Source organism: Panthera onca, chromosome E2, assembly GCF_046562875.1.
Source record: "Panthera onca isolate mPanOnc1 chromosome E2, mPanOnc1 haplotype 2, whole genome shotgun sequence".
NCBI lineage: Eukaryota > Metazoa > Chordata > Mammalia > Carnivora > Felidae > Panthera > Panthera onca.
In genome coordinates this window covers 47,395,588-47,467,676 of record NC_138353.1, presented here as the reverse complement: position 1 = coordinate 47,467,676, position 72,089 = coordinate 47,395,588, and the positions used below count along the sequence as shown (strand labels likewise).

Sequence of the window (72,089 nt, the reverse complement as noted above, 5' to 3'; positions counted from 1 at the left end):
TGGAAGCAGGCTCTGTACTGACAGCACAGAGCCTGATGCAGGGCTGGAGCTCACAAACCTTGAGATCATGACCTCAACCAGGAGATCATGTCCTGAGCCGAAGTTGGACGCTTAACCGACTGAGACACCTAGGCGCCCCCTCCCCCATCACCTATTTTTAAAAGTACATGAACAAACAACCTCTTCTTTATCAGTTATTTTATATCATTCCTTTTTACCCTTGCAATTATATTTTCATTACATTTCCCCTCAGATATTTATCTTTGTGTAATTTTTAAAGTTTTTGGGTTTTTTTTGTTTTGTTTTGTTTCCAGGAGTGCCTAGCTGGTTCAGTTGGAAGATCATGCAACTCTTCCAAGTTGTAAGTTCAAGTCCCACATTGGGTATAGAGCCAGCCAGATGTCCGAACCCGGATACTCCCCTTGCATGCTTTTGGCTTCTGTAATCTTGCTTGTCTCTTGATCAGCCAACTGCCCACGTAGCCAACTGCCCAACCGATAAATGCCCCCCCTGTTTTCCCTTGAGCCCCTGCAATCCCACCCTGGGCAGGCGATAGAAAGTTTCCAAGTACCCGGAAGCTGGCCAGGCATAAAAGTAGGCTAGTGCCAGGGCTGGGGTCTCAGCCTTTGGAGAGGACTCCACTGAGCTGGCACTGGTGTGAAATAAACGTCATTTCTGATTCTCCGACCGCGTGTTGCTTCTCTCTTCCTGTGTGCCGAGTATTTGCTGTAACACATTTGGTGCATTGGCTAGGAAGCCAGCAGCCCCGCTGGCTCCTTGAGCGACCGTTGTCGGAGGCCAGCAGAGAGGCCACTCATCGCAGGCCACTGCAATGGAAAGGAAGGCGCCCCTCCAGTGATTTCACTGTGTCATGACCCTCACCAGCAGATAATAGTTGGCCACCATTGCGGTTGAATGGACTCCAGGAGGAATCAGAAATTTCTGCCAGGATGGGCCACCGAATCAGGTAAAAGATCCCAGGGACCCAGAGCAGAAATCAAGCCTGCCCTAGAGGCAGAAGGGAAGCTTGATCACTTTGCAGGTGACCTAGTCGCCATATAGGACAGGGAAGTCCTGGGTGGGAGTCTGCAATCTGTCTGAATGCGTGTGTGAGTGCCCATGCTCCATAGTTTTGGCTACGCAGCCTGAGTGGGTCCTGTTCTGTGATTCCCTGATGACCTCATACGGCTCAAGGCAGAATCAGGTCCGCAGAGGCCTGATCAGAGTCAGGGGTTTATACTGACCTGCCAATGCTAAGAGGCGGCTAAATCCCTACAAGAGGAATGGCCAGGAGGACAAAACGACCTCTTGCTTCGTGTTTGTCCTGCAACACAGTACACTGGGAGGGACCCATCTAGGGTATCAGGATGGAGGGGGGGGGGGGGCTCCTCAAAACCAACTGTTAGAACCAACTGTCTCTAGTTAGTCTACCTCAGAACAGGGACTTTAAGAAATATTCCTAAGCAGCTGCCGAAACTCCCTTTGTTTCCGGGAAATCCCCTGTCTTCTCTGGACTGACATGGGCTGCCTAATTCCACTAGTGGAAAACAAAACAAAAGAAAACAAACCTGGAGTACACTCCTCTGAGCTGACAAGATTTAAAACTGAGAATTCTCTTACTCTACCTTCTGCTAGCACCTCGCCTCTTCTGCCTTCCCTTCCCTTCCTCCTCCTGTTTCTGCACCACCTGGGGTGCGGCCTGCATAACTGGCTCCTCAATGCCTCAGGCATCAGCTCCTCCCACCCTAGATGCCCAGGAACGAAGACCACCCACTTCAGATTTCTCCACCAATGTCCAAGTAAAAATTAACTGTGGGGAACAAATTGTTTTAAGTGGACCCAAGTAAAACATATTCAATGTTTAAGCTAATTTAAGTTTGTTGGTTTCAGATAGACCTGTTTATCAACATTAAGTAAAACACACACACACACACAACCACTTTTATTCTACCTAGATTTGCTGAAGGTCAAATAAGCTCATGTTATCTCTGTTCCAATCTGTTAGCAAAAGAATGACTTAAATAATGGTTAACTTTGTCTCATAGTTTTCATGGGTGATTGTTAAGATAGCTTTCAAAGTCTTTGGTAACCTAAAACGTTAAAGTTTTGCTTGCATGATAAATTGGGATTGAATTCATTGGATATCTAAGGAGATAAGAGAAAAAAGCACCAATTACTAGATGTAGGTTTGTGCTTTTGACTTGTTGCAGAGAAACAAGGGATGTTTAGATCTGTTGGAAAACACGCTTTGTGCTTAATTGATTCACAAGTTTGCCATCTAAGGAATTCTGGTGTAACAGTTCACAATTGGTTACTACTTAGTTTTCACTGGAGACTAAGACTTCCAAGAGTTAAATTCTGCTAAATGTAATTAAGACTGATGGAAATAAGAAAACAACTATGTAAATAAAAAGTACACATGTAAAAAAGATGTACGAAATGGAAATACATTTTTGTTAAAGGCAAAAGAAAATAATTTTGTCTGAAATGAGACTGCTTATTTAGAAACAAATGGCTTGGAACAGAATCTGAATCCAAAGGAGAGCTGTAAGAGGTTCTTTAAAAAAAGAAATTTTATATATAGTTAGGATGGACTAAGCTTAAAATGAATGGATTTTAAAAGTACCCTGGTTTAACATTTAAACAATCAAGATACACGTATGCAATGTAAGGTGGATCCTGATTTAATGGCAACCCTTCCTGAAGTCCAGCAATCAGGAGGGAAAATAATGAAGGGCCCCTTACCTGTATCCAAAGCAGACCTAGAGAAGGAGGAAAGAAAGTGTTCCACCTCTTCCTTCTCAGGTACTCGATCCATATAAAAAGTGCAATTCTGCTCCCTGCTGCCCACCTTATCTAGGTCCTCCCCATAATGTAACAGGCATGTTTCCATTGAAAGAAGCTAGAATGCCAGAAGGAGAAACCTTTTACATTACAAGCTTTAAGACAGATAAAAGGAGATCTAGGTAAATTTTCTGATCAGGTAAGTATATAGAGAGGATTTTCTGAATATTATTATGTTTTTGAGTTGACCTGGAAAGATATAATGCTTTTGTTAAATCAGACTCTTAATGAGACAGAAAACTGTGGGGTTCAGGCAGCAGCTGAGAGATATGGGGATGAGCAACTCATTAATTACCATGGGACTGGAGGTCCTGTAGGAAACTTCCAGCTCCCTCCTGGAGCTCAGGCCATTCCATCCCAAGATCCTAACTGGGACTATGACCATACCCTTGGGAAATGGTATCGCTGGCAGCTTGTGTTTTTAAAAAATTAAAGAAATCTAAGATTAAGCCCTTAAATTATGCTTAATTAGCCACTATTTTACAAGCACAGAACGAGAGCCCGAAGGTCTTCCTGGGGAGGTTGAGGGAGGCTCTCATTAAATATACGGCTATCTCCCCTGAAACCCCTAAGGCTGAGATGGTTTTAAAGGGCAAATTGGTCACTCATTCAGCCCTAGATATTCAGAGGAAATGCAAAAATTGGCTGTTGGCCTAGAAGGCACCCTAGAGGAGCTCTTACTAGCTGCCAATTTGGTATATTACAACCAAGGTGAAGAGAAAAACACAGGAAAGGAGACTTAAAAAAAAAATCTAAGGCCTTAGTCGCAGCCTTAAGTACTATGTCAGACTAGACTTCCAGAGGTCCTGGCACCAAATGCCACTCATGTGGCCCTTCAGGGCACTGGAAACAAGACTGCCCTCAGAAGGGACAACAGAAGTCAAAGCCCCATAAGCCATGTCCCTTGTGTGGAGACAATCACTGGAAGCCTGAATGCCCTCGGATACCTCTATCTACAGGGCTCAGATAACCAGTGTCCCTGAAAGGAACTGAGGGGGTCTGGGTCTCTTCAGGGTGGCTCCCCGGAACCAACTGTCTATTGGAAACCCAGAGCCTCGGGAACTCTGGATATAGAAAACAAAAACAAAAACAGAAACACCCCAAAGACCAAAAAACCAGTTGATTTCTTTCTTGATCCTGGAGCCATCTTTTCTGTCCTCCTATCCACTCCTGGCCAACTTTCCAAACCCAGCATTAACAATTAGAGGCATCTCCAGAAAACTTTTGACCAAATTTTTCTCTCAGCCCCTGGGATGTATATAGGGAAACCTAATTTTTTTTTTCATTCTTTCCTGATAATGCCAGAGAGCCTTAATCCCTTGCTAGGAAGGGACATTATAACTAAATTAGAGACTGTAGCATTACTAGGTCCAGGACAGATAAACAATTGCATGTTTTTAAAAAAATTACTGGATATTGTAGACTGTGGATATCAGGGTTCAGAAAATAGCTCACCTGCTATATCAGTTATTAAGAGAGACTCAATCCCACCTACTTTCCTGAGGAAATGAACTGAGATCTGATTCATGGACACTGTCTCCGGCCCTTAAAATGGTTACAAACAGAGCAGGGGCAATTACTATTATCTATCTCACAGAGAGAGAATATCAGTAAAGCACCGCATCAGGCCTTTCATTTAGGGAGGGATAAAACTTATCAAATGGCCCAAAGGATGTTTACTGGAAAAAAAAATTTGTCAAGGACATTTCAACAAATAGTATCAGCCTGTAAAGTTTGTCTTAGAAACAATCCTCTCAACCACAAACTTACTCTCTCAGGCAATTAAGATACTGGAGTCTACCCAGAGGAAGACGGACAATTAGATTTCACTCATATGCCAAGGTTGCAACATTTGTTGGTATGGGTTGATACTTTTACTAATTGGGTAGAGGCCTTCATCTACAAAATGAAAAAGGCACAAAAAGTAATAAAAGTTCAGCTGTATGAAATAATACCTGGGTTCAGCTTACCTAAAAATTTACAAAGTAATAATGGGAAGTGGCTGCCTTGGCTCTTTCTATAGTAGGACTCCCAGCTCTTGGAAAAGTTTACACCTCGAAATAAGACAAACTGTCTGCTTATACTCAGTAAAACTATAAATAACACCCCACAAGCGTTAGATGCTTTAAAAAAAAAAAAGTTAGGGCCAAACTCTTGGAGAATAGAGCCACCATGGATTACTTAATGCTCTGCTTCTCCATCACCTGGGTTATGAGAGTTCCCCTGACATATATCGTTTCAATGTAACCGATAATTCTCACAGAGTTTTAGAACTGATAGGTGACATTCAGACAAAATCAGGGTCTCTCCTGGATTGTTTGACATTATCTTAAGATGCCCTGTTGTTGGTCAGTATCATCTTTACTTTGTGTTTTTCTCTTTGTGTCTGCTAATGTTTTTGCCACCTCATGCCTGCCAGCCTTCCTGTAAAACCATTCTGTGGGCAACTCGACTGACTCTTGGGTAGACTCTAACTGCTGTACCCCCACACCATCCTTTATCAACTTGAAGAAGCCAGAATGGTCATCATCTCTGCTCCCTAACAGCTGTTACAGGCCCTATTCCAGGGCAAAGAATAAATAGGAAAAGGATTAACATTAGGCAGGGAGAGATTAGGGACCTTCCAGACCTTCAGACCTACAGACTGCAGCTACAAATGGGAAGTTAAAGAAGCAGATGGAGTTCTCCTCTTATAAAATCCTTTATGGGTGCCCTCTCCCCATTATCAAGGGCATAAGGGGGGATCTAAATAACATAGGCAATCTACCCCTAAGGCAACAGATGTGGGCCCTTGCCTCTACCGTAACCACCTTACACCACTGGGTTAGGGAACAAATTAACAAACGGAGGCAGAAATTAGCAGACTCAGGGAACTCTTGGAACAACATATAAAATTGGGCATCTTGGCTCCTCCCTTTTGCTGTTCCTCTCCTAATGTTTTTCATAGCCCTCCTGTTTGGTCCTTGTATTAATATGCTAACCAGATTTGTTTCCTGTTGCCTAGAAGCTATAAAACTCCAGATGATGCTTCAGTTGGGCCATTCTAGCTGTGGCTAACTCTTTTGGATGGCGAAGAACCCTAGCTGTCACATTCCTCCCTTCGATGTCCCTGCACAGCAGGAAAAAGCCAGAACAGTCTTCGCCCCTCCTCCCATGGCAGCAATGAGTTCCCTGGCTCCCACAAACAGATTTTCTCTAAGGTTGCTACAGCAGCTTGAGAATCAAGAGGGGAGAATGAAAAGGAAAGCAGACAAAAGCAGATAAAAAAGAGCCAGCCAGATGTCCAAGCCGGATACTTCCCTTGCATGCTTTTGGCTTCTATAATTTTGCTTGCCTCTTGATCAGCCGACTGCCCACATAGCACAACTGATAAGTACCAGCACCACCTCCCCTGTCTTTTTTTCCTTGAGCCCCTGCAATCTCGCCCACCTGTGCAGCCGATGGAAAATTTCCAAGTACCTGAAAGCTGGTCAGGCATAAAAGTAGGCTAGCGCTAGGGCTGGGGGGCTCAGCCTTTGGAGAGGACTCTGCTGGGACAGCACTGGTGTGAAAGAAAGTTTTTTCTGAGTCTTTGAGTGCGTATCACTTGTCTCTTCCTGTGTGCCAAGTATTTGCTGTAACAACTTAAAAATAAAATCTTTAAAAATAATAAATAAATAAAGGTTTTTCCCCTGATACCAAAGTCTCCAAATATTAAAAATTTCTTCTGGATTGGGTTGTTATAGTTGGTATTAGTATACAATTGATCAAAACAACATAAACATTACAAACCTTGATAAGTAATATGAACAATTATTAAACACAAAAAAAGAAAATAAATTGTTAAAAGAAAGAAAAAAATTGTTGAAAACACAGACCTCTTAAGAGAATGGATGGAGCTTTTCTTTTTTTTTCCTGTTTGCTCATGAATTCATGAATAAATATTACAACTTGCTAATATGAAAAAGTTCAGCATAAGCCTTTATTGTTTGTCTTTGTTTCTATATATTTAAGCACTCTTCACATAAATATGTAGATGGGAATGGAGAGTTTTGTTATACCAATGTCAGTCATTCAATCCTTTCAAGGTATATGCCAAAAATCACAGTGATAAATCATCAAAAAAATTAGTTTTAGTGATTTATCAGCTGACAGCTAGATTAGGTACTCCTTCAATGAGTTTATTTTTTTAGATTTGTTTTTATTTACCTTTTAATTTTTATTATTGAAAAGTTCAGGTCTATACAAATGTAGAAAAATAATAAAATGAATCTCCATGTGACCACCATCCAGCTTTGACAATCTTATTAACCCATGGCCAGTCTTCCTTCATTTCTATCTTTTCCTGCTATCTATCCTCCACTCCCACCCCTTCACACTGCTGGATTATTGAAGAAAATCCAAAGTATCATCTGCAAATATCTCCATAAATATCTCTTTAAAAATAAGGACACTTTAAAAAAATATTTTTAACATTTCTTCACTTTTTGAGAGACAGAATGTGAGCAGGGCAGGGGCAGAGAGAGAAGGAGACACAGAATCTGAAGCAGGCTCCAGGCTCTGAGCTGTCAGCACAGAGCCTGATGCAGGGCTTGAACTCACAAACCGTGAGATCATGACCTGAGCTGAAGTCAGATGCTTTAACCAACTGAGCCACCCAGGTGCCCCCAAAATAAGGACATTTTAAAACAAACCAGTACACCTAAAAAATGTAAATCATCCACTATCCAGCCATTGTTCAAATTTCCCTGGATTGTTCCATATATGTTTTTGTTTTGTTTTGTTTTGTTTTGGATTTCAGTGTTGGTTTTTCAACTCAAGATTCCACGAATGCCCACAAATTTCATTTGGCTGATACTTCTCTTAAGTCTTTTTTTTTTTTTTTTTTAATCAATAGATTCTTTCTCCTTATTTGTCTTTTCCCTTTCAATTGATTTGTTTAAAAATGGGGTCATTTGTCCTGTAGATATGTTTTCCATGTTCTGGATTTTGCTGATTACATCTCCTGGCCTCCATATTTCCTCAAAATTGATATTTTGATCTCAAGACTTGATTAGATTCAGATGTGATACTTTGACAAGAGTCCTTCATAGCTGGTGTATGTGTACTTTTTATTTCACGGGAGTTACCTAAAGTCTGAATGTCTCTTTTTGTGATAGGCTGTATCAGTGGGTTCAATGTTATTAGCCATATCCACTCATGATGAAGGTCTCCATCAGCTTTGCATCTAATGGTTTAGCAGCCAATAATGATCATTGCCTAGATTGGTCATTTCAATACAAGTTCTTCCTTCAATTTTAATGAAAATAAATGATTGGAAACATGGAAAATAACTTGTTGCCTAATTATTAGAGTCATCACTTTCTTTCTTTTTTTTTAAGTTTATTTATTTATTTTGAGAGAGAGAGAGTACATATGAGTAGGGAAGAGGCAAATAGAGAGGAAGAGAGAGAGAATTCCAAGCAGCCTCTGCACTGATATGGGGCTTAAACTCATGAATGGTGAGATCATGGCCTGAGCCAAAGTCAGACTCTTAACCAACTGAGCCACCCAGACACCCCAGAGTCATTCACTTTCTTAATTTCTGAAAAGTAGTATACTCAAATAATTTCAAGAATTACTAATTATCAGATTACATAATTATTAATATTGAGAATTATGTAATTATAATAAGTTATGCTTGTTACTCTTTCATGTAAGAGGGACCTTAATCTAATATACTCAGAAAATATTGGGAAAACCAAAATATTAATTCTAATACACCATAGCCAATTCAATATTTTTTTAAATAAAAACAATTTTCCCACCCCACATTAAAAAAATATTTAAAAAATTTTTTAATGTTTATTTATTTTTGAGAGAAAGAGACAGAAAATACGCAGGGGAGGGGCAGAGAGAGAGGGAGACACAGAATCTGAAGCAGGCTCCAGGCTCTGAGCTGTTAGCACAGAGCCCAATGCAAGGCTTAAACTCACAGACAGGGAGATCATGACCTGAGCTGAAGTCAGATCAGATGCTTAACGAATTGAGCCACTTAGGCTCCACCCTTACCCCACATTTTAAATACACTTTTGTGAAAAGTCTTGGAGATATGTCTCTTTACACTTATGAAAAACACTCACCATATAACCTAACTGGCAACTCTGATCCTCATTTTCTTTTTTTTTAAAGTTTATTTATTTAGTTTTTAGTAATCTTTATGGCTAATGTGGGGCTCAAACTCACAACCCCAGATGAAGAGTCACATGCTCTTCTGACTGAGCCAGCCAGGCATCCCTCTGATCCTCATTTTCAAACCAATAAAGTAAATCAGAGCTAATTTCTGTCTGACTTTTAAAATTCAAGTCATTGGGGCACCTGGGTGGCTCAGTTAGTTAAGTGTCCAACTCCTGATTTCAGATCAGGTCATGATCTCACAGTTGGTGGGATCAAGCCCCATGTTGGATTCTGCGATGACAGCATAGAACCTGCTTGGGATTCTCTCTCTGCTCCTCCCCTGCTCATGCTTTCTCTCCCTCTTTCAAAAATCAATAAGTAAGTATTTCAAATAAAATAAAATAAAATAAAATAAAATTCAAATGAATATGTTAATGGGCATTTTGAGGAACATTAGAACAATTACTGAGCAATAAGGTATGGAACATATCTTGTATGATACATTACCAAAAGCAGGCAAGAATCAAATAATGCAGCTCTTACATAATTAATTTATTCATGTTCAGACTAATTTATAAAAAAAAGATAATTATGCTATTTGCCATATATGTTCCAATATGTTATGCGACTAATATTGTGAGTTATTTACAAAGTAAGGAATATGAGGATTTTTTTTTATTTCTTGGATGTGTGCATGTGCATATATAAAAATCAGGTATTCAGCTTTTGAAAATAAAATGATGCATAAAAAACAGAATTAACTTTATTACTTTTGACATCATGGTTTTTTTTAATGTTTATTTATTTTTGACAGAGAGACACAGAGTGTGAATGGGGCAGAGGCAGAGAGAGAGGGAGACACAGAATCCGAAGCAGGCTCCAGGCTCTGAGCTGTCAGCACAGAGCCCAATGCGAGGTTTGAACCCACGAACCATGAGATCGTGATCTGAGCTGAAGTCGGACGCTTAACCGAATGAGCCACCCCGGTGCTCTTGTTTGACATCATGATTGAACTTTTCCAATGAAAGAGAAAGGCATATTGCACTAATTAGTCCAGGATTTGCATCATTAAACATTAAAAAAAATTTTTTTTAATGTTTATTTTTATTTTCTGAGAGAAACAGAGCATGAGCAGGGGAGGAGAGAGAGAAAGGGAGACACAGAATCTGAAGCAGACTCCAGGCTCTGAGCTGTCAGCACAGAGCCTGAAGAGAGGCTCGAAACCACAAACTGTGAGATCATGACCTGAGCCGAAGTCGGATGCTTCGCCCACTGAGCCACCCATGCGCCCCTCATTAAACATTTTATAAGTTAAATCAGATGAGGACTGACTGGTATTGGAGTAAATATTTCATGATATGTTTTGATAAAACTACCTTATTAACTACAATATTGATTAATGCACAGACAATCTGAAAGAAATCACGTGACAGTTTTGTTGGCGAATTTATCCGGTGTATCTTGAATAATTTGATAGTCCCAGATGAAGTTTCCTTGAAAGGAATCAGCGTTATTTACTTGTACCCCTTTGAAGGTAGCTTTTCTTTCCACGAAAGACATCCTGGGGTGAGTACTGAATAAAATGTACAGAATGGAATGGTTTATCTTAAATATGCAGGGAGCGGGGCTGGGAAGGTACTTGGAGGATTTGATGTTTGCTTTGATTTCAGGAGGTTGTTGCTAGGAGCAAAGTTTTTTCAATAATAAACTAGAGATGGAAGAGGTGAAGTCATTTCCACTCCATTACCCCACTACACAATATCTGAATTCAAAATATCCCAATGGAGGCCAAATCCTCCCAATAAAAAAATGTACAAAACAATGGAAGACAAAAAGTAGGCAGTTTTTCTTCCCCCTTTGATTAATTATTAAAGGAGCCTTTTCAGAAATCTATATTTCAAAGTGTCCCTTTGTTTGGTGCCCCAGAGGTTTTTGCTCCCAGGGGCAGTTCAGGGCAGGTTAAGAGTATGCATTCCTTTGGTAAAGCAAGAGGAGGGCAGATTATGAAAGCAGCTTTGAGAAGGAGAACCTGTGTGAGCAAGCAGCCCTCCTTTCACACAAAGCTGGGGATCTGGAAATAGATGCTGCTGTTCCCACTTTGAAGACATCTCACCACTGACCTCCAGCTTTGAGGATATTTCCTTGGGCTGGACAAAGGCAGATATAGCAGGCTCACCACTGAGTTGCTTTGGAATTCACGGAACATTCTTCATCCATCTTGTTCTAATCTTGCAAGTGGAACCAATGTCTAGGTTCCAGTTTCCCTCCATAGTATTTTGAGAATTAAGCATGAGAAATAGTTACTACTACTACTACTTAGGTTTTGAATAGTACTTTTAACTTTCCAAAAGACTTTGTTGTCTGGATCTTGTGTTTTCCTCCCAGTTGTCCCTCAAAGGCAAGTCTTCCCCTTGTGTGACAGATGTGAGCCATGGAGACCCAGGGAACAAGCCAAAGATCTCACAGCAAATAAGTGCCCTGGTTGGGAGTAACACCTTCGCTTGCGTCTTTCCTCCACATCCATCAACATGGGAACATACTGAGAAAACAACAAAAGCAGAGCAAAAGAAATCACCAATTACATCAAATACTAGCAGATGAATAGAAAGTATGAAGCATTTCCAGTATGTATACTTCATACAATATATAGTGTATCTAAGTTTCTAGTGCATCTGGATTTTTAAAAAATATCATTTTCATAAAGTAATAGAGGCCAGTGAATATTCTTAGTTCACTCCATCAAATTATGACTCAGTTAACTGAAGGGGATAAAAAACAAAACCATTCTTTACTGCCCAGTGATGTGTGATGCACTTTGCACTTCTGTAACCACCCTGCAAGATGATCCTCCCTGGTATGGAATGATGCCAGCCAAACAAGGAATTTTTTTAGAAATAATTACATTTCAGATTATTTTCAGATTGCTTCATTTGAAACAAAGTTTTATTTTTTGCCACCCTGTTCCTTTCCCCAGAGGTAATCAATGAGAAAGAATTTAAACCATGAAATCTGTTGTAATCCTGCACATGCCCTGGGCAATATGAAATAAGATATTTGGGGCTAACATCTTAGGTAATATTACCTAATCCAGGAAGTGTTTGGATATTGTAAGACCTTGGTTTATGGACAACTAAGTATATAATGTTGGAAGCAGGGTAGGGGCAGGGCAGGCAGCAGGCGGGATGGAGACGACCTTGGAGCAACACTTGGAGGACACAGTGAAGAATTCATCCATTGTTGGAGTCCTGTGCACAGATTCACAAGGTCTTAATCTGGGCTGCCGCGGATCCCTGTCAGATGAGCATGCTGGAGTAACATCTGTTCTAGCCCAGCAAGCAGCTAAGCTAACCGCAGTCCCCACTAAATTCCTGTGGTGTGTCTAGAATCAGATAATGGGAACATTATGATCCGGAAACATGATGGCATCACAGTAGCAGAGCACAAAATGGTCTCTTGACATCTCATTTCAGTTCTCCAGCAGCCTGTCTTAGGGGCTTGATCCTATGTTAATTATCTTGTAGAACTATTAAACTTCCAGTGGTTAGGCCCCATTTGTTTAGTGTGCATTGGGCACTTTTCTATGAATTTTAGAGTAAGCTGCTTTTTCACACTCAGTGGACTGACTTATCAAAATATAAGTAAGAAAGAAAGGATCATGTTTTGAGGCAGCAGATCCAGGTCACCTTGTATATAGAATTTTGTTATGTTCAATAAATCTGGTTGGAGGACTAGAAAGAAAGAAAGAAAGAAAGAAAGAAAGAAAGAAAGAAAGTCGGAAGCAGGTTCTAGTCAAGGGTCAAGGTAAAAATTTACATATCACTTCAGCATAAAAGAGGACAAGGAGTGAAATAATGAGTGTGGGAGAAATGAATCATAACTGGGAGTTGTGTGTGAGTCCAAGACAGGAAAGGAGCTTCCACAAGTCTATCGAGCAGTTAAGAGCAGAGAAAATCCAGGTGCCCAAGATCAGTCAAACAATGTGTAACCTAGGCCCAGAATCCAGTTCCAAGATGGCCCTTCTTCTCTGAGCTGCCCCAAAGACTGCCTAGTGATCTGGAGCCCCTGCTCCTGCCCTCCAAAAGTTATGTATGATCTAAATTGCTTTATGAGCAGAGAACCCTTCAATTTTAGAGCCGAAAAGAAACTTAAATACTACCTAATAACACCAAGTTCTCAAGCAATTTGCTCCCTGGGCCACATAATACTCTTAAAGGTATTGAGGACCCCAAAGAGTTTTAGTTTATGTGTGGGCTATATCTACTGATATTTACCATATCAGAAATTAGCTCTGATAAAATTTTTAAGTACTTGTTAATTTAATATTTTTAATGCATATTTATTTTTAAGAGAAAGAGAGAGACAGAGTACAAGCAAGGAAGTGACAGAGAGAGACAGAGACTCAGAATCCAAAGCAGGCTTCAGGCTCTGAGCTGTTGCACAGAGCCCCACACAAGGCTCAAACTCATGAACTGCGAGATCATGACCTGAGGCAGAGTCAGATGCTTAACTGACTGAGCCACCAGGCACCCTGTACAGAAGGTCCCTTTTATGACTATGTGCTTTCCTACATGTGCATCCTGACAGTCATTTAGATATATAAATGAGGTGATGGATACCTATAAATGTTTACTACAGGGCTTGGCTCATAGTAATCACTCAAAAAAAAGGGAGGAGCTCTTCCTACTATTGTTGTTAACAGTTGTTATTAAGTACATTCCAAGCAATGTGCCAGGGACCAAGGGTCATATCAAAGTGAGTAGGATGGCCTGAGCTGTTTAAGAGTAGGGGAGGTAAGATAAATACACACCTATATAGAACAAAACAGATTATGTCAAGAATGATAAAAAACAAGGGAGATGCCATATTCATTCATTCATTTATTCACTCAACAAATATTAACTAATTGTTCCCCATATACCAGGAGCAACAGCCAGGAGGGAGCCAATGTAGTGGAGTCAAGTGAATGAGAGGGAGGGCGGCAGGAGGTACGGTGAAGAGATAGGGGTGGTCCATGCGCACACTGTGTGGGCCTTTGTAGGTCAGTATGATTGGGGATATAAGGAAATGTTTCATGAGAAATTGGCATTTGAGTTAGAAATTGAGAAGAGTTAGGATTTGGTAATAGAGTTGATACACACATTTTTTTAATTCACATTCAACAAACATTTGATTTTCTTGCTAAGTCTGCTCCATGTTGTACAAAGGATCCCTACTTTCTTTTTAATTTTTTTAAATGTTTTATTGATTTTTTAGAGAGAGACACACACACACAGAATATGAGTGGGGGAGGGGCAGAGAGAGAGGGAGCCACAGAATCTGAAGCAAGCCCCAGGCTCTGAGACAGCAGCACAGAACCTGCTGCAGGGCATGAACTCACAGACCTATGTGGGGCATGAACTCACAAACCGTGAGATCATGACCTGAACCAAAGTCAGACGCTTAACCGAATGAGCCACTGAGGTGCCCCAAGAATCCCTACTTTCAAATAAGAAAATTTTGCATTTGTTTTTATTATATAAGGAATACATGCTCACTTCAAAACATTTAGAACATGCAGATGAGCAAAAATGAGAAAATAAAAACCACCCACAATCTTCCTATCCAGAGAGAATCCCTTTAATTAAGGCCAGGATTAGAGTAAGGTGAGTGACACATTTGCCTCAGGTACAAAATTTAAGGGAGTGTGGGGGAGGACAGTGTTAACAAATTCAGTAATCAAGATAAATCATATTTTAATGTAACAGTTTTTAAAAAGCAAAAAAATCCACAGTGACACAATACCTAAATTTTAATAAAGGCAGGATCCAACCCTGCACTTGTCTTGCTCACCTTCCCTCTCTTTACCCTCAGACTGGCACTGACTGGGCTTGGTCATTTCCTGCGTGTCCCCTCTCCTCCAGATCCAGTCTCTGCCCTCCTTTAGGCTGTTCAAGGCTAAGCCCTGGTGGCGGGTGGGGGGAGGCACCAATGGGCTTCTTTGCCTTCTGGCTTCCAGCTGGGTTCAGCCAATGGGAAGCAATTGCAGGAAACCAGAAAGTGGGGTGTTTCTTCTCCACTCTCTACCTTTTCATCACCTAAGTTCTGGCAGTGGTGGCTTTTTCTGCAAAAACAGCTCCTGCCCAGAGGCCCCTCTCCCACACTTCCCGCTTTTACAGAGCTTCCTTTCCTCCTTCAGGCATATAGGTGCTAATGGCTTACTGCTATTGTCAGAGTGTGGGTACCTTACATTCTCTTGTTGATTCCCTTAATGCTGCTTACATTTCTGTAAGTTGACCTTTTAGAAGAAACTACTTACTAAATTCCAACTTAGGGTGCCTTCTGCTTTTTAAAGGAATCTTGACTGTTAAAACCATTGTCAACATTTTAGTTCTAAGATATTTGCCTTAAAAAATCTTTTTTAACATTTATTCATTTTTGAGAGACAGTGTGAGTGGGGGAGGGGGAGAGAGAGAGGGAGACACAGAATCCTAAAGCAGGCTCCAGGCCGTGAGCTGTCAGCACAGAGCCCGACACAGGGCTCAAACTCACAAACCCTGAGTTCATGACCTGAGCTGAAGTTGGACACTTAACTGACTGAGCCACCCAGGCACCCCAAGCATCCAACTCTTGATTTCAGCTCAGGTCATGATCTCTCAGTTTGTGAGATCAAGCCCCATGTTGGGCTCTGCACTGACAGCACAGAGCTGCTTGGGATTCTCTCTCTCCCACTCTCTTTGCCCTTTCACCACTCATACTCTCTCAAAATAAATAAATAAACATTAAAAAAAAAAAAGAGTCTCTTATGAAGGTTTGTCTCCCTTTCTTTTTCCCCCTTCCCATATGTTCATCTGTCTTGTTTCTTAAATTCCACATATGAGTGAAATCATATGGCATTTGTCTTTCTCTGACTGACTTATTTCACTTAGCATAATACATTCTAGTTCCACCCAAGTGCTTGCAAATGGCAAGATTTCATTCTTTTTGATGGCTGAGTAACATTCCATTGTACATATATACCACACCTTCTTTATCCATTCATCAGTCGATGGACATTTGGGCTCTTCCCATAATTTGACTGTTGTGTATATATATATATATATATATATATATATGTGTGTGTGTGTGTATATATATATATATATGTAATATATATATGTATATATATGTATATGTGTATATATATGTATATATGTGTGTGTGTGTATATATATATATGTTGTATGTATATATATATATATATATGTTGTATATATGCTGCTATAAACATAGGGGTACAGGTACCCCTTCAAATCTGTATTTTTGTGTTCTTTGGGTAAATACCTACTAGTGCAATTGCTGGAATGTAGGGTAGTTTTATTTGTAACTTTTTAAGGAACCTCCATATTGTTTTCCAGAGTGGCTGTCCCAGTTTGCCTTCCCACCAACAGTGTAAGAGGGTTCCCCCTTCTCCACATCCTTGCCAACACCTGTTGTTTCTTGTGTTGTTAATTTTAGTCATTCTGACAGATGTGAGGTGGTATCCCATCATAGTTTTGATTTGTATTTCCCTGATGATGAGTGAGCATCTTTTCATGTGTCTGTCTGTTAGCCATCTGGATGACTTCTTTGGAAAAATGTCTATTCATCTCTTCTGCCCGTTTCGTTTTTTTTTTTTTTTTAATGTTTGTTTATTTTTGAGAGAGAGAGAGAACATGAGTGGCAGAGGGACAGAGAGAGAGGGAGACACAGAATCCAAAGCAGACTCCAGGCTCTGAGCTGTCCACACAGACCCCGATGAGGGGCTCAAACTCACCAGCTGTGAGATCATGACCTGAGCCGAAGTGGAAGCTCAACCAACTGAGCCACCCAGGCACCCCCTGACCATTTCTTAACTGGATTATTTGTTTTTTGGGGTGCTGAGTTGGATAAGTTCTTTATAGATTTTGGATACTAATCCTTTATCAGATATGTCATTTGCAAATATGTTCCCCATTCTGTAGGCTGCCTTTTAGTTTTGTTGATTGTTTCCTTTACCGTGCAAAAGTCTTTTATCTTGATGAAGTCCTAATAGTTCATGTTTGCTTTTGTTTCCCTTGTCTCTGGAGACAGGTCTGGTAAGAACTTGCGGCAGCTAAGGTCAAAGAGGTTGCTGCCTCTTCTCTAAGATTTTGATGGTTTCCTGTCTCACAATTAGTTCTTTCATCCATTTTGAATTTATTTTTGTGTATGGTATAAGAAAGTGGTCTAGTTTCATTCTTCTGCATGTTGCTGTCCTGTTTTCCCAACACCATTTGTTGAAGTGACTGTCTTTTATCCATTGGCTATTCTTTCCTGCTTTGTTGAAGATTAGTTGGCCATATAGTTGTGGGTCCATTTCTGGGTTTTCTATTCTGTTCCATTAATCTATGTGTCTGTATCTGTACCAGTACCATACTGTCTTGATGACTACAGCTTTGTAATATAGCTTGAAGTCTGGAATCGTGATGCCTCCAGATTTGCTTTTCCTTTTCAGGGTTTCTTTGACTATTTGGGGTCTTCTGTGGTTCCACACAAATTTTAGAACTGTTTGTTCTACCTCTGTGAAAAAATTCTGGTAGTATTTTGGTAAGGATTAAATGTGTAGATTGTTTTGGGTAGTACAGACATTTTAATAATATTTGTTCTTCCAATCCATGAGCATGGAATGTTTTTCCATTACTTTGTATCTTGTTCCATTTCTTTCAAAAGAATTCTATAGTTTTCAGAGTACAGATCTTTTACCTCTTTGGTTAGGTTTATTTCTAGGTATCTTATGGTTTTTGGTGCAAATTTAAACGAGATTTATTCCTTTATATATATATAAAATTTATTTATTTATTGCTGTTTCATTATTGGTGTATAGAAATGCAACAGATTTCTGTACACTGATTTTATATTCTGTGACTTTGCTGAATTAATATATTAGTTCTAGCAATTTTTGGGTCGAGTCTTTCAGGTTTTCTACATAGAGTATCATGTTGTATGCAAATAGTGAAAGTTTGACTTCTTCCTTGCCAGTTTGGGTGCCTTTAATTTTTTTTTGTTGCCTGATTGTTGAGGCTAAGACTTCTAGTATTATGTTAAATAGTAAAGGTGAGAGTGGACATCCCTGTCTTGTTCCTGACCATGGAGGAAAAGTTCTCAGTTTTTCTCCATTGAAGATGATATTAGTTGTGGGTCTTTAATATATGGCCTTTATGATGTTGAGGTATATTGCATCTATCCCTACTTTATTGAGGGTTTTTATCAAAAATGCATGCTGTATTTTGTCAAATGCTTTTTCTGCATCTATGGATAGGATCATGGTTCTTATCCTTTCTTCTATTGATGTGGTACATCATGTTGATTGATTTGCAAATATTGAACCAGTGCTGCAGCCCAGGAATAAATTCCACTTGATGGTGGTGAATAGTTCTTTTAATGTAGTGTTCAATTCAATTTTCTAGTATCTTGTTGAGAATTTTGCATCCATGTTCATCAAGGATATTGGCTTGTAATTCTCCTTTTTCATGCATCTTTGTCTGGTTTTGGAATCAGGGTAACGCTGGTCTTGCAGGAATTTGGAAGTTTTCCTTCCATCTCTATTTTTTGGAACAGTTTGAGAAGAAGAAATATTAGCTCTTCTTTAAATGCCTGGTAGAATTTCCCTGGAAAGCCATCTGACCCTGGACTTTTGTTGTTGGAAGACTTTTGATTACTAATTCAATTGTTTTGCTGGTTATGGGTTGGTTCAAATTTTCTCTTTCTTCCTGTTTCAGATTTGGTAGTCTGTACGTTTCTAGAAATTTATCTATTTCTTCCAGATTGCCCAGTTTGTTGGCATATAAATTTTCATAATATTCTCTTAAAATTGTTTGTATTTCTGTGGTGTTGGTTATGCTCTCTCCTTTTTAATTTGTGATTTTATTTATTTTGGGTTCTTTATCTTTTCTTTTTGATAAGTCTGGCCAGGAGCTTACCAATTTTATTAATTCTTTCAAAGAACCAGCTCAGTTTCATTGATCTGTTCTGTTTTTTTGTTGTTGTTGTTGTTGTTGTTGTTTGTTTGTTTCTATATCATTTATTTCAGCTTTAATCTTTATTATTTCCCTTCTTCTGCTGACTCTAGGCTTTATTTGCTGTTCCTTTTCTAGCTCCTTTAGGTGTAAGGTTAGGTTGTGTATTTGAGACTTCTCTTGCTTCTTGATGTAAGCCTCTATTGTAATATACTTCCCTCTTAGGACTGCCTTTGTTGTATCCCCAAGGTTTTGGACTGTTATGTTTTCATTTTCATGTGCTTCCATGTAGTTTTTAATTTCTTCCTTAATTTCCTGATTAACCCATTCATTCTTTAGTAGGATATTCTTTAACCTCCATGTATTTGTGGTCTTTCCAAATATTTTCTTGTGGTTGACTTCAAGTTTCATCACATTGTGTTCTGAAAATATGCATCGTATGACCTCAATCTTTTTATACTTGTTGAGGGCTGATTTGTGACTCAGTATATGATCTATTCTAGAGAATGTTCCACGTGCAGTGGGAAAAAATGTGTATTCTGTTGCTTTAGGATGAAATGTTCTGAATATATCTGTTGAGTTCATCTGGTCCAATGTGTCATTCAAAGCCATCGTTTCTTTGTTGATTTTCTGCTTAGATGATCTGTCCAGTGCTGTGAGTGGGGTGTTAAAGTCCCCTATTATTATTGTATTATTATCAATGAGATTCTTTATGTTTGTTACTGATTTATATATTTGGGTACTTCATGTTGGGGGCATAAATATTTACAACTATTAGATCTTCTTGATGGATAGATCCCTTAATTATGATATAAAGTCCTTCTTCATCTCTTGTTATGGTCTTTGGTTTAAAATCTAGTTTGTCTGATATAAGTATAGCTACTCTGGCTTTCTTTTTTTTTAATCCATTCTGACACCCTGTGTCTTTTGACTGGAGCATTTAGTACATTTACATTCAGAGTGATTATTGAAATATATGAGTTTAATGCCATTATGTTACCTGTAAAGTTGGTGTTTCTGGTGGTGTTCTCTGTTCCTTTCTAGTTTTTGTTGCTTTTGGTCTTTTGTCCCCACTCAAAGAGTCCTCCTTAATATTTCTTTTTTTTTTTTTTTTAATTTTTTTTTTTTCAACGTTTTTTATTTATTTTTGGGACAGAGAGAGACAGAGCATGAACGGGGGAGGGGCAGAGAGAGAGGGAGACACAGAATCAGAAACAGGCTCCAGGCTCCGAGCCATCAGCCCAGAGCCTGACGCGGGGCTCGAACTCACGGACCGCGAGATCGTGACCTGGCTGAAGTCGGACGCTTAACCGACTGCGCCACCCAGGCGCCCCCCTCCTTAATATTTCTTGAAGGGCTGGTTTAATGGTCACAAACTCCTTTAGTTTTTGTTTGTCTGGGAGATTCTTTATATTTCCTTCTATTCTGAATGACAGCTTTTCTGGAAAAAGTATTCTTGGCTGCATATTTTTCCCATTCAGCACGTTGAATATATCCTGCCATTCCCTTCTGGCCTGACAAGTTTCTATTGACAGATCTGCTGCAAATCTGATTTGTCTTCCCTTGTAGGTTAAGGACATTTTTTGCCTTGTTGCTTTCATGATTCTTTCCTTGTCTGTGTATTTTGTGAAATTGACTATGATATGTCTTGGTGATGGCCAGCTTTTGTTGAATTTAATAGGAGTTCTCTGTGCTTCTTGGATTTTGATGTCTGTTTCCTTCCCCAGATTAGTTTTCAGCTATAATTTGCTTAAATAAACCTTCTGTCCCTTTTTCTCTCTTCATCTTCTGGAACTCCTATGATATGAATGTTATTATGCTTTAAGGAGTCATTGAGTTCTCTAAGTCTACATTTGTGACCCAGTACATTTCCTTCCCTCGTCTTTTCAGCTTCATTATTGTCCATAACTTTATCTTCTATATCCCTGATTCATTCCTCAGTTTCATCTATCCTCACTGTCATGGCACCATTTGGGTTTGTATCCCAGTTATAGCATTTTAAATTTCAGCCTGACTAGTTTTTAGTTCTTTTATCTCTGCAATAAGTGATTCTCTAGTGTCTCCCAGTCTTTTGTCAAGCCCAGCTGCTTTATTTATAATTATTGTTTTAAATTCTAATTCAGACATCTTACTTATATGTATATTGATTAAATCCCTTCTTCATATTCTTTCTTTTGGGGTGAATTCCTCCATCTTGTCATTTTGTCCAGAAAAAAAAAAAAAGGAAACTGGATCCCAGGTGTGTTTTGGTCTGTCTGTTAAAAGAAGCTAGATCCAGGGGCGCCTGGGTGGCTCAGTTGGTTGAGTGTCTGACTTCGGCTCAGGTCATGATCTCACGGTTCGTGGGTTTGAGCCCCATGTTGGGCTCTGTACTGACAGCTTGCTCAGAGCCTGGAGCTCACTTCGGCTTCTGTGTCTCCTTCTCTCTCTGCCCCTCCCCTGCTTGCACTCTGTCTCTCTCTGTCTCTCAAAAATAAATAAATGCTAAAAAAAATTTTTTTAAAGAAGCTAAATCCAGAAAATAAAAAAGTAAAATTAAAAATTGAAAATATATATATATATATATATTAAAAAATAGGTGGCTCAGTTGGTTGAGTGTCTGACTCTTGACTTCAGCTCAGGTTACCATCTCATGGTTCATGAGTTCAAGTCCTGCATCTGGCTCTGTGCTGACAGTGTGGAGCCTGTTTAGGATGCTCTCTCTTCCTCTCTCTCTGCCCCTCCCCTGCTTGCTCTCTCTCTCTCAAAATAAATAAACTTTAAGTTTAAAAGCAAACTTTTAGTTTAATAGTTTAGTTTAAAAGTTAAAAAAAAAGAGAAACAATAAAACTCTATTTTAAAAAAAAGAAGGAAAGCTAGATCCTAGATGTGTTTTGGTCTGCTTGTTAAAAGAGGATAGATCCAAAAAATAAAAATAAATTACAAAATAAGAAATAGAAAAATTAAAATTAAAAGTATATATATGTATATGTATATATGTACATATATGTATATATACATATGTATATACACATATATGTACACGTATATGTGTACACATATACATATATGTACATACATGTACATATATATGTATACATACATATATATGTACATACACACATGTACATGTGTGTGTGTGTGTGTGTGTGTGTGTGTGTGTGTATGGGGGCACTTGGGTGGCTCTGTTGGTTAAGTATCTGACTTCAGCTCAGGTCATGATCTCATGGTTCATGAGTTCAAGCCCCATATCAGGCTCCCTGCTGACAGCACAGAGCCTACTTCAGATCCTCTGTCTCCCTCTCTCTCTCTCTCTCTCTTTCTCTGCCCCTCCCCCACTTGCTCTCTCCTTCACAAAAATAAATAAACATTAAAAAAATTTTAATGATAAAATAAAAATAAAAAGGAAGCTAGATCCATCCAATTTCAGCTCAGGTCATGATCTCATAGTTCGTGAGTTTGAGCCCCACATCAGGCTCTGTGCTGACAGTTCAGAGCCTGGAGATTGCGTCAGATTCTTTGTCTTTCTCTCTCTGCCCCTCTCCTGCTCACACTCTGTCTCTCTCTCTCAAAAAAATAAATATTAAGGGGCGCCTGGGTGGCTTGGTCGGTTGAGCGTCTGACTTCGGCTCAGGTCATGATCTCACGGTCCATGAGTTCGAGCCCCGCGTCGGGCTCTGTGCTGACAGCTCAGAGCCTGGAGCCTGTTTCAGATTCTGTGTCTCCCTCTCTCTCTGCTCCTCCCCTGTTCATGCTCTGTCTCTCTCTGTCTCAAAAATGAATAAACGTTAAAAAAAAAAAATTAAAAATAAATAAATATTAAAAAGAAAAATTTTTTAAAAAGGAAGCTAGATCCTATTTCTCCTAGAAATGAAGCTCTGCAACACTGTATGATCAGTAGACTTGGGGCCCTGGAGCGGTTTGTGCTGGTTTTCTGGGGTGAGGCCTGTTGTGCACATTCTCAGGTGGACTTGCCCTAGTGGAGATGAGCCTGCAGTGTGCAGGGAGGCGGGGCTTGGTGTAAGCAGCTCCAGTCTCCACTAGGTGGCACTGTTTTGCTCTCTGAAGTCAGTCAGTGCTGATGGGTGAGGTGAAAATGGTGGGGCTCCACTTGCTCATCCCCACAGCTGAGAGCTCACACTGTCCACCCTTCAGGAAGCCCTCACAGAAGAGCAAACAATCACTTCTGTGTCCCTGGCCTTCATCAGATCCTTCCTTCATCCTGCCTACCTCTGAGCTGTCTGCCTGCCAGGCAGCACAGCACTCCTAGGCTTTATCTCAGGTGATGGCTGGGTTCTAAAACTCCAGATTTTAGAGATCCCCACAGTGCAGTCCCACACCAATCCCCTGAGGGAGGGTCTTGCTGTGCTGGGGCCATCCACCAGTTCGTCCCAGAAATCGGCTGCACACATGCGACTTTAAGGCAAAGCACAGCAGAAAGCCAGCACCAAGGCTCACTGCCCTCAGCCAGCGCCCCCATTCCTATGCTACCATACAGGGCAGCTCAAAGGTACCAGCTGGATCCTTCGCCCCCAGAGAGGTCATGCTGTCTCTCCCGAATGCACTCCAAGCGGGGGAATGCCTCTTCCTGTGCAACCCAGGGGATCCTCAGACCATGCTGCCCACATCAGGGTTGCTGCCCTCCTCCACTAGGGCACTGCCAAGCCCACCGGGCACAATGCTGGCGATGGTGCAAACTTTCACAACTTCAGACACTGTTCTCTGCTGTGTTTTTTTTTTTAATGTTTGTTTGTTTGTTTGTTTGTTTAGAGAGAATGTCAGCAGGGGAGGGGCAGAGAGAAAGGGAGAGAGAGAGAATCCCAAACAGGCTCTGCACTGTCAGTGCAGAGTGCAAAGTGGGGCTCGATCCTGATTAGGCTACTAGATAGATTTTCCTCTGCAGACTTTCTGTCTATATCACCTGGGAAAATATTTGGAAAAAAATGACGCTGAAGCTAGAGTAGTGGAGCCACCTGGGCCCTGGTTTGTTACACATTTGAGGAATTCAAGGGGATAAAAACATACCTGTCCCTCACAGTCCACCCTCAACCTCCCCTAACTGGTCCCTTGAACCTAGCCTGCTCCTCTCCTGGTTCTTTTGGCATCCTGAGAACTGGGATGTGTTTGGAGCTTCGTGACTTGGTGTCCCTAAGACCCACATGCCAGATTCAAGCCAGGGGTACCAGTGATTTTATCACTAGGAAGCTAGAAGAAGCTGGAAGAGCCAACCTGCTATTGTAGACTTCCTCCTCTCCCCCTAAATAAATTGTGCTCATGTTCATTTAGTCCTCATTGCCTAATGATTACAATTCATGCCTATCTGATTGCAGTTTTGAAAAACTGGAAGGAATATACATTAAGCAAAAGGCCCTTTAAGAAAAGGGCCCAGAGGATGCCCCCTCTTGTCTGCTCTTCAGGGAGGCAGTGGGTGGAAGAAGATGTGGTGGGGAAGGCAGATCTCCTCAAGAGAGTGAAAAAAGTTACTGTACAGAGGAAACATGAGAAAACCAAGACAAAGTGGAGTTAGCATCCACAATAGAGATGCAGAGAGGCAGAAAAAGTAACCACACTCTGCAGGGCTCCTGAGAGGGGTCAAAGTGTCATGGGAACTGACCAGCACACAACTGCAGGGAGTCCAAGGGGGAAGCCCTGAAGGGAACACCACAAAGGGGCAGCATTGACACTTCCTTGATGGCTACAGGAGGGCTGGGAAATGTCCTTTCCCAAAAATTCTAAAGAAGAAAAACATGAATCTAAGTGAAGATGGCTTTAGGTGCTGTCTCTTAATCTTTTTTTTTCTTTTGGTCCCTTATTCTTTTGCTTAGATTGTTGGAAGAGTTTAGAATTTTCCTTTTTGCTTTTCAATTTTTTCACTTTGGATTTGACATTAACCAAGCACCTAGTGTGTACCCCAGCTTGGAGCTGGGGACACAGAGGAGAGGAACCTCAAGGCTCTTAAAACCCAACAGGGGAGACAGACATGTAAAGGAATATGCATAATTACAGAAGTTTGTACATCCCAGAGAATGCTCATTTCTATGAGGGAAGGAGCGTGGATGGGAGGAGACAGAACTGTCCTTGGGAACAAGACAAGGTTGCACAGACAAGGCATGTCTAAGCAGAGTTTTGAAAGCTGAATCGGAGTTTGTAAAGTGGAATTGGGAGGAAGGTGGAGAGGAGAACATGGCAAAGAAAACAGGTATAGAGGAATGGAACACGAAAAGGCTTCTATCACTAACATGACAGAGGATTTGAGGTAAGATATTTACCTTCCTGACTCTAAGTTCCACTTGAATTAAAATAAATAGTGACACCTATGTAGCAAATTCAATTAGCGGATTACGAATCATTTTTCAAGAACACGATGATACCCTCACACCCAAAAGGTAAATGCTACCAAAACTCAGGTGAAATGCATTCTTGGAAAAGGCACTTAGAAAAGTTTATACCAATATTGATTCTGGTTTTGGTTACATGGAGTCCCATTCATTCTGACTTCTGACTTTCACACCCGTCTGTAACTAGATTTTTTTTAAGTTTTATTAAAACTTTGTTTTAAATTTGAGAGAGAGCAAGAGAGAGAGAGCTTGAGTGGGGGAGGGGCAGAGAGAGAAGGAAAGAGTCCCAGGCAGGCTCCGTGCTGTCAGTGCAGAGCCCAGTATGCGGCTTAATCCCACAAACTGTGACGTTATGACATGAGCCCAGATCAAGAGTCAGACAATTAACCAACTGAGCCACCCAGGTGCCCAGGTGCCCCCCATAAATAGTTTTTTTATAGAACTGGACAAGCAGAGCCAGGGGACTGTATCAAAAGCAGAATAGAAGAAAATGAGACAACCCAATAACCTGAGGGGGAAAAAAGTCATTCATGGACTCCTAATAGACAACAGGCCAAATGACTATCAGGAAGAGAAAAGCAAACCTTCCAAAATTTCAAAATAATTCCTTAGTCATTTACATCCAGTATGAACCTAGACTTCAATGAGACATGTGATTTTACAACAAATGGGAACATCATCTGCATAACAGTATTTTGGTATTAAATTATTTAATATAACTATGAAATACATTCCTGCAAAAACCATCCCACATAGTATTGCTAGAATCCAGCAGCTAACATTGACCCAACCCTTCATGATGTCACTTCTTTGCTCAAAAGCTGTTTAACTATCCTCTGCTCAGTAAAAGGTGATGTTGAAATGTCCCTAACCTTATATTCAAGGACTTTCACAATTGGGGTCCATCCTGCCCTGCCACTTCCAGCCTTTTGTAAAAAATTTATATGTAATTGACATTTAACGTTAGTTACTGCCAATCTTACTTACAATTTCTCTGCAGAAATGCACTTCTTTGGTAAAATTACTTTCTGTGTCCCCAATACATGCCACACCATGTGACTGCTGACACATATAATAATATGTTTTATATCATAAATAAATAAAACATATATATGTTTATATATAAAACATAAATATATATAAACATATATATACATGTATAAACATATATATATAAACATATATATAAATAAAACATATATACATGTTTATATATAAAACATATATATAAAACATAATAATATGTTTTATAATAATGATATTCTCTGGCTAAAATAAAAAACATAAGAAATAAGTGTTGGCGGGGCACCTGGGTGGCTCAGTCATTTGAGCATCTGACTTTGGCTCAGGTCATGATCCCACAGTTCATGGGTTCAGGCCCTGCGTTGGGCTCTGTGCTGACAGCTCAGAGCCTAGAGCCTACTTTGGATTCCATGTCTCCTTCTCTCTCTCTGCCCCTCCCCTGCTTGTGGTCTCTCCACCCCCCCCCCCACAAAAAATAAATAAATAAACATTTTTAAAAAAGAAGAAATAAGTGTTGGCAAGGATGTGGAGAAAAGGAGCCCTCAAACACTGTTGGTGGGAATGCAAACCGGTGCATCCACTGCAGTAAAGAGTCTGGAGGTTCCTCAAAAAATTAAGAACAGGATTACCATATGACCCACTAATTCTACTACAGGGTATCTACCCAAAGAATATGAAAACACTAATTTGAAAAGATACATGCACCCCTATGTTTATTGCAGCATTGCTTATAATAGCCAAATTATGGAAGCAACCCAAGTGTCCATAGATAGATGAATGGATTAAGAAGAGGTCACACACACACACACACACACACACACTGGAATATTACTCAGCCATAAAAAGGAAGGAAATCTTGTCATTTGCAATAACATGGATGGATCTAGAGGGCATAATGTTAAGTGAAATTAGTCAGAGAAAGACAAATACTATATGATTTCACTAATATGTGGAATTTAAGAAACAAACAAGTGAACAAATAAAAGAAGAGACAAACAGGAAAACAGACTATTAACTACAGAGAACAAACTAACAGTTACCAGAGGAGAGGTAAGTGAGGGCATGGGTGAAATAGGTGGAGAATTAAGAGCACACTTACCGTGATGAGAACTAAGTAATGTATAGAGTTGTTGAATCACTATATTGTATACCTGAAACTAATATAATACTGTATGTTAATTATACTGGAAAAAATAAAAGAATGATATTCTCGCCTTCCCACTCTCATACCTGACTAGGCCACTAGATGTATTATCCTTTACAGACCCCTAGAAGAAGTTATCTTTTTTTATGTTAATACAAATAATGTTTTTTTAAGTTTATTCATTTATTTTGAGAGAGAGAAAGAGAGAGAGAGAAGGGGAGGGGAGGGGAGGAGCAGAGAGGGAGAGTGGGAGAGAGGAAGAGAGAGAGAATCTGTGCTGTTAACGCAGAGCCTGACATGGGGCTCAAACCCACGAACTGTGAGATCATGACCTGAAGTCAGACACTTAACCAACTGAGCCACGTAGATGCTCCAAAATAATGTTTGTTTGTTTTTTTAAGGCAGTGCAAGTTTCTCAACATTATTTAGGAAATGTCAGTAATTACAATGATTTGGTATTGTGTACTGAAGATCATAGTAAGAATATGTACACTGAGTCATATCCACTTACACTCTACCCTTTAAAGTGTATTTTGTGAACTGAGAACAAACTGAGGGTTGATGGGGGGTGGGAGGGAGGGGAGGGTGGGTGATGGGTATTGAGGAGGGCACCTTTTGGGATGAGCACTGGGTGTTGTATGGAAACCAATTTGACTGGGGCGCCTGGGTGGCGCAGTCGGTTAAGCGTCCGACTTCAGCCAGGTCACGATCTCGCGGTCCGTGAGTTCGAGCCCCGCGTCAGGCTCTGGGCTGATGGCTCGGAGCCTGGAGCCTGTTTCCGATTCTGTGTCTCCCTCTCTCTCTGCCCCTCCCCCGCTCATGCTCTGTCTCTCTCTGTCCCAAAAATAAATAAAAAAAAAAAAAAAAAACAAAAAAAAAAAAACGTTGAAACCAATTTGACAATAAATTTCATATATTGAAAAAAAATAAAGTGTATTTTTTGGGATTTAGATTATCTTTAAACTGACTACACAATATAATAAACTATTAAATTGAGTGCCAATGTTTAAGAAATGACCACTGTACTTGAGGTAGAAAAGCACTTGAATCTGTGATGAGAGTTTTTTTAATTACTAAAAAATATTTTTTTAGAGAGAGAGAGTGCAAGTGGGAGAGAGTGGCAGAGGGAGAGAGAGAGATACTCTTTTTTTTAATGCTTATTTTTTAGAGAGAGAGAGTGCAAGTGGGGGAGAGTGGCAGAGAGAGAGAGAGAGAGAGATACTCTTTTTTTTAATGCTTATTTTTTTTTAAATTTTTTTTTTTTAACATTTATTTTATTTTTGAGACAGAAAGAGACAGCATGAATGGGGGAGGGTCAGAGAGAGGGAGACACAGAATCTGAAACAGGCTCCAGGCTCTGGGCTGTCAGCACAGAGCCCGACGTGGGGCTTGAACTCACGGACCGCGAGATCATGACCTGAGCCGAAGTCGGCCGCTTAACCGACTGAGCCACCCAGGCGCCCCGATTAATGCTTATTTTTGAGAGAGAGAGAGACAGAGTGCAAGTGGGGGGAGGGGCAAAGAGAGAGATGGAGACACAGAATCTGAAGCAGGCTCCAGGCTCTGAACTGTCAGCACAGAGCCCAACGCGGGGTCAAACTCACGAGCCGTGAGATCATGACCCGAGCTGAAGTCAGACACTTAACCGACTGAGCTACCCAGGTGTCCTGAGAGAGAGATAATCTTAAGCAGGCTCCACTTGGAACCCAGTGTGGGGCTTGATCCTACAACCCTGGGATCATGACCTGAGTCAAAATCAAAATTGGACACTCAACTAACTGAGCCACCCAGGAGCCCCGAGCTTATTTTTTATTGTAGTTTCACGCACCTTGTTGAACCAGGTCTTTTGTGGTTGAATTCATTTCATCGCATTGTTTAGTTATGGGGAATTTTGCACTTGTTGTGCACAAAGCAGAAAGTCCCTTTATAAAGCTTGAACAAAGGTTCATTCATTCATTCCTTTTGCATGTTTCACAGCACTCTCAGTGTGCCAGGCACTATGCTAGGTGCTAGGTATACACAGATAAGAGGTGATCATGTTCTAAAGGAGATCCCCAACATTAGCTGGGGAGATAGAGCTAAGGCTTGTGACAGAGCTATGCTCAAGGGATTCTGTATCAATGATCCAATGGCACCATAATGCTGAGTAACAACCAACCATAAAACTTGAGCAATATAGGACAATAACTGTTTATTTCTCATACATCTGGGGTGGTTGCCTAAGCAGTTCTGCTGATCTTGGTTGGGGACCCTGAAGTGCATGGCTGCTGTTGGCTGATCTAGGATGCTCTCATCAGAATGATTCATCTCTGCTTCATGTGTCTCTCATTATCCAACAGGCATGTTCTAATGGCTTAGACACAAGAAGAAGTGCAAGCCCAACTACACAAGTGATTTTTTAATTTCTGCTTAAAAACCTCCCATTAGTCAAAGCAAGTTGCATGGGTGAGACTAGAATCAGAGTTATATGACACAGGGCATGGATACAGACAGGAGAACTGGGGTCAGTACTGCAATCTATTACAGGCTCTGAACACATGGACTAGGGGCATCTAACAGCCTAGAGAGATAGGAATGGTTTCCTTCAGAAGGGATAGTGACTTGAGTTGAATCTTTTTTTTTTTTTTAATTTTTTTAATGTTTAGTTTTGAGAAAGAGAGAGAGAGACAGAGTGTGAGTGGGGTAGGGGCAGAGAGAAAGGGAGACACAGAACTCAAAGTGGGCTCCAGGCTCCATGCTGTCAGCACAGAACCCAACGCGGGGCTCAGCCTGAACTCACAAACTGTAAGATCATGACCCAAGCCAAAGTTGGACGCTTAACCAACTGAGCTACCCAGGTGCCCCTTGAGTTGAATCTTGAAAGAGAATGGAAGTTAGCTAGATTATACAGAAGGGACAGTATGTTTAGCAGAGCAACCCACACGAGCTAAGAACTTCAGAGATTATTAAGTACTTCTACATCTTTGCTCCATAGGATATATACACCCTTTATCTCTTTTCCTCATTTCCTATTTGGAATTTAGATGTGAGTCCTAGATGTATAGCAGCCTTCTTTTAAGCATGACACAATAATCATCAGATTGAAGGTCTACAGAAAGATCGCACCTAACAGCATCACTGAGCCACTGAAATGGCCTTGTCAATGTTCTTGGGTCAGCACCCAAGAACTCCTGTAAAATACCCTGGAGAACTACCCTGCTGCTTAGTGCTGCAAGCACCATTACGTCCCTTTCTTCCTTGAATGAAAACTCCAGTTCCTTCAGTCAAGCTGACTCCAGATGCTTTGCATCAATTGCAAAAGTGGTGACACTATTTCTCTCCAGGATGAAGTTTCTAAATTTCTGGAGTTTCAAGTGCTCTGGAAAAGACAGAACCCTTACCCTGGCCTCCACATCATCACTGCCAAACATCAACAGGTGCACCTTGGACTCTCATGGCAGGTCCTTCCTCAGTATTCAGTTTGACCACCACTGTCCTCCTTGAGACCACTATTACCTGTTATCATGATTCCCTTTATCAGGGTTTAGGCCAGTCACGCAAGGAGCCCAGGATCCTAGGTTGTTCCTTATCCCTTGCATTTCATCCCAAATGGCCTTGTACATCTGACCCCATTTCCCAGATCCCCCACCTCCTGAAACCCTCAGCAATTCATTGTCGGAAGTGGCAAAATCCCTCTTTTTTCAAGGTCTCTGAATTTTTTCTCCACTTTTTTGCTCTAAAGGGACACTGCTTCCTCTGCTTCTCAAGCTGTGGCTCTTTTTCTCCCACCTCCCACAGTGGAATAATTGGTGTCCTTCATTATTCTTTAATATTCCTCATTGCTGCTTCCAGACTGTTCTGCTTCCCCCCTTCCTAGCAACTGCCCAGCTTTGATTCTGACATTAACCAGGCTATGCTACCCTCATTGCAGCCATATGGCCACTCTCACTTTTTGACTCAGCTCCTACACAATCTCAACATCCTTAAAGACGATCCTTCTAAAATACTAACTTCTGGGATACCTGGGTGGCTCAGTCAGTTAAGCATCTGGCTCTTGACTTCAGCTCAGGTCATGATCTCATGGTTCGTGAGTTCAAGCCCCACATCAGTCTCTGTGCTGACAGTGTAGAGCCTCCTTGGGATGCTCTCTCTCTTCCCCACCTCCATTCATGCTCTCTTTCTCAAAATAAATAAATACACTTTAAAAATAAATAAATAAGATACTAACTTCCCAAATCCTTGACCTCCTCTGGTCAAAAAAGCCTGTCGTCCTCCTTAGCTCAGTTATTCCCCTCAAGCCCTTGTTTCACCTCTTATCCTGCTTAGATTCCATGGCCCTTTATTACAATCACTCTTTTGAATTCACCCTTGGTTCCCTTTCCCCTCTCTCATTTCGTTACACTCTTCTGACAGCACACAAGCCTTAATTAAATCTAACTCTCCACTTATGTCTACACAAGTGCAACAGCTGAACATGGCTGGGACATTCACACACCTATGCTACTGCTCCCACTTTAAGTTCATGACCACACACCTCACAAAGGCCATCAATCCTACTTACATTACCCCAGCATACCCATCCTCATAAAGGGCCATTCCATACTTTCTCTCTCTTCAAAATTTCCACAAATTTTTCCCTATCTTCAGACTCAGATGTCAACCTTGTTAACTAGTTCACTGAGAAAATAAAAACGGTAAGAAGAAAATCGTCACAAACTCCCAGAACATCATTTCCCTACCTACCTGCATCTGGGCTCATATAGTCTACATCCCTCCTATTAATAAGGATGAACTCTATGTGCTTCTAACTTGGGACAACTCTCCACTTGTGTCCACCTTATTCCATCACTCTAACCATTCTCCTCTCTGTCCTGGACCATTTCCACCAGTAAATAAACAAGCTGTAATTACTCCCATCTTAAAATTAAAAAAACCAAGAAACTGTCTTTTGACCTCACTTTCAACTACTGTCCCATTTCTCATCTCCATCAGACAGTGATAGCTGGTTATCTTCCCTACTTCCAATTCCTTTCCTCCCAACAGATTTTCAAGCTTATGACTCTATAGAATGTCTTCCTGTCAACATCATTAATAACATCTTGCTATATCCAGTTATAAATAACCAATCTCTATCTTTCTTAATCTTTCTGAAGGTTTTATCACAACTGATTACTCCTTTCTCCTTGAAATACTTTTTCCTCCTGGCTTCCAGGACACCACATCCCCTTGTTTTCCTCCTAACTTGCTAGTGACTGTTTCTCCTGGTTTCCTTTGTTCCCTTCTCTATCTCCCACTCTTCCAGATGTTCTCCTCCAGTCTCTTGGCTCTACATACCATCTCTATCTTGATGACTCTCAAATGTGTGTCTCCAGACTGGACCTCTCCTTTGAACTCCAGGCTGTATATTCACCTGCCTACTCCAACATTCCCACTTAGGTGCCCAACAGACATCTTGAAATTGACACATCTCAAATAAAAACTCCTGATTTCCACCCCTAAACCTAATTCTTCCCATTTTTGAAAATGGCAACCATATCCTTGAGTTGGCCCAGACTCCCTCTCTTACTCTTATCCCCAAATCTGATCCATCAGTGAATTATTTGACTACCTTTAAAATATATGTTTTAATAGATACTGTGGAATCCACTACCTTCACTGCTACTACCCTGATCCAGGCCACTGGTCTCTTGCCTAGCTTCCTAACTGATCTCCCATCTTCTGCCCTTAACTGTTTATTCCCCTCACTGTATCCCAAATGATCCTTTTAGAATATAAGTCATTCCCAAATTCATACCCTCCAGTAGCTTCCCATTTCATCCCAAGTGGGAGTCAAACTCCCACTAATAAAGACAAACACTCAACTTCCTTGTTTACTCCCCTATTACTCACTCTGATTAGTCACACTGCTTTCCTTGTGATTCCTAGCTTAGTACCATTGCACTTGCCTGTTTTCTTTGCTTGGAATGGTCTTTCCTGAAATATTTTGTTTGATTTTCCCCCTCACCTCCTTCAAGTCCTCACCAAAATGTTACTTTCTCTGATCCCACAATTTAAAATTGGAATAACCCCCACCCGTGTCACAATCTCTCTCTTCTTTTCTTATTTTTCTTCATATCACTTACTGCAATCGGATAAACTACACATTTTATTTACATGCTTGTCCCCATCCAGTAGAATGCAAGCTCCACAAAGGCAGGGATTTTTCTCCTTTGTTCACTGCTGCTTTTAGGGCCTACAGCAAATCCTGGTGTGTAATAAGCAACAAACAAATATTTTTGGAATTTATTGCATAAAGAAGATTATGATGGAGAGTAGAGAGACACCCACTCTTAAAAGGTGCTTAATGGCATGCCAAAAAATTTTCACCTTGTCTATAATGAGCTCCATTGCAACTTTTCATCGGAGAAGTGATTGGGATTAGAGCCATAAAATGAAAGCTCACTCTAGCTGTAGGGTGGAGGAGGTAGACTGGAGTGGGTAGGATTGGAGGTTGAGGGAAGAGCTGAAGGGCTTTTGGTGGAAATTCAGGCCAGAAAAATTGAGAGCCTGAGCAAATACAGTGTCTGTGGACAAAAAGAAAACGGAAGCAAATGTGAGTTATATAGGGGTAGAACAGACAGACCTGGTGATCAGTGTGATACATGGGGTTGGAACCCACCAGAAAACACCTCTTTATTCTCCCCAGGTTTCATCCCCAGAAACTCCCTGACTAGGTCATCATGGATCACCTATGTCAATCTGTGAAGATCTTTTGAAAGCCTGGAGGTAGAATTCTCAGATCATATTCTGGCCCAATTCCAGATAAGGCATGCACTGTCCAATAATGACAAACTCTTGAACCACCAACAGCATATAAAATTGAGCTTTATGAGGAACTCCTCTTTATTCCCCATTTTCTCACCCTCTCTGTCCTATTAAGGGGCCTCAAGAAAGTAAGCATCAACAAGAAACTTAACGCCATGTTTACCTTTTCCCTCATCCTGACCTACCCTAACCCAACTTGTTCTCCTACTATTGAAACGAATACTTTCAAACACAGAGATAAGGGCCAAGGGAATCCCCAGCCAGGTGTCCACCCCCAGGGCCCACCTCACGGAAGCAGGTTCTACTGAAGGCATTGTCCATTTGATAATAGGATTTATAGCAATCAAAATTCCCTTCCTGGCACACTTTTTCAGAAGGTGTTGGCTCCCTAGGATGCTGAGGTCCAACCTCTGTAGCCTGCAGATGTTTAACCAGCAGAAAGTTCTAGTCCTCCAGAATCTATTCTCTAAATCCAGCCAATACCCTCACCAGTCCTGACGCTAGGCTTTGGTAAGTAACATAGGGCTGATGACCAATGCAGGGAGTATAATGTCACTCAAGTTTCAGGTCTTGACATTCATATTGCAGACTGAGGCATACTGAGAAAAAGCACAGAATTCTGGAGCCCTCGTGTGAAAATGCACTCAAGGAAAGCCTGCTATTCTTTTAACATGACAGTGAACAGGAAAGACATGTAGCCAAGTACAGCAGTGAAGAAACTCCAATCCTAGTACACGGGGAGTGATGGTCTGGGTAAAGATAGGGATGAATAGTATAACCAGTGGAAAGATTCTTCCTGACTTCTGAGAAAATCAGACTCTGGCTCAGTGGCTGACTCTTTACCATTTGAGTAGGTCCCCAGACTATAAAGATGGCAAAAGTCCAAGGGATAGAGGGATGGATGGACACAAAGCTCTGCTGAACAGAGGGCCCTGGGAGACAACTCTTTTGAAATCATGCTTTGAGAAACACCTAAAGTACACACAACCTCTTGCCAGGATTCTTAAGGTAATTGGATATTGCAAGTTGATATAATTTTGTGTTTATATGATGATCAAATGTACATTTTTCTAGACAGATGGTATTTATCTTTCATCAGATTTTCTGACACTCAAAAAGAAAGAGAGTGAATCCATACAACTTTAACTGAATTTTCTAATATGGTCCATTTGCCACATTTCAAGTGTTCCGTGGTCTCATGTGGTAGTGGCTGCTGTGTTAGTGCACACACGTAACATTTCTTTGTCACAGAAAGTTCTATGGATGGTGCTGACTTACAAAAATGGTGTTTTTCTCTATAAAAGTTCTGTAAGAAGGCTTGGATATCAGATATCCACATTCAAATTTCTTTTGGTGCTGTGGAACACTGTAGACTCTTAGAAGACACATATCTGAACATGCTGACTACCACCAGATGCTAGTAACCAAAGGAGGCTTTTCTTTAGCTGGTTGGCATTCTACCAGCACAAATTCCTATCAAGAAAAAGATGGTGGGTGATATGAATTATTGAATGCCCTCATTATATTTGGGAAGGCTTCAGAAAAGCATGAAAAGAACAGCAGAAAAGGCTGGATTAAAATTATCAGGGTTCATCATTGACAAAGACCTAGTTTCTCTCTTTTTCCCTTTTACATGAGGCTAGTAGAATCCCCCACAAGGTCTTCAAGGACTGAGGATTACATGGTGATGTAGGGAATTTGGGCAGTTCTTTCCTCTTTATGAAGATTAAATTTCTATTCCTATAACTATAGAAAGAGTTCTGCCCTGAATGAACTGTGAACTACTCTTAGGAGCACAGCAAAAGAGAATAGACTCAATAGTCCTGTCCATGATCATTCATAGAGGCAGCATTGCCTGATGAGTAAGCCTGGACTTTGATATCAGACCAGAGCTGAGATGTAGACTTTTCCCCTACAAACCATGCAATTGTGGATACACTGTTTAGCTTCTCCATGCCTCTATTCTGTCATCTGGAAAATACGGAACTTATCTCCCAAGGCCACAGCAAAGACAACAATATTATGATCCAAATAAGCATGAAGTGCAGGGTTTAGCTTGTAGCCAGCCCTGAACAAGCAGGAGCTTTTAGTCTCTTTCATAGTCTTCACGTTTCCTAATTCCTTACTGGGAATGCCCTCTGTTTTGGGTTTTGGATACCCTGGGTTTTTTATTACTGTGAACACCTATTTTTCTTCTTTTCTTTTCTTTTCTTTTCTTCTTCTTCTTTTTTTTTTTTTTTTTTTTTTTTTGAGAGAGAGAGAGAGAAAGAAAACAAGTGCGGGAGGGGCAGAGGCAGAAGGGCACAGAGGATCCAAAATGGGCTCTGTACTGACAGCAGAAAGCCCGACACGGGGCTCGAACTCACAAACTTGAGATCATGACTTGATCCGGATGGAGTAAGACGCTTAACTAACTGAGCCAAGCAGACGCCCTGTGAATACCTATTTCTTAATGGCTGCTCCCAGCCGAGACTTTCCAAAAATTCTTCCTGATTTATGAGTCACAAACTAAAGAGGCTAAGATCTGTGGTATTACATGTAAGGAAAGAGGTGGGGCAGCTACTTGTACTGAGAATTATGCCAGGTGTTTCATTAATTGTTAAGGTCATCGTATCCATCACAGTGTTATATGTAATAGGGAAACTGGGAACAATCTAAATGCCTGACAGAGCACTGGAACATTGGCTTTGACAAATCATTTCAAAGTAATGTCTCCCATTAATATTTGTTTACATGCATAAATGATTATTACATTGTATGAGGTGGAAAAATCTGAGCCAAACACCCCTCTGTCCCAGCATCCCCTAGAGACACTTGTGTAAATGCATGCCAGGAGGCATGTTGAGAATATTCAGTTATATGGGAATGCAAGCTGGTGCAGCCACTCTGGAAAACAGTATGGAGGTTCCTCAAAAAACTAAAAATAGAACTACCCTACGACCCAGCAATTGCACTACTAGGCACTTATCCAAGGGATACAGGTGTGCTGTTTCGAAGGGACACATGCACCCCCATGTTTATAGCAGCACTATCAACAACAGCCAAAGTATGGAAAGAGCCCAGATGTCCATCGATGGACAAATGGATAATATATGTGGTATATATATATACAATGGAGTATTACTCGGCAATCAAAAAGAATGAAATCTTGCCATTTGCAACTACGTGGGTGGAACTGGAGGGTATTATGCTAAGTGAAATTAGTCAGAGAAAGACAAAAATCATATGACTTCACTCATATGAGGACTTTAAGAGACAAAACAGATGAACATTAAGGGAAGGGAAACAAAAATAATATAAAAACAGGGAGGGGGACAAAACAGAAGACTCATAAATATGGAGAACAAACTGAGGGTTACTGGAGGGGTTGTGGGAAGGGGGGATGGGCTAAATGGGTAAGGGGCACTAAGGAATCTACTCCTGAAATCACTGTTGCACTACATGCTAACTAATTTGGATGTAAATTAAAAAAAATTTTTAAATAAAATTTTAAAAATTAATTAATTAATTAACATTTTGTAATACCAAAAAAAAAAGAAGAAGAAGAAGAAGAAGAAGAAATTCTATTTCCGTAACAGTTACAGGATGATTCAAATTATCTAACTTATGCTGGATGAATTGTAGTACCTTATGCTTTTTAGAGAATAGTCCATTTTATGTAAGTTGTCAAATATATGTGTGAAGAGTTTTTCACAGTATTCTCTTTACCCTTTTAATGTCTTCAGGATCTATAATCAAGTTCCCTGTTAAATTTTTGCTACTAGTAATTTGTGTTTTATCTCTTCTTTGTCAACCTTGCAAGAAGTTTATCAAATATATTGATCTTTAATGAAGAAAAAAAAAAAGAATATACAGTCATAGCTCCAAACTACAAACATTTCAGATGTCCATTAACAAGACCATGGACAAATAATGGTATATTCACACACAGAATGTTACAAGGATAATAAAAACAAATTTTTAAACTGTAACTCTATGAAACAACGTGATGAATTTTGCAAGGATAATATGAAATGAAAACAGCAAAGTTCAAAACTGATTCTATTTACATAAAGGTCAAAACAGAGAAATTATAATTGTCTTGTTTAAGATGATAAAGTACAAGGAAAAGCAAGGAACCACTTACCATGGCAGTGATCACCTCTGAGTAACTAGGGTGGGGTGAGACTATGGGAGGCGGGGGACACTGAAACAGCTCTGACAAGGTCCTGGTTTTGTTTTGTTTTGAAGTGGTAGTTCCTATTTATATTACTTCTTAAATTGTACCGTCATGCCCTTATTATAATTTAATAATATAAAATGTTTTTCAATAAAGAAAAGGGAAAACAAGCACAAAACTATACTTTCCAATGTGATCTCAATTATAGAGATTTCTGCATTCATGGGGGAGAAAAGATCAACAGTGGTTTTCTCTGGGCAGCAAAATGTAAAGGGATCTATATTGTTTTCCTTAGAGATTTTGTATTTTTCAAATTTTTAATAATGAACAGTACTACTTTTATAATAAGAATAGGGGCGACCGGGTCACTCAATACGTTAAGCATCTGACTTCCCCCTCAGGTCTTGATCTCATGGTTCATGGGTGTGAGCCCCGCCTCTGGCTCTGTGCTGACAGAGCCTGGAACCTGCTTCAGATTCTGTCTCCCTTTCTCTCTGCCCCTCCCCCGCTCACACTGTGTCTCTCCCTCTCTCTCAAAAATAAATAAACATTAAAAAAAAAAAAAGAATAAAAAGCAAAACCACCAACCGCTCAGTTCTGGCTCTTCAATTTACATCTCAGCATGGAATCACTTTGAGAAAGAAAAATTTCTCTTCTCCTTTCCAGGGAGAAATTGGGAGAGACGGAGAGTCACACAATTAAAATCCTACTACTACAGGTTGGTCATCTGTGTCAATGACGAGGCCTTGGGTAGCTCAGTCAATGGAAATCAGCAAAGATATTTCCTAGATTATCCTAGAACTCCTATTAACTCCCTGCCTGTTCTTTCAAAGTCTAGAAAATGAGCCAGAAACTGAGCAAGAAGAAAGAGGTATTGGGATTAACTACCACTTTTTAACTCATCATTGTCATAACATTGTATTAGGGGTGTTGCAGGCATTAATCCTACCCTAACATTCACAAGAATTCAATAAAGTAGATACATATTTGACACTGATATTCTAGGGCTCAGAGGGGTGGAAGGACTTAGCCAGATGTCTGAATGCATTTCAGTGGCATTTTGGCCATGGTTTACATTTACTTGAGTTTTCTCATCTATTGTTTACACTCACAAAAATCATGTAAAATGGTTCAGAGTAGTTGTGTGATTTGCCCAAAGACACACAGCTATCAAGAAGCTATAATTTTTAATAACTTGTTTCTTTTTGTCTTGAGGGGGTAATATTTTTCCTGTACCCCAACTAAATGCCAATACATCTATGTTCTCCCATACTTTTAGTTATGACATCTAGGTAATTATCTAATTATAATCTCCTGTAAGAAGCAATGAAGATGTTGAACATGACACAGAGGCTGCAAAAATGTTATCTCCCTAAATCCAGTGGAGTGAGCAGGCAGGTACAATCCAGAAATAGCATTCAAGTTTTCTCTTTTTTTTCTTTTTTCTTTTTTTTTTTTTTTTTGCAACAGAGATGAGATTAAGGTATAAGAGTAAGGTTTAAGATCTTGTGGGTTAGTAATTGTGTCTGATTCCCCTATCGACCTCATCTCTCAGGTCTCCAGGGTTCGCTCTTCTTTTTCTACTTTGCCCTAAGGGAGTTAACCTTTGCAGCTGCCTTCAAGGACCCTACTTTCCGGCTCCCAGCCCTGAGGAGAACGCTTCCTCCTTGGCTTCTCCCGGCAAACCTCGAGCAGAATCTCCCAGCCCTTGAGTCTTCTCAGGGTTAAAGCTGCTAAATATCAAGGCTACCCAGGAGTGAGTGCTTTCTCAACACCGTCTTGGAAGGTGGGTCACTATTTTGGCAGAAGGGAGAGGGCAGTGGAATTTGTTCTGAGTAGGGACGGTTATGCAAAATGCAAGTAGGAAGAGGAAGCCGATAGGGGAATTGGTGAGTCAGAAGAGAAAAGTACGACTTGGCTAGGAGTGAGCCTCTCTAAAGCAGTGGAGAAGCCTAAGCTATTATCAAGGTAAGAAGAGAGTTTTCTCTTTATCACCTCCACAGCAGAGCCACTGTCCTGGGGCTCCTGGAGCGGAGTATCAGAAAACCTCCAACAGCTTTGCTGGGGATTTTAATGGCAATGGGAGAAGGGGGGGTTGTGGAGGGAGGCTAAATCAGAATCACCTGGAAAATCTCAAAAAAGCACAAGCTGCTTGCCAGCACCTTCCTCAACCCCACGCAGCTCCATTCCTGAAAGGATCTGGAAAAGCCTAGAATGGCAGTAGGGCTGTCCTGATACATGTTTTGTAGATGGTCCCCTAATGCATCTAACTTGTTCAGATCCTGGCTTCTGAGCTCAAGTTTCTATACTTCCTGTGGCTTCTCTGATCAGGTGCTGGAGCGTGGCAGGCAGGAGGTTCAGAGAGCTGTAGATTTTCTCTAGCTCAAGTGAGGTGTGATGTGATAATTGAAAGCTCTCAGACCTGAGACTCAAAAGACCTGGGGTCTGATTCAGGTAGAGCTATTTCCAGCATTGAGTCAATCAATTAAAGTTCAGTTTACTTATTCTGAAAAATAGGTGTGTGGCTTATCACTGTCCTGTATATCTAGCTGGATTGTTGACAAATGGGGTTTCAAAGTTGTGGAGTGCTACTATTCAGATGTAAAATAGGATTAAGTTAATAAGATTAAGTTATGAAGCCAGCACATCAGCCAGAGTAGAAGAGACTTGTGTCTTGTTTGGACTCAAACAAGTCTAGAACTTCTAGTTGGAATTCAAACACATTTATATGTGCCAAATAAAAATATCTTGCCCCATCTTCCTTACCCGGATCAATTAGGGCATCTCAAACAGGAAAAACTACTCTACAAATGTTCGTCATTCAGTCATCACTCAGTAGATGTTTCTTGAGTGCCTACTATGTCCGGACACTACTGTTGGCACTGGAGTCACAGCAATGGTGAGGAACTGGGGTCCAGACCTCTTTGTACTTTAGTCTGGTTAGTGTTTGTTATTATAAGGTCACCTTCGCCTAGGTGCTTACCTCCATGGTTTTCCTGGGTTTATGGCTATATGTGTGGATGCCACTTTCCCCAAGCCAGCTCTCATCTCTCGGTTTGTGAAAATATTTTATGCCATCTCTAACTTCGGGTTATGGGAGCACAATCTCACAGGGGAATCTAAATTAGGAATGTGCCAATGGGTGGAATCCAGGCCTCTTAAATTGCCGTCTGTTAATTTTTTCCTCAGAATTCTTCATTTTGTTTTTAAAAGGCTACACAGTACCCATTTGGGGGTCATCCACTATTCGGCCCTCTGGAATCAGGCTGAGGTCATCCACCCTGGCGCCTCATGGCCCCTGAGCCTGACATGGGTGCTCCTTCTTGGGGGACAGTGATGGTAGGATGTGATGAGGGTTTTCTCCTTTTTTTCTTCTTTGCCTGAGCTAGTTAGACAAGAGAAGTAGTCTGAGTAGTCTCATGCCCTCCAATATAGTTTTTATTTCTTCTTTAAAAAATTTTTTTTGTGGGCGCAGCTGGGTGGCTCAGTTGATTGAGCATCCAATTCTGCTCAGGTCATGATTTCACTGTTTGTAGGTTCAAGCCCTGCATCAGGCTCTGTGCTGACAGCTCAGAGCCTAGAGTCTGCTTCGGATTCTGTGTCTCCCTCTCTCTCTGCCCCTCCCATCCTTGCACTCTCTCTCTCTCTCTCTCTCTCTCTCTGTCTATCAAAAATAAAATAAAACATTAAAAAAATTTTTTTAAATTTTTTTAATGTTCATTTCTCTTTTTTTTTTAATGTTTATTTATTTTTGAGACAGAGAAAGACAGAGTGTGAGCAGGGGAGGGGCAGAGAAAGAGGGAGACACAGAATCCAAAGCAGGTTCCAGGCTCTGAGCTGTCAGCACAGAGCCCGATGCAGGGCTTGAACCCACGGATTGTGAGATCACAACCTGAGCCGAAGTCGGATGCTTAACTGACTGAGCCACCCAGGTGCCCCATTAATGTTCATTTATTTTTGGTAAATTTGAGCAGGCCCGGTGCTGACAGCAGGGAGCCTGATGTGGGGCTCAAACACATGAACTGTGAGGTCATGATCTGAGCCAAAGTTGGAGGCTCAGCCACCCAGGCACCCCAGGTTTTATTCCTTATTAATAAATATTTTTTAAAAATAATGTTCATGAGGGGCACCTGGGTGGCTCCATCAGTTGGGTGTCTGACTTTCCCTCACGTCATGATCTTGTGATGATCTCGTGATTTGGTCCATGAGTTCGAGCCCCACGTTGGGCTCTGAACTGTCAGCACCAAGTGTCTCCCTCTCTCTCTCTGCCCCTCCCCCACTCATGCTCTGACTCTCTCTCAAAAATAAACTTTTATTTTTTATTTTTTTCAATATATGAAATTTATTGTCAAATTGGTTTCCATACAATGCCCAGTGCTCATCCCAAAAGGTACCCTCCTCAGTACCCATCACCCAGCCTCCCCTCCCTCCCACCTCCCGTCAACCCTCAGTTTGTTCTCAGTTTTTAAGAGTCTCTTCTTATGCTTTGGCTCTCTGCCACTCTAACCTCTTTTTTTTTTCTTCCTTCCCCTCCCCCATGGGTTTCTGTTAAGTTTCTCAGGATCCACATAAGAGTGAAAACATATGGTATCTGTCTTTCTCTGAATAAATTTTAAAAAATTAAAAAAAAACTAATGTTTATAATTTTTTTCTAGTTTTCATTAATACACATTCAGTGTAGAAACTACTTTTTTTTGGAGTAAGGTTAACTGTACCATATTATCAAACCTATGCCTCTGACTTTCTTAATATCTTGCTCCATGTAATTGAGGTAGTATTGGTTCTGTGCTCAATACTCAATGGAATCACCTACACTTTATTTTATTATTTTTTGTATTTCACCTAAATTTCAGTAACTGATACTAAAGAGACATCTGTGCATTTTAAAGCACAAGTTTCTTTCTCTCAGTGAATCCCACTCAGTTATCTGCTCTCCAGCAATGACTATGCCTCACCCCATATCCAACTATTATTTATTCAACAAGTGTTTAAAGAGCCTTAAGCAGTTATAAGTTTCATGTACCCGTAAATAAGACATACCATTTACCCTTAAGTTACAGCGGCCCAGTGGGAGAGACATTCACCTACACTTATTTAGAGTGAGAGATGGATGGTACTGGAAAGTTTGGGGAACAACTAAATCTCAGGAAGAAGGGCTTCTAAATAACAAGGCAACTTTGAAAGACCTGAAAGTAAAGTGTGGAGCCTCATGTGCCAAAAAGGAGGGGACTGACGGGGGGTCAGAGATCAGATCATGAAGGACTCTGGGGTACAAGACTTGGGGATTTTGATTTATTCCTATATGTACTGGAAAGTTATTGAAGGATTTCAAGGAGAGGAGTGAATAGATTTGTGCTTTAAAATGATAGTTTTTGGCAGCAGTGGATGATGGAGAATAGAAACAGAAGACAGAGGCTACTTACCATCAAAGACCAGGCTAGCAATGAGCAGACCTCAGATTCTGACAACAGCAAGGGTGGAATTTGAGAAACTGAACAGCCAGGAAAGAACACTTGGAAAGGTGGACTAGGGTCTCTGGAATGGAGAGATCTCATGCCATACACTTCTCACAAATGCCTACCAGCTCCAAGGACTACAGAAGAGGTTGGTGCAGGACAGTGGGGGAGAGGCGGTGGTTAGATTAGAGATTGCCATAAAAAACCTGACTTGCCCTTTCTTCATGGAGCCATATCTGCTCACTTCTCCCAGGCCCTCAAGCCATCTCTATGGCTGATTACAGTCTCTGCAGAAATGAGCTTCGCCTACAGTATTCCCTGGCTGTCCTGGCTAGACCCAACACAGTGACAAGAGATGGGACTCACTTTATGAAAGCATATTTTCTTTCTGGCCAGGGTGAGTGCTCATGGTAAAAAAAAGGAGAGAACAGAATCAAAGGGTTTCCATGGGAATTCCTGAGAACCATGGATAACTAAAGCCTGAGGACAACTGGGGACAGAGTTAGAAGCCCTGGCTCCAGCTCTGAGAGAGAATGGGCATGAGGCCAGGAGCTACTGGCAGGCAAGGAGGACTCAGGGCCATTGATCCCACTCAGGATACTGAGTTGGCCCAAAGCCAGCATGGGGGAGAGAGAGTATTAACTTTGAAAAGTCTATATCCCTAATGCTTAGGAGGTGCTAGCTTTTTCTTGAGTTGATTATAGGCCCTAGAGGCCTATAGGCCATATAACTTTCTATCAGTTTCCTTATAAGTGTGCCTGGGTCAAATTCTTCCCTTCTCTACTTTTTGTCTCTTTTGCTGTGCTGTTTCCTATCTTCTTTCCAATTTTACTTCATACTTACATTACCTCTGGGAGAAGATATCTTGCTAACGTCATTTCCTCAGTCTTTGGGGGTGGGGGTAGACGGGGGTATTCTTGGCCATTATTAATAATAGCCTAGTTTTTAATCATTTCTTCTTGGGCTCAAGTTTAAAACACCTAAGCGTATATCTTAGCTGGTCCTGTTATAACCTTCAGGGCCAATAAAGGAATTACTGCTGATTGACATTTCCCTGGCATATAGCACGGTGATTTGGGCCATGAAGGAGACATGATCTTCACCGGATCCTGGCAGACAAGGAGGAAATACACTGTTGTAATGAATGGAAGAGAAGAGTTTCTGTGCCCCTGCCATACAAGGTTTGGCTTGGGTCAATACGCACTTCCCAGAAGGTTCAGGGGACTTCCAAGGGAAGCCCACATACTGGCAAAGCACGCTCCATCTCTTCAGGAAGCAAGTTATAAACTTCAAGAGTCATATTTGTGGCTGTCCAATTCCTCCTCTAAAATCTACCCTCTAGAATCTCTGCAGCTCTGGATATACAGGATGGTTTATGATCAGTATGAAGGTCATCTGGGTGACAGATATCAAAGCTATACACTTCCATATTTTTTGACTCCACAATCCCATTTCTGGGGATTTAGCTTACATACACATGTAATGATGTATGAACATAAAGGTCACTACTGAAGTTTTTGAAAGGACAAAAAAAGCTGGAAACAATCCAAAAGCCTAACCACAAGGAAACTAGTTAAATAAATCGTGGTACATCCATATAACAGAAATCTATGTAGGAAAGGAATGAGGAAATGCTTTATGTGCTACCATGGAAAGTTCAGCAAAACATAAAGTTTATAAAGCAAGGTGTGGAGGGGCGCCTGGGTGGCTCAGTCAGTTAAGCATCCGACTTCGGCTCAGGTCATGATTTCACAGTTTGTGGATTTGAGCCCAGCTTCCAGCTCTGTGCTGACAGCTCAGGCAGGGCCTGGAGCCTGCTTTGGATTCTGTGTCTCTTTCCCTTGCTCTGTGCCCCTCCCCTGCTCATGCTCTGTTTTTCTCTGTCTCAAAAATGAATTAACGTTAAAAAAAATTTTTTTAAAGCAAGGTGTGTATAACTTGCTACTTTTTCTGTTATAAAGGGGAGGAGGGGAATTAAGACTATGTATACATGTGCAAAGACAAAAAATGAACCCAGTTGCTACCTGGGGGCAAGTTGGGAAATCGGCAGATAGGGGACGTGTATTGGAAGTAGACTTACACTGTACAGTAATGACAAAACACCAGCTGGTAGATTAATCCTAGCTGTGAGCAGGGGCGCTTGGGTGGCTCCATTAGTTGAGTGTCTGACTTCAGCTCAGGTCACGATCTCACAGTTTGTGAGTTTGAGCCCCATGTCAGGCTCTGTGCTGACAGCTCAGTATAATGAGTTACCATCTTAAGAATTCAAAAGAAAGAATTGTAGATTTCTTTGCTGCCACTTGAAACTTTTGCAAAAGAAAGCTCCTGGATAGCTCTGTCCGTTAAGCATCTGACTGTCAATTTTAAGTCAGGTCAAGATCTCAGGTCGTGGGGTGCCTGGGTGGCTCAGTCGGTTGAGTATCCGACTTCGGTTCAGGTCATGATCTCATGGTTTGTGGGTTCAAGCCCCGTGTCGGGCTCTGTGCCGACAACTTGGAGCCTGATGCCTGCTTGGGATTCTGTGTCTCCCTCTCTCTCTGCCCCTCCGCGGCTCACGCTCTGTCTCTGTCTCTCTCTAAGTAAACATTAAAAAAAAATTTTTTTTAAAAATCCTATCTGTGACAGAGGTTACTGATGCAGCAACTGGTAAAATTCTTAGGTGTTCTTTCCCCCAGGAAAATACTGTGACCCGTTGTCAAGATATGTCATTATCCCTGTTTACAAAGAGCTCTAGCTGTTTTCTAATTTATGACTATAGGCTTCATCCACAGACACAGATGCTTGTCATAGTATTTCCCCTTGCTGTTAAAGACTCGGACTAGGACAGGCTCAGGCTGGCAAGCACCCGCCTTATTGCCTTCCTGCATGCGGAATTGTAGGAAGCCTTCTTTTAAATTCTAAGTCTGTGGATTTAATGTCCATGATAATGATACTTCTTAAAACAGTTTGAACCATGTGACTATTGCTTATTAAAAACTTTTAAAATTAGGGATAAGACCTGTCACCAGGAAACCAGCAAACCCTAAATCCAGCTCCAATTACTGTTTAGAGATACATTTTCTTTGTTAAAACTGGAAGGCAGAATATCTTAGGTATGTAGTGATATGTAAATTAGCACCTTGTGGGTGCCTGGCTGGCTCAGTCTGTGGAGTAAGCAACTCTTGACCTCAGGGTTGTGAGTTCGAGTCCCACATTGGGTATAGCGATTACTTAAAAATATAATCTTTGGGGTGCCTGGGTAGCTCAGTCAGTTGGGTGTCTAACTCTTGATTTTGGCTCAGGTCGTTATCTCAGTTTATGGGCTCAAGCCCTGGGTTGGGCTCTGTGCTGACAGTGAGGAGCCTGCTTGGGATTCTATCTCTCTCTGCCCCTTCTCTGCTCATACTTGCTCTCTCTCTCTCTCTCAAAAATAAACATTAAACAAACAAACAAAATTTAATAAATAACCTTTAAAAAAATAAAAATTAAAATTAAAAAAAACAAAAATTAGTACCTTGCTACTATTAATATTTTACACTACGTGAAATAGCTATTCTATCTCTCAATAGTTATTTATGCTAGGAAGTCACCCAAAATGATGATCCAGATTCATCTTAACCCATAACACTAACATATATATATATATGTTATATAAAAATAATGTTATATATATTATTATATATAAAATTATAAAATATATGTTATATAAAATATATAAACATATTTTATATGTTACATATAAATATATAAACATATATGTTATATATGTTATATAAAATTATAAAATGTATATGTTATATAAAAATAAAAGATTATATATATATATATAATTTTTATTTTTTTTTAGAGAGTGAGTGTGTGCACACAAGAGGGGCAGAGGTATCTTAAGTAGGCTCCACATTCAGCACAGAGCCTGACGTGGGGCTCAATCCCATGACCCTGGGATCATGACCTGAGCCAAAATCAAGAGTTGGGTGCTTAACCAGCTAAGCCACCCACCTGGGCACTCCCATGGTCTTTTCATACAAAGTGAGCCTTGATTATAAAGGGATTAAGTTGAGGGTTGCCACCAGTATATATGAGCCTTAGTGTGAATTACTAAATGGAACTAATTTCTCTAGGTATTTAACATCTAACAGCTGGAAAATCATCCTGACATTCTTATTCTGTTGGACTAAGATACTTTACTGTCACCTACCAGAACATTGTTTTTTAAAGTTTACTTATTCATTTTGAGAGGCTGAGAGAGAACAGGGGAGGGGCAGAGAGAGAGAATCTCAAGCAGGCTCTGTGTTGTAAGTGCAGAGCCCGACAAGGGGCTCAATCCCACAAACTATGAGATCATGACCTGAGCCAAAATCAAGAGTAGGACACTTAACTGACTGAGCCACCCAGGTGTCCCTCAGAGTTTTAAAGATTTTTTTTTTAAATAATTTTAAATAATAAATATCTTAAAGTTCTAATGAGGTGGCATTCCCTAGGGTTGTACAGTATACAACCTGGCCATCTATACTGAGCAGCCCTGATTAGGTTGTGTCAAGCAGTTAAATATTCCCCCAAGCAGCAGCACAGTGGCTAACAGGCCACAGCTCTTAGGTTGGCTTGCCACAACGTCCATAGGGTTGGCTATTAAAGAGACAACACTTCAAGACATATAGATTCAGATGTAAGGTCAGCATTGGGTCACTTCCTTATGTCCCTAGTCCCACAGGATGAGACCAAGCCAGAGGGGACCAGATGACAGGTGCCATGGATACTTGGCTCTGCCACTGAGGAGACAACTCCAAACTCAAGCCAAGCACTTTTATAGCCTGCAACCATATTGTTCAGGGGATTGAAAGTCCTGTGCTTGCTTGAGATGAAGGAAGGTAATGAGAAATGGCCTATGGCAACCTCCCTCAAGATAGGGGAGGTGGGTGAGGTAATTCTTCATAAGTCAGCTGATCTCCCTTAGTTTCAGAAGGACATTTAACCAAAACTTGGGTCAGACTATGGTTAAGCTTTACCTAAGTGGCCCGTGTAGAAACATGCGTATCACCAAGGTGCCAGGGTGGAGCTGTTCCTCTACGTTGATCAAATATGACTGAGCTCAGTCATTTTTGGTAGGTCACTGGAAAAGAAAGACCAGCAGGGAGGAAGTAAAGAGCCTAAGATAAATAGAACTTACTGACACACTAACTGCAAGGGACAGGGATTGATTCAGAGAAGGATCTGTGCAGTTGGTTGTCAGAAATTTCCAGCACTCTAGCTGCTCCTTGCTCGGGGTTAGGGAATAAAAGCGGATGGAAGGCAGACACCAAAACAGAAGCCTAACACAGCCCTTCTGCTTGTTCCTTAAGGTCCTCCACTTCAGCATGATGCTGCCAAAAAAAATGAGGCCACTGCTGTTCCTGGTTTCCCAGATGGCCATCTTTGCTCTATTATTCCATCTATATGGCCACAACTTCAACTCCCTGTCCACGAAGGAGGAGCCCAAGCCCATGCATGTGCTGGTCCTGTCTTCCTGGCGCTCTGGCTCCTCTTTTGTGGGACAGCTTTTTGGGCAGCACCCGGATGTCTTCTACCTGATGGAACCTGCCTGGCACATCTGGATGACCTTCACAGAGAGCACTGCCTGGAGGCTGCATATGGCGGCCAGGGATCTGATACGTGCCATTTTTCTGTGTGACATGAGTGTCTTTGATGCCTACATGAAACCTGGTCCTCGGAGACAGTCCAGTCTCTTCCAGTGGGAGGGCAGCCGGGCCCTGTGTTCCCCGCCTGCCTGCAATGTGTTCTCGCGGGATATGATCATACCCCAGGCTCACTGCAAACTTCTGTGCAGTAAACAGCCTTTTGAGGTGGTAGAGAAGGCCTGTCGCTCCTATAGCCACGTGGTGCTCAAGGAGGTGCGCTTCTTCAATCTGCAAGTGCTCTACCCACTGCTGAGAGACCCTTCCCTCAATCTGCACATCGTGCACCTGGTGCGGGACCCCCGGGCAGTGTTCCGTTCTCGAGAACACACCACAGAGGAACTCATGACTGACAGCCGCATTGTGATGGGGCAGCAGGGGGAGAAACTCAAGAAGGAGGACCAGCCCTACTATGTGATGCAGGTCATCTGCCAAAGCCAGATGGAGATCTACAAGGCTGTGCAGTCCTTGCCCACAGCTCTGAGGCAACGCTACATGCTCATACGCTATGAGGACCTGGTCCGGGACCCCCTTGGCCGTACTGACCAAATGTATAAATTTGTGGGGTTGAAATTCTTGCCCCAGCTCCAGACCTGGGTGTACAACAGCACTCGAGGCAAGGGCATGGGTAGTCATGCCTTCCACACTAATGCCAGGAATGCCCTCAACGTCTCTCAGGCCTGGCGCTGGACCTTGCCTTATGCAAAGGTTTCTCGACTTCAAAAAGTCTGCAATGATACCATGACTTTGCTGGGCTACCACCTTGTCAGATCTGAGCAAGAGCAGAGAAACCTGTCACTGGATCTTCTGTCTACTTAGACCCCCTCCAAGTAAGTCTACCAAGAGGGTTGAGGAGACTGTGTCCCCACTTGGCACCAGCCTCAGCCACGTTAACTGAAGTCTTCTGAGCCTTAATTACATTTCTGTCAGTGTACATGTGAGCATGGGTTGTGCCCACACATGTTCAAGCTAGGAGATCTCTGTCTCTACTCATGCCAAGAAGAGATTCAGGAACCTATATGAGCAGCACATTACAGTGCTGAAAAAGAAGTATCACCTTTCTTCTCTTCTTGGCCCTCCTATCTGTGTATACCTCAAAGACTTTGGGGCCTGGGGCCCTATTTGACACCACACAGTATCAGTGGAGTAAATCCATAAACTTCTCTGTCCCCAGTGGGACAGGAAAACCAGTGAAATGGGTCTTCTGCCAAAGAGCCCACCAGAATATTCCACAGGGATATGAACTCTGAGCCCATGGAGCTTCTGGTAGATTCAAAAAGGGAACAGAGAACAGGGTTGGATGCTTACTGGTGAGCCTGGCCATCACAGCTATCAGTTGTCACAAATACAAAGTAAGATCTCTGCACAGCAAACAGAGCGAGCTCTTAAACTCATGGTGTGGCTGGGCCCCCTGTGGACATCATTTCCCCTCAGTGTTTTCCTATCACCTAGAAGATTTTGACTTGTGAAGCCGCCATCTGTTAACACTAAAATTCCAAATAGGATTCTGGTTGGAGTTTCCCCTTTTATGCTTTGTACTTACTTAGTAATAAACACTAATTCTTATAGAATCCTAACCTGATAGCACAAACATCTTTATAGATTTTTAAAAATACTTTTTCTATTATCTATTACCCACACATTAAAAAAAATGCTAAGACAGTGTTCGGTGTCAGATGATAAACTGAGTCCAAACTGATCAATACTGACCATCACATTATGTTCTTACGAATCTGTTGTTGCTGGGGCACCTGGGTGGCTCAGTCAGTTGATCGTCCATCTCTTGATTTCAGTTCAGGTCATGGTCTCATGGTTTGTGCGATCGAGCCCTGTGTCAAGATTCCCCTGTTTGGGATTCTCTCTCTCCCTCTCTCTCTGCCCTTCTTCTCACACACACACTCTCTCTCAAAATAAATAAGATAGACTTAAAAAAAAAAAAAAGAATCTGTAGAAAGTAGACAATCAGCAACTAAGCCAGACTCCCGTTCTTGTGCAGGGTGTGAGTTGCTATAATATTGTATATATCACTCAAGGGTCTGGGCAAAGGGTTTTCTTTTTCTTTCTTTCTTTCTTTCTTTCTTTCTTTCTTTCTTTCTTTCTTTCTTTCTTCCTTCCTTCCTCCCTCCCTCCCTCCCTTTCTCCCCTCCTCCCCTCCTTCCCTCCTTCCTTCCTTCCTTCCTTCCTTCCTTCCTTCCTTCCTTTTTATTTTTTGAGAGAGAGAATGAGAGAGGGAAGCGGGGCTCATCCAAAGCGGGGCTTGAGCTCACCCAAACAAAGGGTTCTTTAATGTGATCCTCAGCCAGATGACCTCAGGTCTAGGATAGCTGGCACTTTTCACCTCTTCTTGGTCACTTGTCCACATAACAGAGGTTGTTTCTCCCAGTCTTTGCAGCACCCCCTAGTCTAGTTATGCATCAGAATCTACTGTTAGACATTCATTTTGCTATGCCCCACCTGAGATCTGCTGGAATTGGAATCTGTCACAGTGGAGGCTGGGCTTCTGTATGTTGATCAAGCAACCCTGATGATTCTTTCATGGCCAGCCTGGCAAGACCACACCCTGCATGGGGCAGCAGCACTGTTTGCCTTCCTGCTCCAAGACAGATGTCTTTTCAGCATATGCCAAGTATCCATGTTGCATACTTTTGACATTGTACTGTCCTCAAGTTGGAAGGAATAGGAAAAAGGTCTGTATCTGTCTGGAACTCCAGGGAATCTCAGAGTCCTAACTTGTTTAGTATTTCACCTTGGCCAAATCTGAAAGATACCATCATTTCATCTTTCCTTTTTTCCCACTCCCCCTTTGGACATGGTCCTCACTCCATAAAGTGTGCCCGATGTCAGATGGGAATTCTCACACTTGATTCTGCCGAGGAGCTCTCGGGCTGTGGTAGCACTGGTGACATGGGAGTAGCTACCCTTGCCAGCTGGGTCTGGCAAAGTTCAATGACATGTGGCTCTAATGGAGTGAATTTATTCTAACATCCAAACCTAACCCACTCTAGACACTCCTTAAGAGCCTAGGATCTTCCAAGCAAATGCTACTTGCCTCTACAAACCTTCCAAAACTGTGAAAGAGTGAAATTTCTCTAGCATTGGAAATAAGTCCAGAGCAGTAGGTTATGGTGCAAACAGAGTGAAGATCATTGGCGGGGAGCAGGGGAAGACAGCAATAGACTCAACCACCTCTGGTTTCCCCTTTGAAATTCCAGCCTCCACCTGAATTGTCTTAAAGTTAGCAACTTCCTTAGGAACCACTTCTGTGGGATCCTGGAGTACAGAGCTGATTGCTTTTCCTTCTCCTAAGGAATCGTTATGTTCTCATGAGTGCATGGGCTCCAGAACCATGCTGCCTGGGTAACCCTACCAGCTGGGTGACCATTAACATCTCCATGCCTCAGTTCCCTCAACTGTAGGGTAGGTGTAATAAGGGTGGCAGTGACTTCTGGCAACCCTTGGGAGGGCTGATGAGTTAATATATGAAACACGCTTAGCAAGCATCTGTCACATAAGCAAGCACTCACTAAGGGGTAGTTGTGAATATCTTGATAACGACACTGGTTTTAGCCTTCTCAAGGACTATCTTCCATCATTTCTGGTAACATCCTTATTAAGGTGATGCTCAACAGCAGATCCAGAGCCCTTTATGGCGTTTCTGATCATAATGATACAATTAGATTTATAACTCTCTGATAGTCTAGTTTATATATATCAGTTGTTTTCAACCCAAGGCAATTTTGTTTCCCAGAGGACATTGGGTGATTTCTAGAGACATTTTTGGTTGTCAGAACCGGTGGGGTGGGGTGTTACTGGCATCTAGTGGGGAGTGGCCAGGATGCTACTAAACATCCTATCGTGTACAGGAGAGCCCCCACTCCCACCCTCAACAAAAAATTCTCTGGTCCAAAATGTCAGTAGTACAGGTGTTGAGAAACCTTATTCTACATTCATCAGATGGTGAATATAAGCAGTATGAAGAGCCAATGACTCAAACAGATTTCTCTTCTATCCTCATTCGGTCACAGTCTTGATCAAATAGTACACCCCTAGGCCAAGCGTCCTGACTGGGCAGATGTCACAACCAGGGCTCTTCTGGCACTCACTCAAATCATCTTAAAGGGAGTAAGTAGTGCAAGAGACATTATAAAAATACAGAGCAGCATCACAGGGGTCTGACGAGAGGAAGGGAGCACAGGCAGGCTTCCTGAGACCAGTCATGCACTGACCAGTCTATGCCTTAACTGGTCTTGACTTCTATCCACTCTAATTCAGTCAGCTGTGGCTAGAAGAGAAGACTTCAAAGAGGCAAAACATAGTCCTTTAGGTTCTCGAGGAGGATGGGCAGGACAAAGGAAGCAAGAAGCAGACACTGCACTTTGACAAACAAGCTGTCTAAAATGTCTGGGAACAGAAGAATCACTCATGAATGTCAAAAAGTTCCACAGGCACTATGGTAGCTAAACCATGGTCCCCCAACCTTTTCCCCATTATCACCTCCCACTGTTGGCAAGCCTATGGCAGACATTTTTGTTCCAATCGTCCTCTACCATGAATGTCAATACCACAAATTTACTGCATATTTTTATGTAGTTTTTATGGCCCTCCAAATGGTCACAAATCACTGTAATACCTACATATTTTGCCCCCCACAAACCACTTTTTAACCCATTGGTGGCAATGGCAGCTCCACTGAGAACGCATGATCTAGACCACTGTTCCTGACACTTAGCTCCATTCCCAGCTACTATTTTCCTCACCATGTCTTCTCATTTGTCATCCCCCCAAACCATGTTCCTTGCTCTCACCAGTAAGACTTATACCTTGCTCAACCATAATTAAATGTGATTATACAAAATAACACATATGAGAGCAACTTATAAACTATCAGGACATATAAAAATGTTGTCTAGTAGTAGTAGTATACTAATAATACAAGTAACTCATTGCCCCCCTCCCACCAGGACTCATTCTAACCGTGTGCGTTGGCCTTGGCCCTGTTTGCCTTGTCACATTTCAAGGTGGTTTCTTATGGTCCTGGTAGAATAATAAGGAAGCTAGTTTATTGTTTGTTTTTAAGCTTATGACAAGAATTGAGAACATGTGGAACACAGGCATATAGTTGCTATTTGTAAAGAATGAGGTATGTAAGGAAGTAAGCTATTATTCCACCCAAATCAAACAGGCTTAAATGGCTAACGACAGACAGTGTAAACAAACACATTGGATGAAAGGAATAAAGGCTCCTGTACTTTCAGGTAGGGTAAGGTGAACAGAGGGGACTCCTGATTACCTGATCCATCATAAACCAAACTATGAGACCTTAAGAGATACACACACACACAGAGCATTCTAGAAGCAAATAAGCTTGAAAAAGTTGGCAATATGAAATTTAACCAGATTTTTAAATGCAAGACCCTCAGAACTTCAAATATGTTCATGGGCGTATTAAGAATAAAAAAGAGTAGATAGTGATTCTCCCAAACTTCTTTGAACAAGGAAGTTTTTTTCCTCGATATACCTCTTAACATCTGTCAGGAGACTGTTTCAAGAAAGGCCAGTCTGAAAAATACTGAGTTGTCTTCAGCAATCCCAACCCTGGAGAGCCCCAACGTGCTGGGTTCTCTTTGCTTCCTCCCAACCCCCAGTGGGCAAGTGCTAAATAGAGGACATCACATGAGGGCAGTTAATTCACTGGGGTTTTATGTTTGCCCACATCAATTTATGATCACTTCAACACTCACCTGCAACCCTTTCCCCCTCAGTACAAGAACTTTCCCCCATCGTCTTCTGGCTTCATATCTTCCCCTTCTTCCCAGAGAAAAGAAAAGCCATCTGATAATGGACTTCTCATATCTTCACTACAAACATCTAAGGTTCCCATAACATTCTGTCTTCCTTCTTTAAAGTTTTTTGTTTGTTTTTTTTTTTTTTTGAGAGAGAGAGAGAGAGAGAGAGCATGAATGGGAGAGGGGCAGAGAAGAGAGAGGGAGAGAGACAATCCCAAGCAGGTTTTGCACAGCCACTGCAGAGCCTGACATAGGGCTTGGACCCATGAAGCCACAGGAACATGACCTGAGTCGAAACCAAGAGTCGGATGCTTAACTGACTGAGCCACCCAGACGCCCCTTCTGTCTTCCTTCTTCTATTGTGTTACCAGATAGAGGTTGTTCTGTCTCCTGTTGAGTCAGCCTCCTAGTGGCCAGCCTCCCCACTATCAGAGCTTTGGATTCTATCCCCTTACCTTTTCAAGAACTGTATACTTTTAGTATTCACTCTCTCTAAACTTCTCTTTGATTGAATCCTTCTCTTTGGCTTTTACTTACTCAGTATACTCCCATCTTGAAAAAACTCTCCCTTGTTCCCATATCATTATCCAACTACAGATCTTCCACTTAAAATGGGGTTAAATCCACCCCAGGTCAAAAATACTGGAAGTCAAAAATGCATTTAATACCCTTAATGAACTGAACACCATAGCTTGGCCCAGCCTATCTTAAATAATCTCAGAACACTTACATTAACCTACAGCTGGGCAAAATTATCTCCCACAAAACCTATATTGTAATAAAGTGCTAAATATCTCATGTAATTCATTGAATATTGTATTGAAAGCAAGAAACACAGTGATTGTATGGGTAGAGATGGTTGTAAGTGTATCAGTTTTTTACCCTTGTGATGGTGTGGCTGACCAGGAGCTGTGGCTCACTGCCCCTATCCAGCATCATGACAGAACTGGACCACATATTATTAGCCTGGGATAAGATAAAAATTCAAACTGATGTTTGGTTTCCACTAAATGCATACTGTTTTAGCACCATTATAAAGTCAAAAAATCCTTAGTCACACCATTGGAAGTCAGGTATTAGCCTCTCCCTCCTCACTGCACAGCCAAACTGCTCTAAAGAATGGTCTATATTCATTGGCTTTGTTTTTCTCACCTTCTACTTCCTCCTCCACCCACTTCAATCTGGGATTTGCCCCCTTCTCTAAACTGCTCTAGTTAACAATAAAATTTAAGTTCTGTGTTACTCTTTTATTCAATGGACATTTCCAATTCTCATTTCAGCAACAAATTTGATGGAGAACTTCCTCGTTCTTGAGACACTGTATCCTAGTTTCCCTCCTCTTTCCCTGGCCACTTCTCAATTTTTTGTAGAATTATTCTCTTCTACCTAACTATTCAATGTTGGAGTTACTTAAGGCACAGCATAGCTCCTCTTCTTTTCCCACTCTATGCTTTCTCTCTAGACTATCTCATCCATGCCCATTGGTTCTTAAAAACCACCTACATATAGATGATCCACAAATATGTATATTTGATGTATATTTTCTCTGAGCTCCAGATTTGTAAATCCAGTCACCTATCCAGGTCCCTTAAACATCTCAAAAGATACCTCAGACTGAAACATGTCTAAACATCGCTTTCACGATTTCCCCCTCCTCAACCCTAGACCACACCAAAGATCTTCATCCCTCCAGGGTCTTTTCCCCACCTTTTCAGCCTGTTGACAAATCAAAAACTGTAGTTTGCCTTGACTTCTTCCACCAATCAATCCCCACTTTTCAGCCTGTTGCCAAATCATAAAACTGGACTTTGCTCTTGGCTCTTCCACTAATCGATCCCCAACAACTGTTGATTCTACCCCATCAACATTTCTTAAGTTCTTTAATTTCTCTTTCCTTATTCCTCCAATCATCCCCTGTTTTGTTCATGCCACCACTGTCTCCTTCCTGAACCAGTGACTGGTCTTCCTGCCTCCAAGCTTCCCACTTCCAATACAATCCAGGGGTGCCTGGGTGGCTCGGTCGGTTGGGCATCCGACTTTGGCTCAGATCACGATCTCACAGTTGATGGGTTCAAGCCCTGTGTCAGGGTCTGTGCTGACAGCTCAGAGCCTGGAACCTGCTTTGGATTGTGTGTCTCCCTCTCTCTCTCTGCCCCTCATCTGCTCACGCTTTGTCTCTGTCTCTAAAAGTTAAATAAAAATGTTTTAAAAAATTAAAAAAAATACAGTCTACACTGTATTGAAAATTCAGAAAGTCCAAATTTTTAATATAGTTTGGATAGCCTTTTGCGATCTGGTTCTTGCATTCCTCTCTTGCCATTCCCTCTTGACTGTGCTTTCCTGCCATCTCCAATTTGTAGTTCTACCAGTGTGCCACATATATGTCTAGATCTTCGATTATGCTATTTCTCCCACCTAGAGTGTGCTATTCTCTCCCACCTCCAGCTTCTCTGGCTCATTTTTTTTTTTTTTAATTCCTTCTCAACTAAAACGTTTCCTCTGGGAGTTTTTCCCAGCTTGACCCTTAGGCCTCTGTTGAGTGCCACTTGTACAAGCTTTCTACTAACAGAATTTATTACAATATAATAAAACCATCCAATTTATGTGTTCTTGGAGCTCTCTGAAGGTGGAAACTATCTTGTTTATTGTGTTATAATCAATGTGTCACACAGTTCCTGGCCCATGGTAGGCTCTCATTAAATGTTTAATAAGTGAGCTTATCTGTATTATATGTAAAGGACTCATTTTCTATGTAATACTTAGAAAAAAAAGCTGGTCACAGAACCTTCTATTCTGAGATATATAGTGACATGTTTAGAGATTCAGATAAGAAAGCACCAACATTTAAAAGTTTCCTGTTTGAAAGAAATAAGGGAAGTTGAATCTCAAGGCCAACAGCTCAGAAGTGCTGGGTCAAGTGGAGTGGCAGATAGGACGTGGGGGATAAAGCAGATATTCAGAAATTAAATTGACTTCTCTGGGGCTACTGGGTGGCTCAGTCGGTTATGCCTCCAACTTTGGCTCAGGTCATGATCTCAAGGTTCATGAGTTCAAGCCCCATGTCAGGCTCTGTGCTGACAGCTCAGAGCCCGGAGCCTGCTTCAGATTCTGCATCTCCCTCTCTCTATGCCCAACCCTGCTTGCACTCTGTGTCTCTCTCTCAAAAAATGAATAAATGTCAAAAAAATTTTTAAAAAGGAGAAAGAAATTAAATTGACTTCTAATATTACTGTAGCAAGAGGAGCTTCAAATTATGCTGGTTTCTAAAGAGTTGCATGTGTTCACAGGGTGTAGCATATTATCTAATCAAGTGCCACCTGGAAGCATTTGGCAAAATCTTGCTTACTGATTGCTTTCCAACTGGCTTTCAGCCAAATATCCAAGCAGAAATTTTTTTATTTTTTTAATTTTTTTTTAACATTTATTCATTTTTGAGAGACAGAGAGAGATAGAGCACAAGCAGGGAAGGGGCAGAAAGAGAGGGAGACACAGAATCCAAAGCAGGCTCCAGGCTCTGAGCTGTCTGCACAGAGCCCGACGCAGGGCTTGAACTCATGAACTGCGAGATAATGACCTGAGCTGAAGTCAGATGCTCAACCGACTGAGACACCCAGGCTCCCCCAAGCAGAAAATTTTATAAACCTTTAGCTAGGTGGAATAATTATAAAAGAAGACTAACATTACTAAAATCAAAAATGAAAGTGGAGATATTACTACTGACTTTATAAAAATAAAAAAGATTATAAAGGAGTGCTATGAACAACCATATGCCAACAAATTAGATAACAGACAAAATGAACAAAGTCCTAGAAAGACACAAACTACCAAAACTAACTCAAAAAGAAATAAAAACTCTGAAAGACCTATAACAAGTAAAGAGATTGAATCAGTAATTTGAAACTTCCCACAAAGAAAATCCCAAACCCAAATGGCTTTACTGATAGATTCCAACAAACATTTAAAGAATTAATTTGAATCCTCTTGAACTCTTCCAAAATAAAGGAGGAAATACCTGCCAACTTGTTGTATAAGGCCACTATTATTCTGAGACGAAACCCAGAAAAACATGTTACAAAAACCCCTACTTACCAATATCTCTTATAAATATAGATGCAAATCCTCAATAAATACTAGTATCAACTGAACCTCCACAACATGTAAGAAGGATTATACACCATGATTAAGTGGGAATTATCCCACGAATATAAGCTTCACTTTAAGAGTCTCATGCTCTACCAACTGAGCTAGCTGGGCAGTTTAAGCTTGACTTTACATCAGAAAATCAGGTAATGGGGGCACCCAAATGGCTCAGTCAGATGAGTGTCCAACTTCAGCTCAGGTCATGATCTCATGATTCATGGGTTAGAGCCCTGCATCAGGCTCTATGCTGACATGACAGCTCAGAGCCTGGAGCCTATTTTGGATTCTGTGTCTCCCTCTCTCTCTGCTCCTCCCCCACTCACTCTCTGTCTCCCTCTCTCTCTCAAAAATAAAAATAAACATTAAAAAAAGTTTAAAAAAGAAAATCAAGTAATGTAATACACCATATAAATAGAATAGAAACAAAAATCATTTGATTATCTCAATAGATGCAAGAAAAAAAGCACTTGACAAAATCCAAAAGCATTTAATGATTAAAAATACTCAATAAACTAAGAGTAGAAGGGAGCTTCCTCAAACTGAAAAAAAGGGCATCTATCAAAAACTCACAGATGGGGCACCTGGGTGGCTCAGTCAGTTAAGCATCTGACTTCAGCTCAGGTCATGATCTCACAGCTAGTGAGTTCGAGCCCCGCATCAGGCTTTGTGCTGACAGCTCAGAGTCTGGAACTTGCTTCTGATTCTTTGCTTCCCTCTCTCTCTCTGCCCCTCTCCTGTTCCCTCTCTGTCTCTGTCCCTCAAAAATAAATAAACATTAAGAAAAAGACCTCACAGATAACATCATACTTAATGGTAAAAGAACAAATCAGGAACTAGACAAAAATGTCCTTCTCACCTTTTTTATCCATAACGTATTGGAGGTGCTATGAAGGGCAACTGGACAAGACATAAAAGCCATCCAGATTGAAAAGAAAGAAGTAAAATTATCTCTATTTTCAGATGGCATGATCTTACATATAGAAAATTCTGGGGTGTCTGGGTGGCTCAGTTGATTGGGCATCCAACTCTTGATTTCATCTCAGGTCATGATCTCAGAGTCTTGGGATTGAGCACACCACTAAGTGTGAAGCCTACTTCTCTCTCTCTGTCTGCCCCTCTCCCCTACTTGCTCTCTCTCTAAATAAAATAAAATAAAATAAAATAAAATAAAATAAAATAAAATAAAATAAAATAACTAAGAAAAAGAAAATCTTAAGGAATCCATTAAAAAATATTAGGAGTAATAAAGGAGTTTAGCAAGGTTGCAAGATACAAGATCAATAAACAAACACCAATTCTATTTCTATAAACTATACACAAAACATATTATATATACACCAATTCTATTTAGTCTGTTTATTCTATCTTTACACCAATTCTATTTCTATATACTAGCAAACAATCCAAAATCTCATCTGGCTTCTTTGCAGAAATTGACAAGCTGATCCTAAAATATTGTGGGGAAAAAAGTCCCAATTTCAAAACTTACTACAAAGCAATAGTAATTAAGACAATATGGTCCTAGTATAAAGACAAATAGATCAATGAAATAGCCAAAAAATGAACCTTTGCATATATTGTCAAATAATCTTTGACAAGCATGCCAAGACCACTCAATGGGGAAAGAATAGTCTTTTCAACAAATGGTGCTAGGACAATTAGATATCCATATGTAAAAGAAATAAGTTGGACTCCTACCTCACACCATATACAAAAATTAACTCAGATGAATCATAGGCCTGTATGTAAGAGTTATGACTATAAAACTTAGAAGAAAACACAAAAGTAAATCTTCATGATCTTTGGTTGGGCAATGGTCTCTTAGATATGACATCAAAAGCACCAGAAACTAAAGAAAAAGAGATGAGTTGGACTTAACCAAAATTAAAAACTTCTATACTCAGGGTATCTGGGTGGCTCAGTTGGCTGAGTGTCCGACTACAGCTCAGATCATGATCTCATGGTTCATGGGTCTGAGCCCCACATCAGGTTCTATGCTGACAGCTCAGAGCCTGAAGCCTGTTTCAGATTCTGTGTCTCCCTCTATCTCTGCCCCTCCCTTGCTCATGCTCTGTCTCTCTGTCTCAAAAATAAATATTTAAAACAACTTTTTAAAGAACTTCTATGCTCAAAGGACACCATCAAGAAAATGAAAAGATAACCCACAGAATGGGACAAAACATTTGCAAATTATATATCTGAAAAGGAAATTGTATCCAGAATACACACTCCAACAATAAAAAGAAGAAGAATCCAATTTTAAAATGGGCAAAGGAGGAAAATAGACATTTCTCCAAAGAAGATATACAAATAGCCAATACGCACACGAAAAGATGTTTAAAATCATTAGTCACTAGGGAATTGCAAATCAAAACCACAATGAGATACCCACTATGATGGCTAAAGTCAAAAAGACATATAATAAATGTTTTGCAGTTCCTCAAAAAGTTAAACAGAGTCACCATGTGACCTAGCAACTCCATTCATAGGTATATGCTCAAGGAAAATGAAAACACATACCCACATAAAAACTTGTACATGAATGTTTATAGCAACATCATTGATAATATCCAAAAAGTGGAAACAACCCAGTGGATCCAAAAAGTGGATGAACCCAGATGTTCATCTGGGTTCACTAACCAATGAATGGATACATCTGGATACATCAACCAATGAATGGTAGTATATATATATATATATATATATATATATATATATAGAGAGAGAGAGAGAGAGAGAGAGAGAGAGAGAGAGAGAGAGAGTGTATACATACATATATAGTGTAATGTTCTGCCATAAAAAAGAATGAAGTATGGATACAATACTACAGCATGGATGAGCCTTGAAAACATCATGCTAAAGACATCATGAAAAAAACAAAACACTAAAGACCATACATTGTATGATTCCATTTACATGAAATGTCCAGAACAGGCAAATTAATGCAGACAGAAAATAGATTAGGACTAGGATAGCCTAGGACTGGGGGTGAGAATGGGGTATGAAGGTAGAAAGTGAATATTAATGGGTATGGGATTTCTTTTGGGCGTGATAAAAAATGTTTGAAAATTGATGGTGGTAATGGTCACACAATTCTGTGAATATACTAAAAACCACGGAATTGTATACTTTAAATGGATGAATTGTATATGAATTACATCTCAATAAAGCCATTCAAACAAACAAGAGAAACCTCCAGTGGTTTCCCAGTCCACACAGTTCCTCTCCATTCATTCACTCCTACACATGCTCTTTCTATCAATTTTCTGGCCTTTGCACTTGTGGTTTCTACTTGGAACATTTTACCCCAAATTATCTGAAGCTGATCTTCTTCTCATTACTTAGTCTCAACATTATTTAGAATCCTCCTTAGACACATTTTCCCACAAGTCTCTCCCCCTTCAATTATTTCTTCTCTATTCTGTCAAGAGTTAAAAAAATAGTTAAAAATATTTAACTATAAAAAGAGTTAAAAAATAGTTAAAGTGACTCAGATATTTAGCCAATGTGTGTCACGTAGCCCCTCAAAATGATGTTAACTCCCTGAGCTGAAGCAGGATTGGAATTCTTATATATAAGGCACAGAGAAGGGGCATATGGTTATGATACTGCCCCAGGTGCCATTTTTCTTTATCAGTAACGACTGCCATTTGCAGCTGGAATGAGTGGGTTATGTTGGGGTTTTCATGCCTCTTTCTCATGATTGTTGGTGCAATCTTACTTCGGTACCTTTTGAAACAGTTCTTTTGAGAGCTATCTTTGTAAGCCCTGTGAGTCACCTCCTGCTAGTTAAGCTTCAGGGGAAGGGGAGGTAGAAAGGGGGAAAAAGAGGAAAGCAGAGGAGAGAGAGAAGAAAAGAAGGAAAGGAGGTAAAGATTAAACAAAGAAAACTGGGGTCTTTTTTCATTCTTTCACAATTCTTTATAACACTTCTCAGTACCTACAGGTGTCTTAGTTATTTGCATGTTTATTTTCTGTCTTCCTTCTTTGGGTAGGATGTTTCTGCCTTGTTTGTCTGCATAGCAGATGCTCAATAAATACCTTATGGCTGACTGGCCAAATTCCACAACAACATGCTAAATCCAGGACGAAAGCATGAACAAACTGTTCTGACGCTCTCTAACCACTCCTCTCATTTCTCCTCTCATTTCTAACTTCTAAGGCAGCTATGGGCCGAGTCTCCATCACCTGGGTGCTTTTCAAAGTTACAAATTCTTGGCTGCACTTCCACAGACTGGTTCATCTGTGCTTTTAACTGCATATCTCTTGCCTAGAGAGACAAATATATGTACAAAAGGTGAGATCAAAATTTGTCTAACAGTCTGTCCAGTGCTTCCACTTGGGGACCTGTGTGTTAAGAAAAAGAAGAGAGGCTCAAAAAAATAAAACTGGGCGGTTCAGTCAGTTGAGTGCCTGACTCTTGGTTTTGGCTCACGTCATGATCTTGTGGGTTCGTGGGTTTGAGCCCTGCACTGGGCTCTGTGCTGGCAGTGTGAAGTCTGCTTGGGATTCTCTCTCTCTCTCCCTCTCTCTCTGCCCCTCCTCCACTCACAGTCTCTGTATCTGTCAAATAAATAAACTTAAAAAATAAAAGATGTAATTCCAAAGCTTTGAATATGGTTTGGTTCTTAAATGACATTAACAGATTATTTTTAATTTTGTTAAATGTTATAATGGTACCATGGTTGTGTTGTATGTATGTGTAAATATATGTATGTATAAGTATACATACATATATACATAATCTCTATTAATGATGTAGCATGCTAAAGTACCTATGGATGAATTTATATATCTCGGATTTGCTTTAAAATGCACCAGCAAAGAAAAGGAGGAAACGAATTGGCAAATTGGTGGTAATTTTGGGAACAGGGTGATGAATACATTAAGATCCATTATACTACTCTCTCCACTTTTCTGTATGTTTGAAAGTTTCATAATAAAATATTCTTTAAACAATAGTCTCAAATTAGTGATAACTACCAGTCCCACCAAGAGGCGCTTGTGGTAGGAAAGTATAGTCGCAAATGTTGCCTATTTGTCCCAAAGTGAAAGCTGAAGAGGAATGGGTAAGAAGTAAGGTTTATGGGCCAGACCCTTTGGGTACATTTCTTCATGGAATCCCCCCTTCACAACTCTGTTAGGTTAATGCTACCTTAACTGTGTAATTGAATTCAGCATCACTAATCATGGGACAAGCTGGTATTGCATGCCTCCTGGTGGAGTGTATTAGGAAGTACCCATCATCGCTGACATGGTCCTCTTGCCAAAAAAAAAAAATGTTTAACCAGAATCTAATCATGAGGCAGCAATCAAGCACTGAACATGGATATTCTGCCAGACAATGGGCCTGGACTCTTCAAAACTGTCAACATCATAAAAGGCAAACTTTTAAAAAATTTTGAAGTTTATTTTTTTTTTTTAGTAATCTCTACACTCAACGTGAGGCTCAAAACTTGGACCCCGAGATCAAGAGTCACATGCTCCTGTGACTGAGCCAGCCAAGCGTCCTAAAGACCAACATTTTTTTAAAGACAAGTGCACTGCTTTCAATTAAAGAAGACTAAAGAGATAGGACATCAAAATGAAATGGGTGAACTTTGATTGGATCCTACATTCAAAAAAGAAATGCTGAAAAAACCCACGATGGGGAATATTAGATACTTTCAAAATGGAAAAAAAAGACATTTTCAAAATGGACAATGTATTAGATAATATTCTTGAAAAAAATATTAATGTAGTGAGTGTGACCAAAAAAACCAGACCAAAACCAAAACAAACAAACAAACAAAAACAAAAACAACAAAAAACCAACCAACCTTATGAAGTAAGGGGTAACCCTCTTTTAGAGACTGGGAACTAAGGTTCAGGGAAACAAAGGGACTTGCCCAAGAATCCACAGCTGGCAAATGGCAGAGACCAGACAGGCCCAGATCACCCTGCCTCCAGAGCATAAGCTCTTGGCTGGTGGGTGCTTCTTCCTCTGCAGCATCCCCCAAAGATTAAGAGACAGGACTGTGATCTACAGTAACTCCAAGGGGATGGTCATACCTAAAGGTAGTAAAGAGGCACCATTCACTCTTGTCACAGCACCAGCAGTAACTCATTCATTCAGAATTTAATTGCTGTCTGACAATGATAAGCAAAAACAGGTAGTCCCTAGACTCAGGTTGCTTACAGCCTAATGAAGGAGACGAAGGTTAATCAAATGTTGAAACCACTCAAGGGAATATATAATAACAAAAGGAGGTAAGAACAATGAGGAAAAGAAAGCTGACCAAAGCTGAGGGTCAACAGAAGACTTCTATGAGTTGTACTTTGAAAAATGAATAGAGGTTAATGATACAGACAGAGGGAAGAGTGTGAACAAAAGGCCTATGGCAAGAGGGAGAAGGACTTTGCAGCAGGAAAGCCCCCAAAGCTAGCAGGTGCCTAGTGTAAGGTGAAAATGGAGGAAAGCAGACAGAGTCAGACAATGCAGGACGCTGAAGGCTATGCAAGCATCCCCCCCCCGGCCTTTTTTGGTCACATTCACTACATTTAGTATTTTTTCAAATTATTGTCCATTGTCCATTTTGAAAGATTCTTTTTTATTAAAAGTTTCTAATTTTGTTGAATTTTGAAAGCAATGGAAAGTTACTATTTAGGCAGGTGACAAAATCTGACTTCAAATTTAAAAACAAACAAACAAAAGAAACACTTTAATTGCAATGTTGAGAGGACGGCTGGGCAGAATAGACGTCGTTAAGAGACTGTAGTAGCCAGTGATAATTTGGATTAGAGTGAGCAGTCTATAGGGATGGAAGTGGTCAGATCTAAGGGGTATTGGGAGTAAATGGGCAAATGCAAGTGAAGGAGGTGTTGAAGATGACTCTTCAGTTTCTAGCTTGGGCAGCTGGAGATGCCATTTCCTGAGAGATGGAACAGTGAACAAAGGCCAGATTTGGAAGATATGAGTGATATGAAGAATTGGTGGTACTTTTTACACCTCCAAGTGGATGGTAGGAGGGAGTTGGATGTGCAAGTCAGAAGTTCAGAAGTCTAGACTAGGGATGTACATCAGGGAATCAATCATCAACTTATGGTTACTGAAATATGGACAAGATGGCCTCAGAAAGGGAGGAGTTAGCAGATGAGAACCCCTGGGATTGGATGGTTCCTTTTTTTTTTTTTTTTTGATCTTTTTTTTTTTAATGTTTATTTATTTATTTATTTTAACGTTTATTTATTTTTGAGACAGAAAGAGACAGAGCATGAACGGGCAGGGTCAGAGAGAGGGAGACACAGAATCTGAAACAGGCTCCAGGCTCTGAGCTGTCAGCACAGAGCCCGACGCGGGGCTCGAACTCACGGACCGCGAGATCATGACCTGAGCTGAAGTCGGCTGCTTAACCGACTGAGCCACCCAGGCGCCCCTAATGTTTATTTATTTTTAAGACACAGAGAGAGAGACAGAGTGCGAGCAGCGGAGGGGCAGAGAGAGAGAGAGAGAGAGAGAGAGAGAGAGAGAGAGGGAGAGAGACAGAACCCAAAGCAGGCCCCAGGCTCTGAGCTGTCAGCACAGAGCACAATGTGGAGTTAGAACGCACAGACTATGATATCATGACCGGAGCTGAAGTTGGACGCTTAGCCGACTGAGCTACCCGGGCACCCCATCAAGCTCCTTTTAATAGATATCTCTGCCATCTTCAGTTCAAGGCTTCTAAGAAGACACTGGTCCAGTATTCATAAAAGGATTGCTGAAACAATGCTGAGGGCCTGTGAGACTGGAGACCATGTACCAATGGCACCAATTTACCTTTTTATGTATGTAGGTATTTATTTTTATTTTTATTTAATTTTTTTTTTTAAATTTACATCCATGTTAGTTAGCATATACAAAGATAAGGAATCAGGAGTAGATTCCTTAATGCCCCTTACCCATTTAGCCCATCCTCCCTCCCACAACCCCCCCAGTAACCCTCTGTTTGTTCTCCATATTTAAGAGTCTCTTATGTTTTGTCTCTCCCTGTTTTTATATTATTTTGCTTCCCTTCCCTTATGTTCATCTGTTTTGTCTCTTAAAGTCCTCATATGAGTGAAGTCATATGATTTTTGTCTTTCTCTGACTAATTTCACTTAGCATAATACCCTCCAGTTCCATCCATGTCGTTGCAAATGGCAACATTTCATTCTTTTTGATTGCCAAGTAATACTCCATTGTCTATATACACCACATCTTATCTATCCATTCATCCATCGATGGACATTTGGGCTCTTTCCATACTTTGGCTATTGTTGATAGTGCTGATATAAACATTGGGGTACATGTGTCCCTTCAAAACAGCATACCTGTACCCTTGGACAAATACCTAGTAGTGCAATTGCTGGGTCGGAGGGTAGTTCTATTTTTAGTTTTTTGAGGAACCTCCACATTGTCTTCCAGAGTGGCTGCACCAGCTTGCATTCCCACACTAGAAATTTCTTATTCTTCCCAGTGTGGAAGTGCAACTGATGTTTTGCCCTGTTTCTGTAATAAAATACCAGAATCAAGAAAAAACACTTTGTATCCTGAGATGAAACAATGATGAAGTCACCCCAATCTAGTTCCAGTTCCTAAGAAAATGTTTACTTTCATTTTTTTTAATGTTTATTTCTTTACTGAGAGAGAGAGAGAGAGAGAGAGAGAGAGAGAGAGAGAATCCCAAGCAGGCTCTGCACTGCCAGAGCAGAGCCAGACGCACGGCTCGATGTCACAAATGAAGAGATCATGCCCTGAACTGAGATCAAGAGTGAGACACTTAACCAACTAAGTCACCCAGGTGTCCCTCCACAACAACAAGAAAAATTTTAAAACTAAGTAATACCTAGTGTGGACTCCCTAATAAAAAATGGTGCTATACCTTTTAGAATGCTAATGTCTAAAATAATGTCACAATCTTTGTGGATATGGTTAACATGAGCAAAAGTTACTATTTCTCATCATGAACAGATAAATGAAGGTGGTAATTTCATGGGCTTCTTAACTTTCTTAAAATTCCTTTAAATGCCAAACAAATATTTGAATTGATCTTCCTGAAATCTGATTTCTTTGTACCTTTAAAAAAGGAAAACGGTGTATGGAAATACAATTCACATACTGTAAACTTCACCCATTTAAGTGTAAAATTTAATGGTTTTTACTGTATTCAAAGTTATGCAACCATTAACACAATCAATTTGAGAACATTTTTATCCCCTTACCCAAAAAACCCTGTACCTGTAAGTATGCACTCTCTACCTTCCACCCCCCCATATTATACCCTCACCCTCAACTCCAGGCAATACTAATTTATTTTGTCTCTATATGAGTTTGGCTATCCAGTACATTTGATATATATGGAATCACACAAAATATGGTCTTTTTCACTGGATTCTTTCACTTAGCACAGCATTTTCAAGGTTCATCCACAGTGTAGCATGCATCAGCACTTCATTCCTTTTTACTGCCAGGTAATAATCCATAGTATGGATAGATACATCACACTTTATTTGTCCATTCATCATCTGATGGATATTTGGGTGTTGCCATCTTTTGGCTATTATGAATAATGCTGCTATGGACATTTTTTTTTTTTTTTAATTTTGAGAGAGAGAGAGAGAGAGGGGGAGAGAGCATTCGAGCAGGAAGGGCAGAGAGGGAGAGAGAGAGAATGCCAAGCAGGCTCCACACTGTCAGCACAGAGACTGCTGCAGGGGTCCAACTCATGAACCATGAGATCATGACCTGAGCTGAAACCAAGAGTCAGATGCTTAACCTACTGAGCCACCCAGGTGTCCCCCATCTTAACCATTTCTAAGTGTAAGTGTACAGTTCACTAATGTTCACTTTATTCACATTGTTGTAAAACAAATGACCAGAACTTTTTCATTTCGCAAATATGAAACTCTATACCCACTAAACAATAAACCTTCTTCCCCCCCACACCCATGCCTGGTAACCACCATTCTACTTTCTGTTTCTATGAAAGTGACTACGTTAGATACCTCCTATACTTGGCATCATGATACATTTTTGTCATTTTGTTACTAGCTTATTCCACTTAACATAATATTCTCAAGGTTGATCCATGTTATAGCATTTCCTTTTTTGAGGCTGAATAGTATTCCACTGTATGTATACACCACATTTTGTTTAGCCATTCACCCATCGGTGAACATTTGGATTGCTTCCACCGCTCGACTCTTGTGAACAATGCTGCTATGAACATACATTTGCAGACCCTGCTTTCAATTCTTTGGGATATATACCCAGAAGTAGTACTGCTGGATCATATGGTAGTTCCATTTTTAGTTTTTTGAGGAACTGCCATAATATTTTCCATGGTGGCTGTACCATCTTAAATTCTCACCAACAGTGAACAACAGTTCCAATTTCTTCAAACCTTTCAACACTTCTCTTTTGCTTTCTTTCTTCCCTTCCCTTCTCTTTCTTCCTTCCTTTTTTCCTCCTTCCTTCCTTTCTCCCTTCCCTTCTCCCTTCCTTCCTTCCTTCCTTCCTTTCTCCCTTCCTTCCTTCCTTCCTTCCTTCCTTCCATAGTAATCATCCTAATGGGCATGAGGTGATATCTCATTGTTGCTTTGTTTTGAATTTCTCTGATGATTGGTGAACATCTTTTCACCTTTCATCTCCTTGGTTAGGTTTATTCCCAAGTATTTTATTCTTTTTGATACTATTGTAAATGAAATTAGTTTCTTAATGTCCTTTTTAGATTGTTGTTAGTGTATAGAAACACAACTGATTTTTGTGTGTTGATTTTGTATGCAACTTTGCTGAATTCAGTTGTTGGTTCTAGTAGGTACAGGTATTTTTTGGGGGATTTTGATTTTTTCATATTTATTTTTTTGAAGTATAGTTGATATGTTTTAGTAGTTTTCTTATGGAATATTTAGGGTTTTCTACATATAAGATCATGTCATCTAATAATAGAGATAATTTTACTGCTTCCTTCCTAATTTAGATGCCTTTTATTTCTTTTTCTTGCCTATTTGCTTTGGCTAGGACTTCCAATATGATGTAAATAGAATTGGTGAGAGTAGGCATCCTTGGAAAAGCTTTCAGCCTTTTACCATTGAGTATGATGTTAGCTATGGGCTTTTCATAGATGGCCTTCATTACTTTGATATCATTTCCTTCTATTTCTAGCTTGAGTGTTTTTATCATGAAAGAGTGTAGAATCTTGTCAAATGCTTTGTCTGCATCAATAGAGACAATCGTGTTGTTTTGCCCTTTATTAAATTTTTCATTAATTTTTTTTTTTTTTTTTTTTTTTTGAGAGAGAGAGACAGAGCATGAATGGGGGAGGGACAGAGAAAGAGGGAGACACAGAATCTGAAGCAGGGTCCAGGCTCTGATCTGTCAACACAGAGCCCGACATGGGGCTCAAACTCACAAACTGTGAGATCATGACCTGAGCTGAAGTCAGACATTTAACTGACCGAGCCACCCAGGTGACCTATTTTTTTTTTTTTTTTTTTAGAGAGACAGTGCATGAGCCAGGAAGAGAGGCAGAGAGAATCTCAAGCAGGCTCCATGCCCAACATGGATCCTGACACAGGGCTCGATCCCACGACCCTGGGATCATGACGTGGGCCAAAATCAAGAGTCTGACACTCAAGTGACTGAGCCACTCAGGCACCCCTCATGATTTATTTTGTTTTGGTTGTGTATTACACTGATTGGTTTTCATATGTTGAACCATTCTTGAGTTCCAGGAATAAATCCTACTTGGTCATGGTGTATAATCCTTTTAATGTGCTGTTGAATTTGGACTGCTAAGTTCAGGCTCATCTTCTCTGTATTGTTCCAATTTTAGTATATATGCTGCGAAAGCAAAAACTCCTGTGGCTTTATTTTTCAAATGGAGCATAAAGTGGGGCGCCTGAGTGGCTCAGTCACTTGAGCGTCTGACTCTTGATGTAGCCTCAGGTTATGATCTCACAATTGTGAGACTGAGCCCTGCATTGGGCTCCTCACTGAGAGAGGAATCTGCCTGAGATTCTCTCTCTCTCCTTCTGCCCCCCTCCTTTGCTCCCACTCTCTCTTAGATAAATAAATAAATAAGGCATAATGTACTTTGCATTTCAATTACCAAATGAGTCAATGTCTCAAAGAGCAAGAATTCTTTTCCATGCCTGAAACGCTGACAAAAATTAACACTTGCTTGTTCTTCTCCTTGTTTCCTTTGCAGAAGTGGCATCGCAACCTACATAATATACCTCAATTGTAACGTCAGAAAGTGACTACCTCTTTGGAAGATGCTGTTTAACGATTTGACCCACAAACAGCATCCAGATTTGTCGATTCTAGGACACCCTATGAAACTTGTTGATCAACATACCCAAACTGTTTAAAACAAATGAGAGTATGAATTAGATGTACTGGGAACTCAGTTCTCCAATGGATTCAATAATTCAACTTTTAGGGTACTTAAAATACAGCCCCTCCTCAAAATAATAATAATATAACATTACATAACATAAAATACAGCCCCTACTGTAGTAATGTGCGGAGTGTGCGGAACCTAGCGGTGGATTCATTTATCCGGCTGAGTAGGGATCCAAACATATATGCCAGGTACCAGGGACTCAGAAGGACACAATTCTTTGGAGAAAAGTTCCAGGGACCACACTTTTGTTGTCAGTTGACAACAGCTACTGGG

At 40.8% G+C, this 72,089-nt stretch overlaps 1 protein-coding gene and 1 pseudogene across 4 annotated transcripts; both read left to right on the top strand.

The window, feature by feature from the left end:
* The first annotated feature begins 12,146 nt into the window (after positions 1 to 12,146).
* LOC132691339 (ragulator complex protein LAMTOR5 pseudogene) lies at positions 12,147 to 12,496 on the top strand (annotated as a pseudogene).
* Positions 12,497 to 39,843: 27,347 nt separating this feature from the next.
* CHST4 (carbohydrate sulfotransferase 4) lies at positions 39,844 to 51,480 on the top strand. Of its 4 annotated transcripts, none has more exons than XM_060650238.2 (3): positions 39,844 to 40,162; positions 44,086 to 44,229; positions 49,151 to 51,480. In XM_060650238.2, the coding sequence occupies exon 3, from the start codon at positions 49,166 to 49,168 to the stop codon at positions 50,300 to 50,302; it is 1,137 nt and encodes a 378-aa protein (XP_060506221.1). In that variant the 5' UTR covers positions 39,844 to 40,162; positions 44,086 to 44,229; positions 49,151 to 49,165; the 3' UTR covers positions 50,303 to 51,480. The 4 variants fall into 4 exon arrangements, with proteins under 4 accessions (XP_060506221.1, XP_060506220.1, XP_060506222.1 ...); XM_060650239.2 differs by lacking the exon at positions 39,844 to 40,162 and adding an exon at positions 40,169 to 40,344; XM_060650237.2 differs by lacking the exon at positions 44,086 to 44,229.
* Positions 51,481 to 72,089: the final 20,609 nt, after the last annotated feature.

Excerpts from the sequence above, each read along its gene's own strand:
- CHST4 (XM_060650237.2), top strand. The coding sequence starts at position 49,166 with ATGATGCTGCCAAAAAAAATGAGGCCACTGCTGTTCCTGGTTTCCCAG.